This window comes from Martes martes, assembly GCF_963455335.1.
Source record: "Martes martes genome assembly, chromosome: 6".
Classification (NCBI taxonomy): domain Eukaryota; kingdom Metazoa; phylum Chordata; class Mammalia; order Carnivora; family Mustelidae; genus Martes; species Martes martes.
The window spans coordinates 93,411,184-93,472,131 of NC_137893.1; the positions used below are offsets into that span (position 1 = coordinate 93,411,184).

General features: G+C 39.7%; 1 protein-coding gene across 1 annotated transcript; it reads left to right on the plus strand.

The window, feature by feature from the left end:
- Positions 1-16,732: 16,732 nt before the first annotated feature.
- OPN5 (opsin 5) lies at positions 16,733-43,345 on the plus strand (the record flags this gene model as incomplete). Its single annotated transcript, XM_080805917.1, has 6 exons — positions 16,733-16,862; positions 20,772-20,891; positions 24,242-24,412; positions 28,178-28,512; positions 40,083-40,324; positions 43,282-43,345. 6 exons carry the CDS (start codon positions 16,733-16,735, stop codon positions 43,343-43,345), a joined length of 1,062 nt encoding a protein of 353 aa, XP_080662043.1.
- Between the last annotated feature and the right edge of the window lie 17,603 nt (positions 43,346-60,948).

Here is a 60,948-nt window from a genome sequence, read left to right on the forward strand (position 1 = left end):
TGATGAATTCAACCCTTTATTATTGTGAAATGAACTTTATTCCTTGTAATCTTCTTTGCTCTGCAATTTACTTTTTCTGATATTAATATAACCACAACAGCTTTCTTTTGATCAGTGTTAGTGATGTAGTTTTTGAATGTAGGTGAGGTCCAGGGCCAATGGCCAAGAAGGAATTCTTGAGATGTCTTTGGGGCAAGATGATGGTTTTATTAAAGCAGAGGGACAGGACCCATGAGCAGAAAGAGCTGCTGCCCTGGAGTTATGAAGGAAGGCTGATTATATACTTGGGAGTTGGGGGTAAGGAAAAAGGGAAGTTTCCAAAGAACTTTCATATGCTAAAGATGACCTACAAGATACTGGAGGCCTTGTCATTGTCAAATTAAGGTTGTTTTTCCCTCTGATAAAGCATTAACATTAGGACAGTTGGGAGCTTCCTGGAAGAACATTATACTCAGCCTACCTCAAGTATTTGTCAATGGGCAGCAGGTTATAAGGACATTAATTTTATCTACATTTCCTTCTGGAAGTTAGGTTATTGATAAGGATGCTTTTTCCTTGTAAATCACTAAGACATTTGTAAACTGAGGGAGTTTATACCATGCAGGACTGTACTCTCTGTACATTAACTATTTGTTTTTCCTTTCCTTAACTTCAGGGCAGCTGAGAGTGCCTGAGGAACGTCACACCTGTTCCACCTGGGAGGGAGGTGGCTGGGCGTGTCAGCTTATGCTTTGTCCTAAGTTTTTCTTTTGCTCCCTCTTCATTAGCATGGTATATCTCTTTTTCATCTTTAATTTTTTAACCTATTTATATCTTTATATTTAAAGTGCATTTCGTGTAGGCGAAATGTAGTTAGCTTTGCTTTCTTACCCAATCAGATAATATCTGACTTTTAATTTAGGTATTTAGACCATTTACATTGAATGTGGCTATTGACAGTGAAGTTTATTTCTCTCAACCTGTTTGTTTTCTACCTGTCCTGTCTGTGATGGTTAATTTTATATGTCAAATTGACTGGGCCACAGAGTGCCAGATATTTGGTTAAAAGTTATTCTGGGTGTGTCTACAAGGATATTTCTGGATGAGATTAACATTTGAATCTGTATACTGAATAAAACAGATTGTCATCCTTAACTGGGCTCTGTTCAGTTAATCGAAAACCTGAATAGATGACAAAGGTCCTCCTGCAGTAGGGGAAGACTGTGTGTCTTCAAGCTGAGACCTCCATCTTCTCCTGCCTTTGGATTTTGACTGAAACTTGCACCATCAGCTCTCCTTGTCCTTAGAACTTAGGCTCACAGTGGAACTATATTATTTACTCTCCTCAGCTTGTCTAACTGAAGGTCTTGGGACTTTTTAACCTCTAGAATCATGTGAGTCAATTTCTTATAATAAATCTCTCTCTTTCTAACACACACACACACACAGGCAAACACACACACACACACACACACATACCCTATTGTTTTTTTTTTCTCCGAGGAACCCTAAGACACCATCTGGCCTTTGTTCTTCTTTTCCTTTTTTACTTTTATGTTACCATCTTATTTCTGTTGTTGGTTTATTAGCTGCAACTCTTTGTTTTGTTATTTTGATGGTTGCTTTATGAATTATTATATACATCTTTGATCACACAGTCTACCTTCTAGTGATAGATGCTCACATATAGCATAAGAACCATACAATATTATAGTTCTGTTTCTTCATTTCTGTTCTTTGTGACATTGTCATTCACTTTACTTTTACATATGGTATACATCCTATACTACATTTTTATTACTTTTGCTTAAACGATGAAATTTCCAAGAGTTTCAAGCTATAAGAAAAATACACGTATGTAATTATACTTATGCACATAGTTGTATTTCTGTTGTTCTTTACTCTTTGTGTAGACACATATTTCCATCTGGCATCATTTTACTTCCACCTTAAAGACTTCTTTGAACACTTCTTGTGCAGTGTGGGTTTGCTGCTGCTGAATTCTTTCAGCTTTTGTGTTTCAAAATGTCTTTATTTGCCTTTGCTTTTGAAATGCATTTTCTCTGGCTATAGAATTCTAGGTAAATCTCTGCCCCTGCCCCCTTGCCCCTTACTACTTTTAACACTGTTCTACTGTTTTTTTCTTTCAGATTCTAAATCTTTGTTCCTCTGTGTGTGATATGCCCTTTTTCTCTGGTTGCTTCTAAAATTTTCTTACAATCCCTGGTTTTAAGCAAATCAATTGTGATGTGCCTTGATGTAGTATTTCTTTGTGTGTCTTATACTTGGAGTTTATTGAACTTGGATCTGTGGGTTTAGAATTTTACTCAGATTTGGAAAAAATGCAATTATTTTTTGGAACATTTTTCTGCTGAAGTGACTCCAACTACATATATATTAGGCCATTTAAAGATGTCCTACAGCTCACTGATTCACTTTAAATTTTTAAATTTTATTTATTTATTTTTAAAGAGTTTATTTATTTGAGAGAGAGAGAGAGAACACAAGCAGTGGGGAGGGGTAGAAGGAGAGGGAGAAGCAGGCTCCCTGCTGAGCAGGGAGCCCAACATGGGGCTCCATCCCAGGACTCTGGGATCTTGACCTGAGCCGAAGGCAGATGTTAAACTGACTGAGCTCCCCAGGTGCCCCTGATTCACTTCTGATTTTATTAAATTTCTGTTATTTTCTATATGTTTCATTTTGGGTTTCTATTTTTCTTCAAATTCACCAGTCTTTTCTGATCTAGTTTGCTAATGTACTGTCATTCCCATCTAGAATTTTTTTTTTTTTTTTTTTTTTTTTTTTTATCTTGGACATTATAGTTTTCATTTTAGAAGCTTGATTTGGGACATTTTTGTATTTTATATTTTCCATGCCTCTAAGTAACTTTCAAATATAAACATGGACTATAGTTATAACAACTGTTTTAATGTCCTACTCTGCTAAATTCTAATATCTGTCTTGAATCTGAGTCAGTTTTGATTGGTTGATTTATCCACTCATTAGAGATGATATTTTCCTGGTTGGTTGGTTGGTTTTTTTGTTTTTTTGTTCTTTTTACCTCCCAACTCCATGTCTTCAACTTGAGAAGTCTGGATTCTTCCTCCTTGGGTCACACCTGGAAACTCTCTCTAGGCAGAAAGCGCTGCCAGGGAAGGACAGAGTGACAAAGGAGTCTCATAGTCTCATAGGAGGTGAGAGGGAAATCCTTGAAGATGTCTGCAGTGTGAATCTTCCAGCCAGAGAAAGGGACTAGGCCCTGAGAAGGAAATAAAGAGAACTGAAAAATAGCTAGCTATCATAAACTTAAATGTACTAATTTATTTATCAAGTGATTTTTTATAGATCATGGATAGCTAAAATAATTATTGTATCCAGTGAAATGATTTAGATAAACTCAAGTTGGTTTCCAGCAAAGATGAAAGCAATCCTTCATAACCATGGCCCCAGAAACTGAGTACAGGCTAATGTTCTGAAAATAAAGTGTTGTTAGATGAATTATTTGTTGTAGCTCAAGTGACAAGTTGGATTACTTCAGTTTAGTTGATGCATAGTTTTTTTTTTTTTTTTTCCTTCTTTCTGTAGGGAAGGAACATTCACTGAGATGGAGTTTTACAATGATTGCTTTCCTTATCTAAATGGAGGAACAATTCTGCCTCTTTCTCGATGCCCAAGTTTATATACTAAATTTCAGGGATGCAGCATTAACTTGAAACTATCTATTTGAGTGTTATTGGTGTATGACAAACAAAGGAGATTAAGGAAAAATGAACAAACAAGAAAATCTTCCTTTATCAAAATCTGGAGCCTGAGGCTTAGTGAAAAGCTTATAAGTAAAAAGCTGTATTGAAGGATCAGAAAAACAGTACCATGGCTAGTCATCTGAAGAATTTAGATGCAAGAGAGAAGAGATAAAAGTCAACTCAGACTCCTATATACATTCTCTTTTTTCACAAGGGGATGAGTCAACACTATCAAGTCTTACTGTATAGGATCTCTACGACAACATCCTGGTTCCTTGCCTCTTGTTCTGCTTCTAACACGGAACTCTCCCCTTCCTCTTTTTCACTGATTGACTCATTCAACAAATATTTACTGAGTGCCTACTGAGTCTGTTTCTGATATTGTGCTTGGCCCTGAGAGCACTGTCAGTGACCAAGAGACACAGTCTCTTTCTCATGAATTTTTCTGTCAGGCACAAGAGACACAAGTTAAAAAGGTAGTTGCCAGTTTTTTACAAAGGACAAGTTCAAGATTATTTGGGACTCTGTAGCAGGGGATCACAATTTAATGGACTAGATGCTGGAAACTTTTATCCTGGTGGTGGCACTGAGTCACTTTCGGCTGAGCTCTTGAGGTGTGTGAGATGTGCACTTCACAGTTTCTTGTCTTGGGTGGATATCAAGGGTTCCAGCAGTGGTTGGGTGCTGGATCTGATAAAGGGGCCCTTGTCCTGGGTTTGATGCTTTTATTTACTTCAGTAACCTTACGAAGCATATACTCTCATTTCCATTGGCCTATTTGTTTCTAAAATAGAGATTTGCTGCCGCAAGATTTTGGAGACATTTTAAATTCCTCTTAATGCTTATTGGATCGGTATTTATCCCAATTGTAATAAAAAAAATTTGTATTGTAGTATACAAAAATACTGATTTGAATGGATATATGCACCCCAGTGTTTATAACATTATCAACAATAACACAGTTATGGAAAGGCCCCAAAAGTTCATTGACAGATGAATGGATAATGAAGATGCAGTGTGTGTACACACACATATGTATGTAAACACACACACACACACACACACACACACACACACATGCACACACAATGGAATATTATTCAGTCATCAAAAATAATGAAAGTTTGGGGCACCTGGGTGGCTCAGTGGGTTAAAGCCTCTGCCTTCAGCTCAGGTCATGATCCCAGCGTCCTGGGATCGAGCCCCGCATCAGGCTCTCTGCTCCCTGCAGGGAGCCTGCTTCCTCCTCTCTCTCTCTGCCTGCCTCTCTGCCTACTTGTGATCTCTGTCTGTCAAATAAATAAATAAAATATTTAAAAAAAAAATGAAAGTTTGCCATTTGCAATGACATGGATGAAACTAGAGAGTATCATGCTAAGCAAAATAAATCAGTCAGAGAAAGACAAATGCCATATAATATCACTCATTTGTGGAATTTAAGACACAAAACAGATGAACATGGGGAATGAAAACGAAGAGAAGCAAACCAGGAAACAGACTCTTAACTATGGAGAAAAAAGGGTTACTATAGGGGAGGTGGGCAGGGAATGGCCTAAATAGGAGGTGGAGATTAAGGAGGGCACTTGTGATAATAAGCACTGGGTGTTGTATATAAGCGATGAATCACTAAATTCTACACTTGAAACTAATATTATGCTGTATGCTAACAAACTGGAATTTAAATAAAAACTTGGAGAAAAAAATTCTTTTGTGTAGTGACCTTGAACCCCCATTAAAATGGAAACTCTATGAAAGCAGGAACAAACTTTGTCTTTTTATTGTTGTATCCTTAGCACCTAGTAGATTTCCTGACTTATAGTGGACAAATGGATATTCTTTTCTTTTAAATAGAGAATATTATCCCTTTTGTCATATGAACAAAATTTTATCCCACAGATAATGTCAACATCTTCCAAACCATTGGTATCTTCCTCCTTGAAATTCCAATGTTTGGGATTCTCCTTGGACACTTAACTCTGATTTTCTGTAACTGCCAGTTATCTTTTCATGTAGACTGTAAGGGCAACTAACCCTGGAACTTGGGTCTGCTGAAGCTGCAGTCAGTGATTTCATCTTGTGGCAAGCCTGAATTTATACACAAGGCATAGTTTGACCTTAGTAGAGAATCGCAGCCAAATCAAGGAGTCAATGTTCTTTGTACTGTTCTGTACCTCCCCCCACAACCCATTTAAGCATCTTTTCATTATTCTAATTCCAGCATCATTCTTTGGAGAGACACATAATGACTTTTAAGTTAAAAAAAAAAAATCATATACCTCCAAGAAAGACAAATTTGTCCTCTAAGTCCAGGCTTGTAAAAACTAGGTATCTTATCTCCAGATGAAGAGTAAGTGGGTGAGTGGGAGATGAATTAAGGGATGAATTATGATGAGAATATTTTATTTATTTTCTTTAAAAGATTTTATTGATTTATTTGTCAGAGATCACAAGTAGGCAGAGAGGCAGGCAGAGAGAGGGGGAAGCAGGCTCCCTGCTGAGCAGAGATCCGGATGCGGGACTTGATCCCAGGACCCTGGGACTATGACCTGAGCCATAGGCAGAGGCTTTAAACCACTGAGTCACCCAGGCGCCCCTGATGAGAATATTTAAAAAAATGGAATCACATAGGGGTACCTGGGTGACTCAGTCAGTTAAGCATCTGTCTTCAGCTCAGGTCATGATCCTGGAGTCCTGGGATCCAGTCCCATATCAGGCTCCCTGCTCAGTGGGGAGTCTGCTTCTCTCTCTGACCTCTCCCCTCTCATGCTCCCTCTCTCTCTCTCTCAAAAAAAAAAAAAAAAAAAAAAAAGGAATCATATGGATAGCCAAGATATGGAAACAATTTAAGAGTCCATCAAGGGATGAATAGATAAAGAAGATGTGTGTGTGTGTGTGTGTGTGTGTGTGTGTGTGTGTGTGTATGGAATGGGACATTATTCAGCCATGAGAAAGAAAGAAATCTTTTTGTGACAACGTGGTTGGAACTTGAGAGCATTATGCTCAGTGAAATAAGCTAGGCAAAGACAAATACTAATGGTATCACTTAATATGTGGAATCTTAAAAAAAAAAAAAAGTCAAACTCAGAGAAAGAGTATAAGAGTGGTTGCTAGGGCTGAGTGTTGTGAGAACTAGGAAGAGGTTGGCAAAAGGTACAAACTTCCAGCTATAAGATGAATAAGGCCTGAGGACCTAATGTAAAACATGGTGACTAGCATTGGTAACACTGCACTAGACAATTGATATTTGCTAAGAGAACTTCAGTGGTCTCATAAAAATAAATAAATAAATAAATAAATAAATAAATAAATAAATATGTGAAGTAATGGAAGTATTAATGAACTCAGTGGAGAAAAATCTTTTCACTATGTATATGAAATCACCACGATGTCCACTTTAAAGAACTTGGAATTTCTTATGTCAGCTATATCTCAATAAAACTAAAATTAAAAAAAATGAGATCATATGATTGGAAAAGCACAATCACAGTGTTGATAGGATAGGATATTTAAAACAAATTACATTGGAAAATCCAGGAATATTTCTTTTTGGAGCCTGGTCTGAAATCATCTTATCTTTTAGAAGGCTTGCCTAAAATGACTCTGTTTATTGACACGTTATGTACATATTTTTTCCCTCTAAAATAAATAGAATTTCCCAGTTTCATCCATGAAAACTTATTTGAAGCACTGTTAGGTGTGGGTTAAGGGCTTCACTGACCTTGTCAACCAACCTATAACAAGATTCTCCCAAGAGCTGAACAGTGTAAACCTTGCACAGGTGCTGAATTTCTCTGCATCCCAGTATTCCCACTGACAAAAAAAGGGGATAAGAACCAAATCTTCCTCACAGCATTGCTGTGGTCTTGCAGGGAACAACGTGTGGGTAAAGCTAAGCACCGTTCAAGTTACTGGGAGCGAACCCGTACAGCGCTGGACATTGGGTCCTTCGGCTGGTTCATGGCACAGCACAAAGCCTCATTTTCCATGCTGACACACATTTTGGGGCTGTAATCCAGGTCAGGACAAAGTGTTAAATTTTAGGATTTTAAAAAATAATGTGTGAGCTTGTCTTTTGCTATTTTAGTGGTCTTTCTCAAGCAATTAGAGGAGGTAATTGAAGACAGTATGTTTTGATAAAAAAAAATGGCCTAAAAAGACAAACAATGAATAAAAGCTTTCGGATTTAATTCTTAATTATTGAAAGATTGATCCGAGATGTTTAAAACTGCAGCGAAAAAAAGCGAGGATATGGTGTTTTAAAGCACAGTCAGCAAACGGTGTTATTCTAGTTTCTGATCAATATAGTGGCCAAGTAGCTGCTGCTGGTTTTTTAATCACCAAAAAGTTAAGCTTCCAAAAATTGCATCTCTCCTCATAATTCAATAAGATGAGATTATTTTTTCCAAAGATATGATTGGTCCTTTCAGCAGAGGGGTGGAGAGAGCAGGAAAGTCTAGAAAATGAATACCTTTCACTTGATAATGTTTAAAAGCAGCTCAAGGGTACGGTGATAGAGGTTGATTTGGGGAAGAACCAGTAAGAAGGCATCGCAGGATCTGAGCAAACCCAGCCTGAGAAGCCCAGGGAGAGAAACTTCTTTCTGGCAGTCCTTTAAATTGGTGAGTTTTAACCAGGGGATGAAATAACTAAGAAACAACAGATTCTAAGATTTCCTGTTTGGAAAATAGGACTTGGCGTGGAAAGGTCTGTCAGAGGGAATTAAGAGGATGGGCGAGGCCTGATTCATGGGGCACACAGACAATGGGGCCCCCTCCCCTCCCCTTTGTCTTTGTGGCCCTGAGAACTGGGAGCAAGTTAGAGTCCTTCTGCCTGCATCTTTAGTCTGAATACCACTGTGTACATTGATGAAGTTAATTGGACTTTCTTTTTCCTGTTGAGTTTAGGCCGAAATCTATCAACTAAAGCTTATCAACTTTATGCTTCGAAGACATCTCAGAAACAGAATTTCAGAGCAGGAATAAAGCAAGGCAGGTGTCGAGCAGTAGAACAATGAGAAACTGTTAAGCTGCAGTTTCTGATCGCCTGAAGTATCTGGGTTTCTTGCCCAAAACTGTGTGTCTTCTTGCCTGTTTGTTCCTCCCGGTTTTTTGTTTTGTTTTGTTTTAAACCTTGTGGGGTGTGGTTGATTTCTTTTTGAGAAGGAATGAATAGATTCAATTGCTTAAAATTCTGCATGTGCTTCCTGTTGGCCATTATAATTACCAAGGGCATCTTCATTACCATCAGTCACTGCTCATGTGCTCTGTAGAGATGTATGAGCTCAGGGCTGGAGTTTTTGAATTTGAGAAGCAAAAAGGGAATTTCTGACCCTTTCTTAAATGTTAGTTTATTTTGTCCACGTGTCTTTTTACACTAAAATTTGAGGGCTGGAGGGGGAAATAAAATGTCCCCAGGGAGCGTGCAGACAAAAGTGTTCCTAATCCGAGAAGGATGGGCAGGTCTGGTGTTCTGTAACGATGCTGGCAGGAATCCTGGGTCCCATCTCTGGAGCTGATAACTTCCCGTAGGCTGGAGGTCAGGTGCCACCTTGATTATCTGCAGACTTTTGGGCTGTTGGATTGCTTCCTTAGGAAGGGCTCTGTGTGTATCGGGTCCCTGGGGAGAGGAAGAGAAGAATGGGCCCCAGGCCAGAGTCCGGCAATGTTGCCTGGGACTTGAGTTGGAGGGGCCTCTTGTTCTGTGAGTGAAAAGTATTGAGGGCTTGCAGTTCAAATAGTAATTATAAGAAATTTGGGCCTCATTTCCTTTTACCTGAGGGAAGTGAGTGGGTTAGAAAGACTGTGGGGGTAAATTAATGTAAAACTCCTTATTCGGAAATTCAGGAGAGGAGAGATGGTTGAAATAGGAGTTTCATGACCATGGATACATCAAAGAATTAATAGGAACAATCTGAGATATTATTAAAGCGGGCTTTCCCATGCATGGCTCACAATTCTCCTATTACCTGAGACTTGTCAATTGGTTTCAAGCTGAACCTGCTTAAGGATAAATTGACCCCAAAAAAAAAAAAAAAAAGAATAAATTGACCCAGTGGTTATTATTCTGAACAGACAACTCTGCCTGTTTTTACATGACTTAGACGTTATTGAGTTGAATTGATTGCTCTCTTGCTGGCTTGGTTCTGTAGAGGAAAATACACGTCTGTCCTTCCTTTCTGCCTCCCTTCCTCCCTTCCCATGGTTTCTGCCACATTTCTAGTGAAGTGGGTTGAAAAAAATTTGAACTATTTTATTTTCTTCTCTAACATCATACTGAACCACAGCAGAAAGACCTGAAGAGTGTGTGTGCCTTTTTGGGTGACGGTCAGCCTCTGCCGATCAAACGTTTTCTCTGTGGTTGTGAACGGTTCCCTGTAGCGCAGGCAGGGATCTCATTAGCACCAACTAATAGATAAACGTTCCCTCTCTGGCAACCTGGATTAGGGGTTTCTGATTCCCCCACATTATTTATCTTATTTCTTGATTGCTTCTTTGCCTGTTGAACGGCTGCAGCTTTCCTTTTAACATATAAAGAGAGAATTACAATATCCTTATATATGCCCAAGAATCCAAATCTTTGGGGGATAGGTTTGATCGGAAACCTGTTAGTATGGGTATTGTTAGGGCTGGGTGCACAGCGAGCACCTGTAGCTGCTGACACAGAAGGAAGAAATCATTATGAAGAGCACAGCTTGTGCTTATGACTTTACAGAACACTCAGTGAGCAAGAAGAGACACAATTACTGGGGAGAAAATCCCCAGGTTGTCACCCGGGGCTCTGACAGGTGACCAACACAGGGCTGGCTCACTCTCAGGAGCATGGATCTGAGCTGCTGCTGGGGTGGTGGGATTTCAGAGCTCTGAGCAGAGTCTTTTACAGAAAAATCTTCTATCTCAGCTCCCTCGAGGTGCCCCGTTAACGGCAAAGCCCCAGGAGAAGTAACTCGTGGACTCAGTAGGGGCCTGCAGCGTAATCTGTGGTCCTTAAATATTTATACAAATGAACGCGTGGATGAGTGTAGAATTTCCGTTTATGTTATAAATAATCTGTAGCACGTTCTTTATTAAAAATACGGACAATAAATATGAAAGTAACAGCAATGTCACATAATTAGAAAATGGATCTATCCATTTCCAGTAAACACTATCCATAAAAAGTAAACAGTATTTATAATAAAGATCAAATCCTTCGACATATATTTTTCTAAACATTTCTTTCTATTCTTTTCTTTCTCTTAAAAAATTTCGTAGCTCTTCAGTAATTAGTTTTTTCCCCAGCTTTATTGCGAACATCCTACCATGTCGATAAAATATATCAGATCTATTTTTTTAAGAGAAGAATTTGACAGGAAAGGAAAGGGGCCATGGCAGGAGACACCTGTGCTCAACTGGGAGGCAGAGTGTGAGGGTGAGGAGGACAGAGTAGAATGAAGAAGCCAAGGAAAACTCACTTCCTGGTCTGTAGTAATCTCCTTCCTGCAGGATGATGGACTCATGCTGGCTGGCCACTGGGCTTAAGGAGCAAAGATGTTTGGTTCTGTATTGTTGGCCCCTCACCATAAAACACTAGCCTAATGAGTGACACAAATTTCTGGGGCTGATATCAAAATGCATTTAACCACAGATCCTCTCTCTTGTGGGATTATTGTGGGTAATCCTTGAAGACAGCAGTAAAAATGGGCAAACACCCACTTGACAAAGGCCTATAGAAGCCATCCATAGGACTTTATAATTTTTAAAAACCTGTGTTGCCTTGCTTATGTTTTATCAGGCTTAACACTAAGAAAATTAACCCCTAAAATTTGAATATTTCAATTCCTGTTGTTCATCTTTCTTTGATATCCTTTTCCTAGCTCCTGGTTGCTTCTTTGCTAACTTTCTGGACATTTCACCCCACTCAGGCTCTTTCAAAGGTACCCATGGATTACACAGTTTCCAGCTCCTTCCTCTGTGCCATTATTGATAAAAGCTGTATCACACCCAATTTCAGCTCCACTGGCTGTTGCTAGGTATCAAGTAATTAATTTCATAAACTGCCTCATGCTAAAGTTTTCATGGGGCATGACAGACTAAAATATTTTATTCTTAGGTAATACATATCTAGCAATATGTCTTGGGGCGATAATCCCTTAATGCAAAAAATGGCAAAAGTCTCAGAGGCCAGAGGAGGCCAAAAGCAGGTGGGGAGGCTCATTTTGGGCAGAACACGCCCAGACATTTTGCATAAGTAGTCATCCACATGCCCAGGCCTTTTGCTAACTCCTGCCTGACACCAGAGACAACTCAGCAGATCAAAGGAAAAATTGAGTGCCTAACATTTTTTGGAGATAATTCTAAGACTGAACAAAGTGAACAGGATTGTCCTGACCTCCTTAATACTCATTTATTGTGTTTATTTCCTCTTCAGAGGTGCTTCTTTGCCATTCTGTCTCCCATAGCTGCTAAATAGCTGTTTTGTGTGTTCAGTTTAGTCATGAGGATTTGGGTCTGGCTATGCCTCTAGTTGCCTTTCAGTTTTTATTGTGGAATCCTAAAGGACTTTTTTTCAGGTGAATTTTAGTAACACAAAATATTTAAAATTTTTATGAGTGATGAGGAGTGGGGATGTTTTCAGATTTTTCTGTAATGAGCTATTAGGAGAACAGTCTTAATAGCATAATTCATGGTCAAAAGGACCATTAATTAGCAAACGCGAGGGCAGTAGAGTATATTTTATTGCTTAAAGGCTTATGCTGATGTGAATGATGTGAATAATCACATATAATTTACTCCAAGAGGTTACTCTATATCTTTGCAGAGAATCATAAATTCAGTGGCGATCTTGAGAGGTCATTTATTTTTTTTTCCTCCACCGTTAGACAGGATGCTTCTCTTGCAACTTTCTTGCACCTTCCCTGAAATACTAGAGTCTTAATTTAATTCTTCCAATGTTATGCGATATTTCCATAGCATCCCAAAAGCTTCTGTATATCAACTGAAAGCTGACTTTCTCATATGCCATATACTTTTAGGATCTTCAGTCACGAATGTGTTATTTTAATTCTTGATTCTTTAATGCAGCTTACTAAAGCAGCATTTCTCTGGGTATGCTGTCTCTCCGAGCACTGGTCCCATGAGGTACTGTGACAGAAAAGAAAGTTTCCACTTTCTTTTAGAATTCCACAAATTCTACAGAATTTGGTAGGCTCTGAGTAACACTGGACTCTCTTGGAAATGATCTTTCCGTAGCTATCATAGTGTCTGGAGGTTGTCCTTAGCCCACGGTGTTTAAAGAACAGCTAAAACCCAACCAACAGCAAACATACAAAATAAGCAAAAGTATAAAGTGTGCAGATGATTCAGATGTGCAGCTGGCTGAGAACTGTTGGTTTTGATTGCGGATGCTCTCCCAGGGACCGGGAGATACAGTGGTGAGGGTTCTGAGCTGGCGGGAAGATGGAATGGGAAGACATGTGGCATAGGCACTCTTTTAGCACAGGAGGTAAAACCAGAAAGCACATACCCAAACAGCCTTACCGTATTTACGCAGTGAAGTAACTCACTCAGGCCCACTCAGGACTTAAAAAGGAATTCCCTACGGTGGATTTCTGAACAAGTAGAATCAGGACTGTGGGCTGTGCTCGTTATTTTAAGTAGTACGGTTAGTGTTGTTCTGCAGAAACACTTGTGATGGTCCCTTTGCTGCATCCTGCTTTCATCCTACTCCAGAGACGAAACAACACCCCTGCAGGGTAATGAGAATGAACCCATTGCCAGTGATGTTCTGTTTCTATGCACTGGTACCTCCACCTTTTCCCGTTAGGACTGAAAGTCATTTTACACCCGGGTGGGTAAGCAAGAAGAATTAAATAATTTAAGCGTGATGAAGTACCTCTCAAGGAACTTTAAGGAGTGAAGAGAAGAGAGGCTCTTTCTCAAGCAGGTACTGAAGGAGCCAGATTCACCTTCCAAAGGATGTGGATGGTGGGCAGGGACCTGACAGTCAAGTGGAATTTGAATAAGACTAGGAAGACAGGGAACAGGTGCTTCATGTAGGGGGAACCCCATGTGCAAGGTGTGGAGCTGAAAATGAACTTGCAGTGTATGAGGAACAGTCCCCGAATAACCAGTAGGTTTAGGATTTTCTGCTTCCTACTTTCTAGGACTTTTCTAGGACTTTTTAGGACTTCCTACTTTGTTTCACTCTGCCTCAGGGAACTACCTAAGCTGTACTGTTGAAAAGAATTGGAAACACCTACCTGCAAATGTTTTATTGCCAGACTTGAATAATACAGATTCTGGTCAGTGGACCCAGAAAAGAATAAGCCCACATATGAAACATCAAAAGTAGCTTCCCTGCCAGGCATTTTAGACCCCCTAGAACAAGACCCCATTTCACCAAGCCAAGGTAGATCTCACTTCTCACCGTCATGGACTCTATTCCAGTGAAGCAGATCGCTTCTGTCCGTTTGGTGTGTTGTGTTCAGTTTTGCCTCCAGATCCTTGTTTATGTCATTCCCCCACTGAAAACATACTCCGCGGTTCTCACTGCCCATTAAAACTCCCCATCTGGTTAATTTCTCAGATCACATAATTACCTTCTTGCTTTAAAACCAAATATGTCAGCATTCTATTGTTTTATGTTCTTGTATTATTATTTTCTGATCGTTAATTGCATCTTTTTTTTTCTGTCCAAAATGGTAGTTATACTCATTAAGTCTAGGTAAGTCTATGATACATATCTCTTATCCTACCTTATCCTGGGTTAATAGTAGATATTCAATAATTACTTCAGTTGTTACCCAAGCACACATTTATTTAGCATAGGACCCCAGAGGAAATTTGTCATTCAATAGTTGTATACTCATGGATGGGCAAGTTTGGGAAAAGTAGGTATCCCAGGATGTAATAAGCAAACAGTACTCCCCATTTGCAATGTGCTTTCACATCCAATGTCATATTTCTACAAGAAGCATGAATGGTGGGTAAGAATGATATTTCATTCTTACCCACCATTCATGCTTCTTTATAGTCACTTTATAGATGAAATGACCGGGGTCCAGAAAGTTGAAATGATCTGGTCCAGATCAGAGGGTGGGTGTCACAGCAGGACTCAAAACTTCATCTTATGATTTTGAAGATGAAGTAGAGGACAGGACCGGTCAGGCAGTGGGAATGGGGAATCTGTGGTGGGGAGAGAATTTGCCAGAAGGAGGCATAATCAAAAGGGAATTAGGAGTTCTAAAGATAAATCTGGACTTGGGGCAACACTTGAGATGGCAGGGGGGCGGGCGGTGGAGGAAGGGAGGCTGGCAGCCAGAGCTTTCTCCTTCTGGAAGCTCCACTTCTTATAGCTCCCAGGAAGAAGGATTTTGAACGGACATTAACCACATGACTGTCCTCAGACTGTGTGTGGAAGGTGACCATGCCTCAGCCACTAGACACTAGAACGTCATGGGTGGGTTGAGAAGTCCTGTTTAAGCTGTAAGTTGGAAGTTATGAATAGGTTAAATCTGGGTCTTTTGGAGAGGCTGAATGGCACCTTTAGACTTCGGCTTATCAGTGGGTCACCAACTGTGGGGCATAGGACTCTTAAGTTCCACCTGAAGGCTGATGGGTTCTGTCCCAAATGGCTTCCTAGAGGGCTGAACAGTGACATCTATTGGTTCAATTTGAAATAACAAGTTCAAAATAACAAGTTCAAAAGTGATCATGATTAGTATTTCTACCCCTTGCAAAGCAAACAATTAACAATCATTCCAGAGGAAGTTATGACATCAGCAGTATGCTTTATCTTGGGAATAACACACCAGTCAACTTTTAGTATTGGGGGTAGGGTGTGATATATATATATATATATATATATATATATATATATACTTTTAGTATTGGGGGTAGGGTGTGATATATATATAGATATAGATATACTATATACTATATATATATACTATATATATAGTATATATATATACTATATCTATATATATATATAGATATAGATATACTAAAAGTTATATATATATGTGTGTGTGTGTGTGTGTGTGTCTGTGTGTGTTTCTTTTTACGGAACCCATCAAAGACTCTTGTAAGGCTTTTAAAATCCAAATTCAGTAGAAACACTACCAGGTCCTGCGTGTTTTGGGAGTTCCTCATCGTTCAAGATTTTATCCTGGAGCAGGACTGAGCGAATTTAGGGAATGGATTTGCAAGGCTGGTGGTGGGAAACAATGAAATTGCTTTCTGTTTTAGGACACTTGCAACCCAAACCTTCCTGTGCATGAGCCTTGTGAGCCAAGATTGAATTCTTTTCTAAAAATTTCAATATATCCTTTAAAATCTCCTAGTTCTTAACTTCACTTAGTGAAGATCTATGTTCCTTTGTATTCAGTGCTCTAATAACTAATGATTCTGTCTCTTCTTTTGGAAAACCTCTAATGCTCACTGAACATATAACCAATAGAGGTGCTCTTCTGGGCAATTTGGATAATTAAAAATATATCATACTCTGGCAAATTAAACATTTTATATATTTATGATATATTTTAAATATTGGTGGAATGTTCTCCCTCTCTTCCCCTTTACATATAGATATAGTTGTATAGATACAGAGATCTATATAGACATACAGATACAATGTACATTCCCTATAAAAATCTTCTTTTAGCTCAACCCTTTGTAAAACTTGCTAAGCAACAGTAAAATGGTTGGGGTGTGGCCTTCATTGTCTTATTCACCCAAGGGAGGGGTGAAGTGACACAAGGGAGTAAGTAGCATGATAAGAAATGACTTAATGTAGGCTTGGATACTCAATCTGCACACTGAATAGTTGAATACTCACATATTTGGGTCATTGAAGAAAAGTGGGAAGATACTCACCAGTTATTAATTAGGGAATCAAGCATGGCCCTGGAAACTTGCATTTTCACTTTAAAAGAGGGGGGCATGGTTATGAGCTGATTCAAGTTGGCTCATTCGGGTCTGTTGCCATCTCTACTGATTTGCTTTCCAGACTCCTGGTTGCTTGAGCACAGCATGGCACTAAACCACACTGCCCTGCCCCAGGATGAGCACCTGCCACACTACCTCCGAGAAGGGGACCCCTTTGCTTCCAAACTTTCCTGGGAAGCGGATCTAGTGGCTGGCTTTTACTTAACAATAATTGGTAAGCTTCCTTAATTTTTCTGTGCAAATGCTGCAGCTAGAAAATTCAGAGGCTAATATGTTGATTTTGCACAAGGATTCACATCCTTACATAGATGTTTTGACTGGGGGTGGAGAGTGGGAGGAAGGTAGAAGATGGGGGCTGCATTGCAGCGTTCAGTGAATGTTTCATCGATATGACTTGGTGATCTTTATTATTAGTGATGGCTATTCCCTCGAAAATCAAAGAAGTTTTACAGCAAAATCATTTATCCTGGGACTATATTGGTTGCGTTAAGAGTAGGTTTGTCTTCTGAATCACAAAACTAATTATAATGCTATCTTATTTAAATAGAATGCTTTTACATAAAAAATGCTTTTAATATAATCATAAGATGATAGGCTCAGAACGGACCTTAGAAATCACCTAGTTCAGCCTCCTCCTGTCACAACTGAGGAAACTTTCCCCGGGCTGTGGTCACAATGGACACACTAAGTTTACTGCACCTAAAGGAGAGTTGCTCTATGTTGGCATTACTAAGTGAGTTTGGTGAGAGTTGAAAAAACATACTGGTAATAAAATGGGAGTCAGCCCAGGGTCAAAAATTTGTGCATCTTCCAAAACATGGTGCACCTGCTTCCAGACTATGCTCTCCAATGCCATGGCCACGTGTGGCTGCCGAGCACGTGAATGGTGACTTGTCCAAAAGAGGTGCTGTCGTGTGAGTATACGCGAGACACTGAAGACTTAGCCCTAGCGAAAATAATGCGAGATAGTTCATGACTAATTAAAACAAGTTGACTACACGTCAAACCTGTAATGTTTTGCCTGTATAAGGCTAGATATATTACTAAAATGAATTTAGTGTTATGTTTACTTTGTTTAATTTGGCTACTGGAAAAAAATTGAAATATGTATGGCTCACATTTCTGGTTTACGTTGTATTTCTATTGCACAACATTAGTCTAGGTGATTAGAGTTCGAGCATAAAACTTCTTAAATTTAAAACTGTTGTTTTAAATTTGGGTAACCAGTGCACAGGTGGGTTATGTCTTTAGGTGTGTCTGCCTTTAATCTTTTCAGATTTGGGCCAAGTTTTCTCTCTCTCTCCCTCTCTCCCTGTCTTTCTTTCTCCTTTTCTCTCTCCCTCCTTCCCTCTCTTTCATCTCTTTATTATGGGCTAAGAATTTCATTTAACCTCCTGAAATTAGCAAATATCATTAGAAAAGTCTGGAGATACCTCTATGGTCAGTGCTTGAGGCAAAAGGAATCGATGAGATTGAATCAGAAATTTCACTGCAAAAGGATTCCCTGGGTCCTTGGCTTTATGATTAGCAATTATGACACTGATTTAAATCCTATTTCTTATAAATGGACTCTCGCGTCCTTTCAAACACAAGTGTATATGGAGTGCTCATTCTTTGCCACTGTTTAAGTTTCTGGGAATACAGCAGTGAACAAAATGGGAATAGTCTCTTTCTGCACAGGGACTATCTGGTAGTAAAACCCACATTGCATTTTCATTTAACAGAAGGACTTCCAATTATCAGAAAAAGCGGAAAAATTGACATCTTCTAAATTGAATTTGTCTCAATCAGTTGCAAGAATTGAGTTAAAAAGGAGCACTCCAGATAAACAAAAGAGGGAGAGGGATCACATCCATTCCCCGTCCTGGCATGGGAGATCTCAGGAGGAGAGACAACGAGGCTGGGAGGAGGGGGATCAGGAAAATTGCTCCCTTGTTGCATGTGGGGATGGAAGGAAAATCCAGAGTCAGATTCAAATGGGCATGGCTGAGGTGAAGCTAGAAAAATAGGTCCCCAAAGAGTCCCCAAACAAAGGGAACATCAGGTGACTCAGGGAGATGGGGTGGAACCAAAGACATGTTCCAGAAGGTCATTCAGGAGGAGGCCAGGGTTATTTGGAGGGATTTGGATTCATCTAGACCCAGTCTTGGACTTGGTGCTATGTCTGGTTTTTACCCCTCTTAGGATAGGTATGGGGATATGCCCAGATATCTTTTTAAGGGAACAGAGTGGAATGATGCTCTTGGTGAGTTTTGTTAAATACTGGAAGTCTTAGGGAAAACTGGAGGATGAAAAGATACATCTGAGTTTGGAATAGAGGAGAAATAAATTAGAGACCCATATCCACCCTTCAACTCTTTTGTATAGATACTTGGTTGATTAACAGTCTATAAGTGAGGTTTCATCATTCTGTATTCCTAGAAAGATTCAGGATTTTGATAATCAAAAAATGTCCCTCCCACCGCCGCCCCTGCCTTTAGCCTTTAGCTTCTTAATCTTGCTTTCCTTTAACTATCTTCAAGAATGTTTGCATTCTCTTGATAATCCCCTACAACTGTCTCTGGGAATCATCTGCCGGCAGCTCACAGAGAGTTGACTATTTTTTGATAATGCTTTGGGCACTGGGTAAAGCCTTATGAAACATAATAAAGATAATTTCAGAAAGGAAAAGTAAGAAAATCAATATTCTCGAAAGAGAAGTAGGAAGACAAAGGGTATTTAAAGGAGCTTCGTGTATCAATTACATATGTATGCTTATTGTTCTCAAACTTCTTGAATACAAAGTAGAAGGCATTTGTTTCAAATTCCTTAAGCCATGTTTTCACTTTAATTTCCCAGTGTGCCTTGCTAGCTGGTTTCCTTTACTGAGACATAGGTTTCATGTTAGTTGGTTTGCTCTAGAACTCCGTAATCTCTTCTATTTTTCCTCTTCTGTCTTAAGAAAGCGAAAGAGGTTTTAACAGACCACTAGGCAGCACTGACCCCAGGGATGCATAATCTCCTAAAAGCATGATGCAGTTCATTCCTGGTGGTTTCATACCATCAGGCGAAACACACATTTCTTTCTTTGCCCCCCAAATGAATTGTGGTGGAGAAGTAGAAATTAAAATAGAAAAATCTGGGTTTCTCCTGTTAATACTCTCCTTATTCCTTACTACTAAAGGCAGCTGTACCAGATTCTCATTTATACACAGCTACACTATGAAGCAAGAATTCCTGAAGAAATCTACTCTACATGTTAAGCTATGGAAGTAGGTGTATTCTTTTCTTAAATAAAGTCAGTAGGGATTGGGTCTTTTTGGATTTAAACTGGGTTTGTAAGAACTTTTGAACAGTATCATTGTAATGCCAAAGCCAATCAGTCATTAATAAAAGGATATAAAAAAGTGGGAACACATTTATACCATTATTGGTAGGTTGGTGGGTTGAGGGTCACTTTCTCTCCCTTTGGTGGGAGGGAAGAGCCCATATTATCCACTGTCACCTACTTCCCCTTAATACCTAGTCCAGTAGTAGCTGCAGACACCCAGCGTCCATGTGTCCTCAGGAGGCAAAATGTCCTGGGATGTGTCTCCAGGAGATGACCCTTTCCTCTCAGGGGGTTATGCCAGCCCAGTCTGGCCTCTACCTCTCCTGAATGCTGGTGCTCCCTCAGCAGTCCACAGTGATAGTGAAAGCACCTTGTCTGGTTGGGGTCACTTCAGCTTCAGAGTGTACCAAGAGCCAAGGGGTTAACCCTGCTTCTTAGAGGGAGGGAGTTCTATAGAGCCAATATTCGGTAAAAATGGCGGAGGAAATACTCCATCCTGGGGGCCAGTACAAGAACTGACCATGGGGATTCCCACCCCCTCCTGAGCTTCACTGGGAAGTTAGCAGTTCCTTTTTCTGGGTAAGTTCAGTCTTATAATCCCTGACTCCTATCCCTTTGGAGGCAACCCATCCCTCGCCTGTCACTCGCAACTCATGCTTTTTACTTCATCTTCTTAATTTAGATTTTTTATTTAGAGTCCTCTCACTACCCTCTAAATCTATGGTGTCCATTTTTGAAATTGAGAAGTGTTTCATATCTGAGTGAACTCCAAATCCTAGTGCTGACGATGGGAATTTATATTTTTCCTTGTAGGGATTCTGTCCACATTTGGAAACGGGTATGTCCTTTATATGTCTTCTAGACGAAAGAAGAAGCTGAGACCTGCGGAAATAATGACTATCAATTTAGCAATCTGTGATCTGGGCATTTCAGGTAATGCAACCATTTCTTCTTTGGGGGTGTTTGAGCTGTGCTCTGTTCTAAAGTCCTCACTGGCTCAGAGATCATCCCTTCCCTGCCTCCTTTCACTCCTCCCTTCACCAGTCATCTTTACAGAGGTTGTGGTAAGTCAACGGAGTGTCGTCAGGTTAAAGAGCTCATCCATTTACCATTCGTTGAGTCTTTTCTGTGTGCTGAGCATGTTCGATACCAAAGAGACAATCCGGAATGATGAATGATGCCTTTTAATGCTGAGCCTCAAATTGTACTGGCTAAATGATCGAGAAGACAGAAACTTACAGATCACAGTGTTGGGCTCCTTTACACCCCTGCCACACATAGGGGACTCCGATAAAATAAACACCAAGGGGCTAGGTCTTGAAGCTTAAATGATGGGCAAAGACAGTCTGAGAGGTGAGTTTAGGAAGATGGGAGAGCTGACCTGCTGGTACATCAAAGTGCGGCTTCAGGACTAATTGCAAGCGTAGGAAGCCTCCAGGTCAGTCGTTCTTGGAATTGGTGCTCAAAAAAGCCCCTTGGGGAACTTAAACACAAAACAGAACAACAACAGAAAAGCAAAAAACTTCATGGCTGGGTTTTAGACCCAGAAATTTTTATTGAATTGGTTGAGAATATTACCTGGGCATCAGGATGTTTAAAGTTGGTATTATTAGGTAAGTTATGGTGCAGGCAAAATTGGAAACCATTGGTTTATTTCTTGCTTCTTTGGCTTCTCTGATAACCCCGCCAAGGAGGAATTGGAATAAAATTTCTCTTTACCTGTAATTCATTTTTATAAATATAAATGATTTTGGATAAGTAGCCTCCCTTTGCTTTCATCTATAAAGTCCCAAGGTTGTCTAAATACACTCAAACTTGCCTTTGGATTCCAAATCCTGCTGTTTGGAGTATGGTCTTAAGTTACTAGAATTGGGGAAATTGAGTGTGAACAGTGCACAGCAGCTCCTCTTTCCACTGGAAACTTTTTAGCAGTTTCCCATCTAAAAAGTCCCTTTTAAAATGTTTTTTTTGACATTTGTTTAAGGCGGCACAATGACTGTCATTTTAGAAATGGCCACACGATGGCGGTGTCACAACATGAATGATAGCTTTCCGGGTCCCCTCTCCCGGCTGAGCCCAGACGGCTCTCTCCCTGGTACTGAACGTAAAGTGCTCGACTGAAACCTGCCATTTCCATCCACATCCTTCACCAGCGAGTAATACTAGGTTCATGTTTAAGGCTGAATTAGTCTATGCTTGAATAAAAATGTCTTTAGTTCTTCTGATACACTGAAAATGCTTTCCACCAAGCAAACCTGCTCTAGAATTGCACAAACCACCTCCTTACTCTGCCTGTGTCTTCAGAGTAATTCAGCAAGAAGGCATTTTCTTCCATGTGATAGTTTTTGCCGATGAACCCAGATCATTTCTCAACTATGAGCATCTCTAATACATTTTCCAGTCCAATAAACCTTAAACATTTTCGTCTATTTTGTTTTTTTCTTGGTCAACTATATTCCATTTTAAGCACCTTGAAGTACATGGTAGAGACCAGGTGTATTTCATCTATATAACTAATATTTGTTGTTTATATACCAGTGGCTGGCAATTGTGTATATGTATATGTATTAGAATCATCTGGGGAGCTAAAAAAAAAAAGAAAAAGAAAAAGTATATTGCAATATGTTGATGCCTGAGCTTGTTCCAGATAAATTATATCAGACTTTCTGGAGGTTAGATATTTAAAGTAAATTGATATTTAAAGTAAAATAAAAACAAAGGAGAACAAAACAACTCTTCCAGTGATTTTGGTGTGCAGCCGGGTTCAGAACCATTCTATTAAGTGAAGAAGGGAGAGGCATTCTAAATGACATTCCAAAGGTTTACCAAAGGTTCCATTCCAGAAGGAAGCTTAAAATAGTCCCAGGCACAACAGACACTAATTTCACTCCATCCCAGTCACTTTCACTTGTCTCTTGCTGCTTTTAGCACCCACACAGCTGACACTTAGCTCAAGCTTTGAGTTTGTGCCTCCTCTGCCTAGAATATTTCCCCTCTAGACATTTGTTTGCGATCTCTACCAGTGATTTAGACATCTCCCTAAATGTCACATTCTCAGAGAGGTCTTCCCTGATCCCCTTATATAAAACAACAATTACTATCTATCTCCTTCCCCTTCATTTTTCCTCTCAGGACTAATGACTATCATGCCATAGTATCGTATCTTATAAATTATGTATTTCTCTTATCTGCCCTCTCTACTATAAAATACATTTGTCAGTCTCGACCTCCACTTTGTCCTCTATCACCTTGCTCTGTGATTGTTACATAAGAAGCACTGAATAATTATTTGCTGAATAAGAAATAGTCCTTTTATACTCAGTTTCCTCACTGACAATTGGGCTAGGCCACTGGGATTAGGGAGCCCTAATAGGGGGGTGCATAGTCCAGCAAGATGGAGTGTGAAACGCGCTATCTAGACAACTAAACGAACTAGGGGAGATGTGTGTCTGGCTTACAGAAGGCCTTTGAGAAATACATGTTACCTGACTGCACTAATAGGAACTTGTACCTCTGTCTGTTGAAGAAGGGTCACACCTGGGAGGGATGGGGCAGGGCTGGCACCTCTGAGTATCAGTTACTTGGTTTTCCTAAGGAAATAAATTAAAGGAGCCTTATGATAGATAGATAGATAGATAGATAGATTGATCAATCACACAGAGCTCATGAAGAGCTTCCTCGGCACGTTCCCTTCCAGGATGGTGAAGATTAAATATAATAGCTGAATATGAAGGGTGCAGGGCTTGAATTAGAGTAGATGAATGTTTTCTAGAAAGAAAAAAACACAAAAACACTAACAGAAGCTGAGGAATAGTTTATTTTTTTATTATTCATTATTCATTTATTTCCAATTCAATATTTTTAAATTTAAATTCAATTAATTAATATATAATGTATTATTGGTTTCAGAGGTAGAGGCCAGTGATTCGTCAGTCTTATATAACACCCAGTGCTCATCACATCATGTGCCCTCCTTAATGTCCATCACCGCATTCCCCCATCCCCCACCTCCAACCTCCTTTCCGCTCCAGTAGCCCTCAGTTTATTTCCTATGATTAATAGTCTTTTATGGTTTGTCTCCCTGTCTGACTTTGTCTTGTTTTATTGTTTTGAGGAATAGTTTAAATCCCAGAAATCTGGGTCTGGTTGCAATCAGATTAAACCTAACATTAACTAAAATAGCTATCTCTTGTCTGAATAGAATACGACTCAACAGTGAGTTGAGGCAGGTGGGTAATTTTAACTAGAGGGAATTTCCCTTGACAAATTGCTTGGCGCTCTAGTTGTAGGCAAACCGTTCACGATCATCTCTTGCTTCTGTCACCGCTGGGTGTTTGGCTGGATTGGCTGCCGTTGGTATGGATGGGCTGGATTTTTCTTTGGCTGTGGAAGTCTCATCACCATGACTGCTGTCAGCCTGGATCGGTATCTGAAAATCTGCTATTTATCGTATGGTAAGTATGAAGGCTTCTCATTCCCTGATAGTCAAAACTAGTGGATTGTCAGACTGTAAATATTGTACCGATAGGTAATGAACAAAGATTACTAATAACCTTAGAGACCAAGAGTATTTCTATTTAGAGCCTATTTTGTTCTAACTTAAGTTTAAAAATCTGAACCTGTGTCGATGTAGGTTTCTTTTAATACTACTTGTTATAGGAATGTCTGGTGTTTGGCTACAATGATTTTGGCAAGCATCATTTCCTTGTGTAATCCGTGTAAGCTTCTACCATGTTTTGCCATGCAAACAAAGAAATAAGATGCACTGAAAGGATGTCACGCCAAGATATTTTAGCTTGTTCCCCACATGGTAAGTGTAATTATAAGAAAGACGTTTCTGATCCTCCTTTAGGCCTCAGGTTCCCTGTGATTTCAGAGATGAGGAATTCCAAAAATTCCAGCTCCAAGCTAGAGAGCCGTGCAGGTGCTGGCAAGAAAGGACACATGCAGAAATATCACTCAACACACTTATTGTGGTATTGTAGGTAGGAAGGTGAGTGACTAGAAGCATTGATGAGGGGAGAGCCGGCTATAAACAAGTTTTCAGGCTCAAGGTTTTTTTTGTTTTTTAATAACAACATGTTAAAAATAAACTTTGATGACATTTGTTTCTTGGGGTTTTGGGAACTTACAGAATCCCAAAGAGAAGACTTTGGGTCCCTCTGTTTCATATTGAGAACCAGGTGCACCCAGGGAATAGTATCCGCTCCCTCTGGAAAACGCTGTTCTGTTTGTTAATCTGTCGATCAGAACAGTTGAGACCATGGAGATGGAGGATGGCCTGGAGCCTGAGGTGGGAAGCATCGAGTCAACCTCATACTCTCAATGTGGTGGAATTTTCCTTTATATTTTAAAACATTTTTTTAAAAAGATTTTATTTATTTATTTGAGAGGCAGAGATCACAAGTAGGCAGAGAGGCAGGCAGAGAGAGAGAGGGGGAAGCAGGCTCCCTGCCGAGCAGAGAGCCCGATGCGGGGCTCGATCCCAGGACCCTGGGATAATGACCTGAGCTGAAGGCAGAGGCTTTAACCCACTGAGCCACCCAGGTGCCCCTTGAAGCATTTTTTTTTTTTTTAAAAGATTCCATTTATTTAATTGAGAGAGAGAGAGCGAGAGAGTACCAGCAGGGGGAGGGACAGAGGGAGATGGAGAAGCAGACACTCCACTGAGCAGGGAACCTGATGTGGGGCTCAATCCTAGGACCCCAGGATCATGACCTGAGCTGAAGGCAGATGCTTAACTGATAGAGACACCCAGCATCCCTTTTCCTTTATATTTAAAAGTTTATAGTCCCAGACTCCAAGGAAACCATGCAGGGGAGGGTAAGGTCATGGACTATGATCTTCGCAAACTAGCACTCATTTTTTTTTTTCTTTTTAAATTTGCATCTCTTTTTCTAAACAGCTTAACACTTCCAATGGAAATAACTTAAATCAGAATTTCTAAAAATACAAAAAAATATTCAATTATGTATATCCTGGATGACTTCAGAGTCCCATACTTACTATAAACTTATTTTTGGTCACATCAAGTAGATCATAAATGTAGATTTTATAGATGAGAAGGCAGAATTTCAGCTTCCTGGGGATATTTGAGGAATACCTTGATGTCACTGCTTTGTAAAGATTTCCTTGAATTTAGGCTTGGTGTCCATTAAAGAGGTGATACTGCCCACCCCCAGAATCGCTGGAGGGCATCACTCTATATGGGAACTGTATATATATTTCCATCTTCTTTTAAGATTGAACCTCAGTAGAATGGTTTCACCATTTGATTTGACTCATGATTCAACCCTCTACACAGTGTCTTAAAATGTTGGAATTAGAAGACCGCTTGGGAACATGGAGACCTTTCTCCCATTAATGTGATAAATTGTTTTAAGGCATCCCTGACAGACAGCCATTTGGCCTCTTCTTGAATAATTCCAGTGACCAGTGACGGGGAGCTTACTACTGTACAAGGCAGCCCATTCTCTGATTGGTCTGCTCTCATTGTTACAATGTTATTCCTTATATTGAGACAAAACTGCCTCCCAGTAACCTCCACCCATTGGTCCTAGTTCTGACTTCTGGAGCAACACAGAACCAATCTACTAATCTACTCCCTCCTGTACTTGACAGCATTTCACCATACTCGAATGTAAGTATACAACACCTCGCCAAGTAACCCTAACCATAAATGCTTATACGTATGCGTATGCACATTCCCCTAAATATATGTGATTATCCGTGCCAATGTTTTATCTGTTATAATGGATAATCAGGAGCTGATATATATTGTGGCTACATGATTGTTACCTCTCTCTGGTTGGGCTTGAGAAATTTGAATTTTCTGATACAAAATGCCATGTATTTAAAAAAAAAAAGAAAAAGAGACCATAGAGCATAGATATAATCTATATTTCTTGTTAGTGCTGAGACAAACATAGGAGTAAAATTTTGTGTTAATGTAGTCCTTTGTAGTTTGCAAATCAGGCCTTGCATTATTTCTTTGAACCCTTATCAAAACCTGTAAGCAATGTATTCTTATTTCCTCCATTTTACTGCTAAGAACGTGGGCATCTAGAAAGGGTACATGAAGAAGGTCAAACACTAGAAACAAGAGGAAGTAGACCCTACTGACTTCTTAAACTGCATACGGCTCTGAGCGGAAGCAGGCCTTGTGTCTGTGTTGAAGAGTCCATTTGGCTTTTGTTGACTGTGTTCTGATATTTCTTGTCTGCTACTCTAAAACCAAGGCAGTAAGGATTTGCTTCTCTGGCCCTTTCTCTTTGAGATGATAAGTGGAGTATGGAGGTAATTCCACAAGCAGGCTGCGGCACTAGATCAGGCTTCCCTGTCTTGGGTGGTTATGGTAAACTTTGGAAAGTGATCACTAGTGTTCTATAGCTTTTTTAGATGACTATACCAGTTCTTCTTGGAATTCTCTTTTGGTTGATGGAAACTAGTTCTGAAAAACCTAGAGCTCATTTTTTGTTTTCCTGAAAGTATTTTCACAGAATTACTTTTGCAGAACATGATGCAACCTACCTAGATTCTCTACCTCTCTTGGTATGGCTGTGTGAGCATGACTGTTGTGTTTGTCATGTTTGAAGATTCAAAACCTGCTCCCATGAAGCAGGGTCAGTCACTTTAATATCTCAGCACTCAGTCATGGTTGTGGCCCACTGACCCCCACTGACAAGCATTTAGGAAGATGAATGAGATGAGAGGCATGAAAGCTTTTAGGGAGAAGGGTATTGAAAGGTGCAAGCAATGTGTCATCAGTTCTTACCTTCCCCAAAGGAGTCCACCTTGGATAAACCAATAATACATGCTTTTGGGGGCTTGGTCGTTCTGTTCTACCAATTGGCCTTGTATTGGATAGGATCTCAAAGGTCATACTGGATGCTTTCTTAAGATCCTTCCTTCATTGTCTTTGGCATCCTTCTTTCTACTGTCCCCTTTCCTCAGCTTTTATCACTTACCCCTCCCAAGGCTCCTGCGTGCCTATGGAAACCTTCCCTGTGAAAGCACTTCTGATTTTATTCACTTGGAAAAAGGCCCATGCTCTGGAACTTTTCTCCCTTCACTCCACTCTCCCTCAGAATTCAGTTGTCTGACCACTTCTCCCAGAATCCAATGGAATAACTCTTTGGATGTGGAATTTGACATATCGAGGGGAGGTATTTGGGTGTAGGGCAGATTACATCCCGGTAATGCTTTTCTTCTACCTCCAGGGGTTTGGCTGAAAAGAAAGCACGCCTACATCTGCCTGGCAGTCATCTGGGCCTATGCTTCCTTCTGGACCACCATGCCCCTGGTAGGTCTGGGGGACTACGCACCTGAGCCCTTCGGAACCTCGTGCACACTGGACTGGTGGCTGGCCCAGGCCTCCGTGGGTGGCCAGATTTTCATCCTGAACATCCTCTTCTTCTGCCTCTTACTCCCAACGGCTGTGATCGTGTTCTCCTATGTGAAGATCATTGCTAAGGTTAAGTCCTCCTCTAAAGAAGTAGCTCATTTCGACAGTCGGATACATAGCAGCCATGTGCTGGAAATGAAACTGACCAAGGTAATTACAGTAATAATTTACCGAGGGGTTTTCTAATCAATTAAAACCTCATAGGGCAAAGAGGATAGGGAATATTGGGGACTGGGTGAACTTAGAATCTCTATTCTTTATGTATTTCTGCGCTTTGCTATTATTTATCTAAACCTTTGTAATATTTCTTTTCACTGTTTCTTTCTCTCATTTACACACACACACACGCACACTTTTAATATCTACTGAATTTGTATGGTGGATCTGCTGGAAGCTTATTCTCTCTATTGAATAAGATATTCTTGGTTCTCAAAAATTATTTAAGTCATAAAAATAGTAAGTTTTATGCATCATAAAATGCCTCACAGTATTTGTATTGTTTTGTATGGATTTTGGTGGGCGTGGTTAGGAACATTCTGCCAGCTCACATTACAGAGTAAGAGCTTACCACATCTACTATCCTATGGGAAACTTGTCTTAATACAAGAGAAGTTTCTGCAGGGTTGTGTCCCTTGGTCAATGCTAGTTTCAGAATTTACAGCTTCTTAGAGACTGTTATGTGAGGAAAGGAACACACAATTTGAGAATAGACTAGGGTTCTCATTCCATCACCAACACTTGCCAGTTTGTGACCCAGACCTAGATACTGAACTTCTTTGAATCTCTATTTTCTCACTTGTGCAACACGAATAGTAACATCTATCTCCATGGATTGTGGTGGAGATTCAATGAGATAAAACATGTTATTCTATCATTTGGTGCATAGAAGGTGTTAAATAAACTGTAGTTTCTTCATTCTCTTGTAACTTTTAGGAAATCTGGGAAAGTGTAAAACAGTGGTCTTTCCACCATCATCTCGTCTTACCCTTACATTGAAAAAAAATTTTTTTTCAGGATATACCTCAACATAAATGACATGCAGCTAATACCATCACACTGTTTCCTAATATTAACATTCACATGCCCTAACTTCTATTTTACTTTTAAAGATTAAAAAAAAAATAAATGTAGATTGAAGTTCTAACCATTCCTTCTGGTATCTAAATCAATCATACCATCGATATCCCACCTTCACACTTCCTATTTTGAAGACCACTTGTCTCAAGATCTATAGTAACAGTTCCCTTCAGACCTGAGATCACTTCTAGTAAGTCAGGGCCTTCATTCTAATAATATTCCTCTCTTCACATTACAGATGTTTTGAGATGGTACAAGGATCTCTTGGTTGTACAGGGTGAGCTACAGAGTCTTGATGGTTCCAGTTGACCTTATGCTGAGTAAAAGAAAGCTCCAAGGAAGTCTTCAGTACTCTAAACCTATACTCATAATCTAATAATAGAGCAGTTCTACCTGGACAAAACCCCAAGATCAGGAATCATAATCTGCTTTTTACCTTACCCCTGACTATAAGTTAGAAAAAAAAATCCATAAAATCCAAGGTCATGAATTAAGCTCATTTCCAGCTCTCCTTTAAGCTCATATCTGTGACTTTAAAAAAAATATTAATCCAAACAAATCAATCCGAGTTAAATTTGGATTACATTTAACCCAAACCTTACTCAGAACCAAATACTGCTCTAGGAACAGGGTGAATGCAAAAATAATAAAAATATTCCTTCTCAATACTTCATGGAAGTGTGTCCAGGCAAAGGATGTGATGTCTATCACACTGGTAGGTGGATTTGAATTTACCTTGTCGTCCTGCAGTTTGGCATACCAGAAAGCTGCTGAGATGTCGTATGACTTCCTCTCCCTTGCTGCCCTCCAATGGTGTTAGCCTCAAGACATTTTGATGGTCTTGATCAATGAGTCCAGATCCTTATTTCCATGAGGCCTTCTCCAGTTTCTCTGAGTGTGTTATTCATCATCTGCGCTCCTGTTAGTTGAATTGCCCAACTCAACCCACAGCTAGCTTTTATAAATACCTTAGCAGCTGGTTCTTTGTGTATTCTGGACAGTGGGTAATTTGTTTAGTGAGTGATTCTAAAGCTCATTATGCATACAAGGTGAAACTTGGCACACACCATTTAACTTGCTTTGTGGTTATCAGCCTCCTTGACACCGACTGGACTGTATTGGTCAAAAAGCAAGGCTCACCCAGTCCAGATTAACCAAAGAGATGTTAAATGAAAAGTGTAGGCATTTATATGTATGATTTTATTTTATACACATCTTCTTCTGACATATACTAAATGACATTATATTATATATAATGTCTATATGGCATATTATATGTTATTTATTATACAATATGTCTGTATCTCATTTGTATATATAAAACTTATATTAAAATAGCCTGAATATAAAATGCTTCTAATTATTAACACTTATGCAAAAAACATAAATCAAAATTCAACACACATTGATAAACACAACTTTCTATTTTGGCATCTTCTCTGCTAAATTTAAAATGTTTTCAATTACCATTTAATTTTGGTCTTGATTTTTTTCCTACTGAGTAAAAATAAGTAAAAACAGCCTCACACTGGACCTTACATAGTCTTAGGAAGTTTTTCCTCCATTCAGCTACCTCTCAGGATTGGCAGTTTGCTTATTCACTTGGTGCTTCTGATCTTTTAGAATAGTCTGGTCTAAAAGCTTATTACTTAAAGGCCACCTCCTCGGATTCTGGGGTCAAAATCATTTACTTTTCTGGGTACTCTAATGATTTCCAGCTGGGTTATTATCTGGCCTGTATTTTGCTAGTCTGGTCTTATCCACCTGAAAACTGACATCCCACCTACAAATAGCTCTCTGCTTTGTAGTTTCCCTTGAATTAATTTTTTAAGAATGACGGTTTTGTAAATTTTTGTACCAGGCTGAAACTTTACAGATTGCCAACAGAGGTATGCAAAAAAAGCCCAAGAATTCTATAAAGACCAACACGCAAAGAAAAATTCTCTTTGTGTTTCTATGTCTCAGTATCATCTCATTTTCATTTGCCTGCATTTAACTTTGTAAAACAAACTTAATATTGAACAATCAGGATAAATTCGGTTGAATTGGGGTCTTCCTTGTCCTCCCAGGGCTAGTATAAATTCTAGGGAGGCTTTTATAATCCCATGGTGCCAATGGGTGGGGGTTCCTGATTTGATTGCTGTCATGTCTTGCCCCTGGTATTCCTGAGATATTCAGGTTTCTTCCCAGTCTCAGTCACCAGTTGTCATGGGTCACTTTGCATCCTTTTTGTTCCAACCAGAAACCCTCTTCAGGTTCATCAGCAATTCCAGCTACTTCCCTGTCCTTTGACTGCAACTTATCATCAATATGTTGGGAGCTTGGCTGGGACCCTGTGAAGCAAGGCATAAGTTTTTGCTCTGAGATCCCCAAATGCATTCGGGTCTCTTGCTCCCCCAGCCTCATCCCTGGCCCCCTGCGCTCTGCTCCATGGAGTAGCAACAATACAGTTTCTTAAGGTCAGTTATGAACTTCTCTGAGGTCCTCCCTCACCTTCGAGCTGTAGACCCTTTTACCCATCTAGGGTGGGAAACCTGTAATCATGTGCATCGCTCTAAAATTGTTCCCATTGAGTAAGATTAATTAAATGGTCCACTTCATGTTTCTGGCTGTGGGTGCTCAATGTCATTTTTTGTATACTCAAAACACCTTTCTCTCAAATATTTTCCCTCTTGTAAGTTTCAGATTTCTATTTTAAAACTCACAAGGCTGAGAAATAAATGTTTTACATTTTTGGGTATTTTTGCTTGAAAAAATCTTCACACAATGCAGTGAACAGTCTTCCTTCTGCTTTGATGAGGAGGGCGGTGGAGTCACAGGAAGAAAATACCAGAAACATAGACTAATTTTTCCAAATATTATTATGTTGTGTGGATTAGTACCCAATACTTACTCAATTAGCACAAATAGATTATCTATGAGTTCCATGTCTACAAGTAGTGTCTAGATCCTCTGGGCATCTGGATTTCTCTTAATTTCCTTTATTTCCACCAAAAAGCCTTCCTGATCGCCCCTGGCTAGTTTAAGTCCCTCTGCAATACGCCATCAGAGCACTTGACACGTTCACTTTATTGAGCCACACCCTTGTCCTTTGCAAGTAGTAGGTAGGTGAACTCAAGTGTTACACGTCCTGTTTGCTTCTGAGTCTCACTGCTTGGTGCCTACTAGACGCTTAATCAAGATTGCTATAATGAATACATAATTGGGTAGATTAAGTTAATCTAATTACCTTGATGAGTGTTAAGTGGTCCCTTGACCCCTGGCTCAAGTTCCTCTGTCCCTTTTATAACTGGCAGGCATTTTGTTTTGCTTTGTTCTTTCGCATTGATGGTGAAGCCTTTTTAAAAACTATAAATGGAATCTCTGCTTTCCTCCCGTGATTCCTCTCTTTGACTGCCATCCAGTCAATTTATCATTGGAGGTTCATCTTCAGAGAACCCCCTGGGAGGACTCTAAGGGCAGTTTGTGAGAAAGCTGAACTGCATTGCTCTTTTATTTTTTAAACCAATTAATTCATTTCCTCTGGTTCTTCATAAGGGTTCTTAGCTTAAATGCCACTTCTCAGAAAAGTGTTCCCCAAATTGAATTTAGAGCTTCCTATCATCATGGGGCAATGCTTGCTGTTTTTATAATTTCTTCTTAGAACTGGCCATAATTTATAATTAATTTATAATTACACATTTATTTTTGTGATTATTTGCCCAGTGTCTGGCTTTAGCATTGGTCAGTAAGGCCTGTGGAGTGACAACCATATCATTTCACTCATTTTGTGTCCCTAGGACATAGCACAGTGTTTCAAACATGATACATTAAACATATGAAATAAATCATATACTATATAATTAATTATATTAACATAAATTAAATATAAAATATCTATAAAATAAATATATATTTTACATCTATATTTGTTGAAGGAAAGAATTTTATTTTTTTTATTTTATTTTTTAATTTTTTTATTTTAATAAACATATAATGTATTTTTATCCCCAGGGGTACAGGTCTGTGAATCGTCAGGTTTACACATTTCACAGCACTCATCATAGCCCATACCCTCCCCAATGTCCATTTCCCCACCACCCTCTCCCGTCCCCCCTCCCCCCCGCAACCCTCAGTCTGTTTCTTGAGATTGAGTCTTTTATGGTTTGTCTCCCTCCCAATCCCATCTTTTCATTTTTTCTTTTCCTACCTCCCCCCAACCCCCCCCGCCTTGCATCTCCACTTCCTCATATCAAAGAGATCATATGATAGTTGTCTTTCTCCGATTGACTTATTTCGCTAAGCATGATACCCTCTAGTTCCATCCACGTCGTCGCAAATGGCAAGATTTCATGTCTTTTGATGGCTGCATAGTATTCCATTGTGTATATATACCACTTCTTCTTTATCCATTCATCTGTTGATGGACATCTAGGCTGAAGGAAAGAATTTTAAATTTGGGTAAATACCACTTTTGCCACGAGCCCACTGAGAGTCTCACATAGCTGACATTTGTTATTTATTTTGGCTGCCAGTGGCTGAACCCCTTTCTGTGTTTGGAATTTCTGTGTTGAGGAATTTCCAACATTTTGAGTTTGGGCAAGTGGAGCGGAGGGGCATTATGTCTGAGCAAAGGCTGACTTCTAATTTAAAAGGTACAGAAGGACCAGTCATTGACTTTCCAAGATTCCCATGTAGGTGGAGTATGGCTGTGACCCCAGGCTCCAGCCAGTGGGTCTCAGGGATAGTGATACCAGCAGAGGGGTAGGGAGATGTCTCCCAGGGGCATGGCTGCAGCACAGTGGTTTCTGCATCAGAACTGGTTTGGGACACCAGTTTGGGCATCATTTCTGTCTGCTTGGTCTCAGTCCTGAGTCCAGTGTTCCCAAGGATGCTCTGTCCTAACCAACCCATTCCTTTTCTGTCTTACTTGGCTGAAGTCAGTTTCTGTTGCTTGCAACTCCAAATCTTGACTGATTCACCTTGGATGAACCACTTTACCTTGCTGGGTCTTGGTTTTCTCACCTGTGAAAGGAGGTGGGGGAAGGGAACTAAATGCTGTCTAAGTTATCTTCTAAAACTCTCAGGTTGTATAAAAATGGCTAGATTGGTTAGATCGTTTGAGGGTTGATGGCAATAGCTCTTACTGCTAAAACCTGCTGGTCTCTCTACCTGAGTACATTTCCCCACTGAGTGGCAATTTCCTCACTTTAAGGGTTTGATTCACTTATAATGAACAGTGAAGTCTCCCTCATTTTTTGAGCCAGATACTTATAGGTTTGTATCTCCCGTTCTTTAAGCCAGCCACTGCCTCACTGGGGAATACTGTGTTCAGTTTTAGACCCAAACCCTGCAACACAGATGTACAGAGTGACACGACCTAATTTACATCCTCTCCTTTCAATCACAGCTTTTGCTTGTTTATAGAAGAGTGGTATTTTAAGATTCGAGAAAATTTCAGGGGGAAGTGCAGACCCCTCCTTCTTCCAGGTCTCTTTTTTTCCCAAATACAAATTAATATTTTCTACTTGGATCACCCCCAGGGCTCACATGATAGTAGACACAACAAAGCTCTCAGAATTGTTTTCTTTCTAAGTGCATGATGAGGGGTCTGGGACAGTTGGCTTTAGTTGTCATTCTATTGATAAAACAGAAGGAAGGAAGAAACTCAAATTAGACTTGCTTAGAGTTGTCAAATTACTTTATTTCTTCAAAGGTGGTGTGAAGGCTAAATATCACCCTTATTTTTATACATATCAGGAACTGGGGGCCAACGAAGGTAGGTCACTGTTGCTAAGTCGCTCCCTTCCTCCTTGCCGTTGGTAATGTCAATCATTGGTAGGCTGCCTGCATGTGGGGGGTAGTGGCCTCATGACTGGCCTTTACTCTTGCATTATCATCTTTTCATATCTTTTTCTTTCTTTCTTTCTATTCGTTGGGAGCAAATCTGTATGCTTGCCAGCTAGACTCAAGATAGGAAAACCAGTTCTTCTTATCCCTATGTTCTGGTCACCTGTATGTCCCTTGCCATTTCCTCAATGCACACATGTAGTGATTTTGCTTCCAGTGACTTTGTCTCATCCCAGCCACTGCAATATCCTTGTTTTCAGTAGTCTAGCTGCTGATTTGGTGAATCTCGTTACTGGTGGGGAATTTATTCCATCTTGTTGTCTCTCCTTGTAAGCTTCACTTCTACATCAATTCCATGTCCTTTTCTCATCCATTTCATTACCCAAGGTGGTGCACAGCTCCGAACATCGGCTGAAGATCTGCTCATATCTGAGCAAAGGAGCCTGATGCAAGGAACTGAAAGTCCAGCTCTTAGAGAACCAGGGGTTCTGTCTCACTCACACTGGGTGGTGGAGTTGAACCATAGTTGGAATCCAAACCCAAGTAACTCTACCCATGATGTTTGTACTATTCCATGCTATTTCAGCACAGAGAGAGGGAAGGACTTTGTTTCTTGGAAACCGTATCTGCTGGAATGGTTCAGATGAATTGGGCCCAAAGACAGAGCCTTACATAATTTGGAGAATTTACTTTCAGTCCCATTGTTCTATTATGGCTTTAATTGATCAATTCACTAGAATTGATCAGTTATGGACAATATTGCCTATGCGATGCTTAAATTAGTGCCAGCTTGAACTGTAGCTGGAACTTACAGATATCCCTTAGTGCTCTGCTGCAAGATATATTTAAAGTTAACTGGGTTGCAGATGTGTGATTCTTTTGTAGAAGCAAAGTGCATATTCTGTGAATTTCCTCCCACAAAAATTGCCTAATTTAAGAATTGACGTTTTCCTGCTTTTCCAGTAAACCAAAAGGCAGTGGTACAAGTGAAGCGCTTAAAAAATAAACAACTTAGAAAAAGTTGACAGGTACAGGTGTCTGTGCTAGAACTGGTTTAAAGATATCTGGAACAGAAATTTTGGAAAATGAAAATGAGGACACACTCAGAAATGAAGAAAAAACAGACTGATGAAAGATTAAACACGTTCCACTTTGACTAGAAAGCACTGGGAAAATGAGTGTAGCATGTAAGTTTTGTAACTTTAATGGAGTTTATCTTAAAATGCCTTTAATATTTAATATTTTAATGTTTTGCGGAGTATATTTTAACAGGAGAAGATTGTAAAAAATAAATGAATCTCATGTTAACTTTGTATTCACTTCAAATACATAAGTAATATTCTGCAGTGCTTTTAGATCTAAGCTTTTATCTCTCTTTCTGCTCTAAACTTGATTTCTAATGATTCAGTTTAAGGCATTTAGTTTTATCCTACTCGGAAAAACCACGATTATTCATTTGCCATGTGTTTAAAGACCATAGCATGGTTAATTCTCTGATGTCCTTTTATTTAAAACAATTTTAAAAGATTTTATTTATTTACTTGTCAGAGAGGGAGCACAAGCAGGGGGAACAGCAGGCAGAGGGAGAAGCAGGCTCCCCGCTGAGCAGGGAGACCTATGTGGGCTTGATCCCAGGACCCTGGGATCATGAGCTGAGCTGAAGGCAGATGCTTAACCCACTGAGCCACCCAGGCATTCCTCTGATGTCCTTTTAAAAAGGATAATGTCATACAAATGCTTGAAGTCCTTCCTCTCCCCATTGCACACTCTCATAAAAGTAGAAAATATGTAGAACGTTAGAAAATATTATGGACTAAGTTCTAATCTATTTTTTGTCAATGACTTTGACAGCAACACAGAAAACAGCTTTTGAAATACTGTGAAATCATCACATGAGTCACCAAAGAGAAAGGATGGTACTATGTTAAGTTCCCAGACATCTGTTAAAGCGAGTTTTATTTATACAGTTATTGTTTATTTGGGGATTTAGAAAAAGACCCTCACATTGAGCCTTGAGGCATCCATTCCATTTATAAACAAAAGTCACACAGACCAAATGAAATACAATTTCTCCTGCATAACCCTCTGCAGAGAGGCGGAAAAGCAAGCAAGCGAACGGGAGTAATGCATGTGTGGTCTGGGTCTGGTTGATAGCTACTAAGCACAGGTAAGAATTTTGGCTCAGGACCCTAAAGCAGGGCTGCAGGACCCTGACACAGGGCATCAAGACTAGAAGGAGATCTGGGCTCACTTCATTCATCTCTTTGAGGTTTAGACTCTATTTGGAAAATGGAGTGAAATGGATATAATTGAGGTATGTCTCAGTTGCAGTTAATTTTTAGAGATGAGCCTTGAACTTCTTTGGTGGAATTTCATAACCTGAGACACATGGTGGATTTTCCAAGCTTCTTTCTCGACACAGCCCACACATGTGGGGTTCTCAGGATAAACACCCTCTTGATAGGCTGTTCCGCAGGTCAAATAGGGCTATGGACCATTCCCTTCACGCAATAGCTCTGCTTTCATGGAAGCAAATTGGAATGCACATGCATAGAAATGACTTTGTTATAAAAGAACTCAGCCACTTGGATTTCTAAGACAAAAAACATGAATAAATATTGTTGCTTTATTACTGATAAAACATTCCTTATCCTTGATCCTCTACACCAGCGTATCATGACCCTTACGTTGGGAAGACTGTTCTTTTCTTTCTTAAATAAGAGGATAGGGGAAGAGGAAGTGGTGCCTGTCTCAGATAGCTTCATCTTTTCATCTTTCCTGGGTTTTGGGGAACTCAGAGATAAAAGGAAACTCCCCCTTTCCTACAAATCCCTTATAAAATCACAAAGATGAGTCTGATGCTTTTTCTAGTCATATGCCCATCCCTGTTCTTGTTCTTGTAGCTAGAGGCATGTGGTCCTCTGGTCAGGCTTGGGTCACGTGATGCTGGCTCCACACTGCAGCTCGGAGTAGAAGGGTTGCTGTGGATTCTAAAGTTTACGAGGAAATGAAAGACATATGGTGGATTTGCAAAAGTAGATGTCCACTACATGGAGTGCTAATCTGAATGTCATTTCATTATTTATCTTACAGAAAAATAATAGATAATGGTATAAAGATACTTCGAAGTTAGTACACTCTTTCTTAACAAGGATTTGAAAAAGCTCATGTTTAAAATAAACACCAAAGCTTAGACTTCATTTGCCAGTGTCAGTACTCAAAGGAAGAACCCTTTCATTTCTTGTTTAGACTGTTGCCTAAACAAACCTAAACAACCCATGTCTGCTTTGTTCATTGCTTTATCCTTGACACAAAGCGCATAGGAGATGCTCCGTAATGCTTGTTGATTGAATGAATGAACAGTGATTTTTCTACCTCCAATTTACAGGTAAATCTTCCTAAACACGGCTCTCATCAAGTCTCCTGCTCAGAAACCTACTAGCGCCTCCTACTTAAAACCTACTAGGAATTAAGTACAAGTCCGATCACAAGTTATACAAAACCCTGAATACATGGATATTATCTTTCTTTCTAGCCTTATCACGTATGCCAAAGTAAATTGCTTGCTAATTTCTTTTCTTTTTCTCAAAAATATGGAGCACTTCACAAATTAGCATGTCATCCTTGCACGGGGGCCATGCTAATCTTCTCTGTATTGTTCCAGTTATAGCATATGTGCTACTGGAGCAAGCACTTGCTAGTTTGTATACAAACCTCACACATACCTGTGCCTTTGCTCATGCTGATCTTGCTACTATTCCATTATTTCAACTTGCAACATGCAGATTGTATGCCATGTCCCTCATGAAACTGTTCTGAATTTGCCCTGTACCATGGAATTTGGTCCTCCTCTGCTGGTACTTAAATTCTATTCTTCCTTTTACTGTAGTTGTTTGTATTCCAGGAGGCTACAGCCGGATACTAAGGTGTCTTGGTGTCCCCAACAGTACTTGGCATTGTGTCTGGCACCAAGAACTTGGTAAAAAGGGATTGTTGAATTCAAATGAGATAATCTATAGGGTCAGGTACGTAGTTACAGGACACTAATTAGGGCTATCTTAGTAGAGGGATTGGTTTGCAGATGGTGAGAAACCAGTGAGGGTGTTTAAAGTCTTCTTTCTAATTATTCTTTGATTTGAAAGTTAAGAGGGTCCTAAGGTAATTATAATTTCGTGATAGAGAAAAGCGTTTTCTGGAAAAGTCTTGCTTTATGCCACCGTGTCACTATAGTTAAATCTTGGTGATTCTATTTTACTTTATATCTAGTGAATTTCCATTATCCAAGCCTCACGCTTGAGAAAACGAGCCAAAAGAAGTAACACTTAATAGAAATCTCTGAAGAAGATTAATATTAAAATTTCCAATAAGGGCAGAACTTCTGTTTTTTGAGGCAAATAAGTGATTTAAAATTTCTTCAAGGTGAACATGTTTTCTATCTAGTACAAAATATGATGGAAAATATTTTCCAACAACATGGGTTGGGAAGTCTAGAAATTCCAGGAGCATGGATGTCTTCTTAGCATCTTTTCCTGCCCAATGTAAAATCTAACAGCTTTTTTAGGGTTAAACTTTGGGTCTTTTGGTACATTCAACTTCTGGAGTGAAGAATGGATAGGATGTGGTAAATCAGATAAGTCATTGTAATAACTTCTTTTAGCTAAACATCTCTGAAGTCCACATAGGAAATGTCTCCTACAGGCAAGGTAAATGGACAAATAATAGACTTTCTTGGGTGTTAATGGGCTACTGCTCCTCCTCCCACCCATCATTTCCACCAGGCATCTTGACTCTGTTCTATTGGTTTCCCTCACCAGGTAGCAATGCTGATTTGTGCTGGCTTCCTGATTGCCTGGATTCCTTATGCGGTGGTCTCTGTGTGGTCAGCTTTTGGAAGGCCAGACTCCATCCCCATACAACTCTCCGTGGTGCCAACCCTCCTTGCAAAATCAGCAGCAATGTACAACCCCATCATTTACCAGGTCATTGATTACAAATTTGCCTGTTGCCAAACTGGTGGTTTGAAAGCAACTAAGAAGAAATCTTTGGAAGACTTCAGGTAAAATTTCAGAAGCCAGAAATGAATAATATTGTTTCAGAATCCCGTGGGGTTCAAGCCACTCTGATATACTATCTGTTTAGGGTTAGAGCTCATCACTTAGGAGTAGCCTAAAGAGAATTTCCTGTTCATCAAAATTCCTGAAATCAAGTCATCAGATATGTTGGGTTGGGAGTCATGGGTAGATAATGAGAAAAGTAATTTCATTTTTAATTGTGGAGTAACTAAGATAGGAAGCTATGTCCATTTGAGTGGCCACTATTTCTCACTCTTCCTTATCTGGGACCAAATCCATTTTACTCCAAGAGCATGGTTCACATGGCATTGATTCAAAATTAAGTTCTCACAACAGAAAAGATTCTCCTGTTTGGGATGTTTCTACCATTAGCTATGAGTATAGGATTTGGGCAGGCAAAGTAAGGAGAGAAAGGAGGTGACATTTTCACTCTCTGTCAAGTTCTTTATGTTATTTTCGCAGGAGCTCCTACTGTACCTTCTCTTTGTCAGATAAGGAAATGGAGGTACAAGTGAGGTTAAGTGAGCTGTTTGTGCTTACACAACCAGGAAGTAGCAGGGCAGAGATTTAAACAGGTCTATTGGGTTTTGAAACAATCTACACTCTTTCTGCTATAAAATGAACAAGTGAATTTGGGGAGCCACAACTTTTCCTATAGGCGAGGGTGAGTAAAGAGTTGAGGATGATGTGTGGGCTTTGTGTCCATTCAGGGCCAGTCTTAGTGGTGGAATGTGGATCAGACACCTGGGTGCATGGTCTGCGGTGAGGGGTGTGGAAAAGGTCCAGATTCTCTGATTTCTATTAATTCTTACTCAGTAGATATGTAGTCATTTTTCCATACTATTTTTCTTGATTAAGTAGGAAACAGAAGAGAACAAAAGGTAGAACTAGCTGGGAGAAGATGTTCTTTCTCTATGCTTGAGCAATTGACAAATATTTTGACCTTTAGGTTCCTCACCATCTAGGGTACAGGATCAAATGAAAAAAAATAAATAAAAATGCATAATGAAAAATATCGTTGCTGTTATGGTACAGGGGAAGAAATATACAATTTGGAGGTACAAGACCAGTGTTTGGTTTATTTTTCCATATCTTTGGGAAAACGAACTACTAAGAGGCTAAAATTGAGAAGAGCTGATTGTAACACCCATCGTCTGAAACTGTAAGAGTTACACCAACTGTGTGTTTGGAAAAGGCTAGCTAACAAATGTTACTGGGTTTTTTTCTTCCACATTGTTGGTGGTTAATGCCTTTTCTGTTGAATTGAATAAATTCAAATGCTTAAATGCATCTATTTTGGCAGTAATAGCACTTTGCCCTTATCAACTATTAATACTTTATTATGAATGCAGGTTAGAGAGAGTATTTTTAATAGAGTAGTTGTGGGAGAAAATAACGGGCATTTCTTCCTCTGAAAGAGGTGATGGGAATTTGACAGGAATGGCTGACGGCAAATTTTACCTACCTCGTAATTTTGCCTTGGACCGATTCTGTGTTCTATACATTAACTCTCAAGTGTGAGCAGCACATAAATATTCAACGCTCAATAATGAAAAGGAGAAATTTATGAGGAAGTCAGTGACTTGGGGCTGCGGACCTTTGGAGAAGCCAGCCAGGCAAGAATCAGTTCAGTTCAGTTCACCTGCTCCCATTAGCCATTTCTGTGAAATACAACAATTACTTTGATGGAGGAAGACAGGTGCTGTTTCCTTACTCCAGAGTCTTGAAGCTTTCAGTGTAAAAAGCAGGCAGGTGGTAGGGCTTAAACAGGAAGGAGCCCTTGGATTTTCAAATTTGGAATGTTGAAGAGGTGTGATGAGTTGCTGATTTTTGGAAGGATTTTTTTCAGGGAAGAACTTCCCAAAGAAGCAAAAAAACATTTTTTGTTGTTGTTTATCTTCGCTGTTATTAAGGAGCTAAGAAAGTGGGTAGTATTGAGCGGATAGAATGAGGCAAAGTGGTCTGAAGCCAGTCCAGAGTGGTTAAAGCACTACCAGAACATTTCAATCAAATTAACCTAGATTAATTGATATCCTTGTTTTTTCCTCTTCTGAGCTCTGAAATAAATTTGCTTATAATGGGAGACCCTCTTGGGAAGTATTCTGAATTCTGATAAAAAAGCTAATGTGTTGAATATGAGATTGTGGAAATAAATTTTGAGTAATTTTATAGTTCATTAAAAGTTAACTCATATTCCCCCCTAAATTGGGTCCCCTGAGATTTTGGTAAAAGCTGATGAACTGCAGCAAAAATATGGCCAAGAGGCCATCTTGAAATGCTATTATTCATCACATTTGGGTATCCAGATATAGTCTCCAGTATAACAGTGCTTCTCCACCCTGACTGTGGGTTAGAGTCAAGTAGGGAACCTTGAAAAACTGCTACCTAGATCCCACTTGCAGAGTGACAAGGGGACCAGACTTCAGGTGCTAGACCAATCTTAGATGCAAAATAAGTGATCAAATGATACTGGGGATACGTAGTGAAGAACCAAAACATTTTACTCTCCTGGTATTTTAGTAACGATATAGAACAGAAAGCAAAGTCTAAATTCTGGCGTTGCCATTCTAATAAACCTCTCCTGACTACCTTAGTTCGAATGCTGTCTTTCCAAAGAACACTCTTTGTAGGTAACTTACAGGGCCAACTGACTGGCAGGTCTATAGGGAGGCAATGAATTTTGTTCTAAGGATGGGAAACTCACTGGGGCGTAGGAAATGTGCCATGAACAAGTGACTTGTTTTTGGAAAGCTCCACTCAAGGGATTTCTTGATTTTGAATATTTTAAAGTGAATTATTATTTTTTTCTTTTCTAATTCAAGTCTTGTGTATATAATCTTCTTGGTAGATGTGCCTGCTATGATATACATACATAGTATGTGTATGTGTGTGTGTGTGTATATATGTACGTTAAGTTGCATTTTCCTTTTCCTGTGTCTAGGCTGCACACTGTAACCACAGTCAGGAAGTCCTCTGCTGTGATGGAAATCCATCAAGAGGTATGAAGATGGACACAGCATCACTCATGGACACAATTATTCACTTGTTTGCCTCTTCACTGCTGTTGATGTTTGATTGTGACTACACTTTTCTCTTTATATTATATTTTTATATTTTGTACACTTTCCCTCTTTTCCCTTCAGCCAAGATTTGCTGGGAAATTCCAATGGCCAAATGGAAATTAGATTATAGGATGCTCTTTAAGGAATATTACTAGAATAAGTATCCCTGGAATTTTCTTTTTATTATATTTTAAAACCTAATTGTCATGCCCCAAAGTATTATGTCCAAGATACTAAGAAAAATGTTTCAACATTTATTTATTAAGATGTTATTTAATTTCATTATATCATAATTATTATTTCTTTATGTAGGGCCAGGATGGCAATTTTGGGGTCCATTCAAGTGGGTGGGTGATTGTTGGGACTGTGGTTCTTTGGTGGATCTTGTGATTCTTGCAGCCATTCTCCTCTCATGCTGACAGAGGGTCACACTCTAATGGTAGTGATTCCAAAAAGCAGTCCTCTAGGGAAATCAATTTTGCCTTAAATCCCTAATGGAAAACTTGTTATCTCAGAATTTGAGAGCAAAAACAATTCCCAGTAATGATAATTTTACCTACATGGATTTTTCCCTTTAAGTTGTACCTACTAACATAGTGGATGTAATAGGGCATTACTAGCTATAATTACTCAAGAAACAAATTTAGTGAAAATAGTTATATATAAGTATTTTTTTATCTGTTTGTTCTTTGTTACCTTTGTTCTTGCTTTTGTTCATTGGTTGTTTTCAACAAATACCATGTGAGGTGTACAGGTGAAGAAATGCAGATAAGAATGGGATAGAATGATTTCAAAAGGCAGATGTCTGCCCTTAAGAACTAATGAAAGGGGCAGGCATGTAAATACTAGGTCCAAATTGGCCTTCAAGACATGTCTATCTGATCTTTCCTAATACAAGGAATAGGGCCATCTTCCTTGCAGTTCTTTTCATTCCAGTTCTAGGCAGATGTCCCCCATGCTCCCTGCTCCATTCATCTCCTCCTTCTGCTATGACGCTAAATCCTGCTCAACAATTCTGATCCTACCTTTCTGATAACAGCTGGTGAGAGAAGAGGGAAAGGAAGGGAGAGGCCCCTCCAATGCCCTTGATAATTTCTCCACTCCTTCCTTCTGAGGATGTATAGAGATCAGACCCTCCTCCAAGGCTCAGCCCTTGGTATATGGTACCTTGGGTTTTTCGTCTGTTAGTTTTCTCCAGAGTTGGAGTGAAGAGGGAGTTGATGTGCATCCACGGTTTATGATAAGGGCTCAGTAGATGTGTGTATAAAACAGTTTCTGATTAAAGCAAAAGAAGTGATGACTCTGCCTGGGTCTTGGAACTGGTTACTCCAGTGGGGACAAAAGAGGTAGGATTACCATTAGAATAGAACAGCAAGGGACTTATTGTTAAATGAGTAAAAATACAGAGGAAGAGTGTGCTATCTCAGGTAGAGGGAGACACAGGTTCAGAGCACTGTCAGACTGCCTGTGTCTGCAGCTCACCACCCTTCAGCAAATCTGTAAAACAGGGATAGTAACAACATCTTGTTCACAGGGTCCCTGTGAGGCTTAGATGAGAAAATATGCATGTAAATCACTTAGCACCATGACGGCAATGGGGGAAGTAGCCTTACCTATGAGCAGTTCCTATAATTATTATGAACATGCATGGCAGTGATCAGAATTGAGGCACGAATTTATGGGCAGGCCAGGACCTTATTGTTGACACTAATGGGAATCTCACCTCAAAGGGGATAGGAACCCTGTGGGATTTTAGGCAGGGAAAAGAGTGACTAGTTTGAGGGAAGTGTGGAGGGTGGATTGTTCTGCGTGGAGATAGGGTTCAAGAGTAGAGGTTGGGAGACCAATCAGGCAGCTTTATAAAGAAATGGCAGTTTACGAGGGCCCGAATTATGTAAGGACTGGTAACAGACATGGAGATGAGAACACAGGTTTAAAATATGTTAAGTGGGAGATCTTGGCAGTTAATTGGATGGGAGGTGAAAGAACCAAGGATGACAGGGAGGCATCTGCTTAGGAAACAGTGAGGTTAGTGGCGTCTGCAAAGGGGCAGTGTGCAGGAGGGGAGAGGGATGGGGTCAGATGACAAATCATATTTGTGTTATTTGTCCACAAGACAGATGAAGAAATTTAAAATAATAGGTAAACATAATCTAAAATTATACCTGATGTGTGGGGATTAGAATTTGCAAGTTAAGGAGGTAGGAAAAGAATGAACATAAAGGGATAAATTGCTGGTTTCTAAGACCTCAAGAAAATGAAGAATTTTTTGTTCTGTTTTTGAAGGAATAATTATGGAAGTGAATGATGGAGGGAAGTAGAAAAGAACATTCAGATTAGTGTCTAGAAAGTAGAATTTGACACTGACATTGTATAGAGCTCCTTGAAAGTAGAACACCTCCTGTCATTCATTGACTGTTTAACTAGGGTGTGGTCTTCTACACAGCTGGGAAAAGGATGTACAAGAAAGGATTAGTATAGTTGTGGGGGGCAGAGGGAAGAGTGTAAACACTAGGAGCTTTGGGGGGAAGATCTGAAAATTAACTTCTGCTTCCATTTGAAAATATGATTTAAAAAGTGATTCTACACACTCTGGTTCTACATCTTTTTGTGACACTTTGGGAGCTGGGAGACACCAGAATTGTTACCAGTATTGATAGGGAAGGAGAAAGGTAGTCCTTAGGGTAGAATGGAGAAGAAAAAGAATGAGCTCTTGAGGGTTGGCTTGAATATACCAGGCTGTTGGTGGATAATTGCCCCTTCCCCTGGGGATTCCAGTGACTTGAGAAAGCTCTATGTAATCCCCAAATACTTCTAAAAATTCAATTTCAGCTTACTTTAGCTTAGAAAAAAGACATATCACATTTTGTGCTGGCGAGGCTGTGTGTAAGAAACTCTGAAACCTTGAGCAGACACAATGCCTCGTCTCCTTTAGGTCTGGTAATGGCCCTGTGCCTGCCATGGGAATGGCCCTGGGAAACTGAATGGTGGAAATCAAAAGAGTAGCTCTCAGGTTTGAATCGGGAGAGATGTGGGGGTATGGAATAGAGTACCTTATCTAGAGTGTAAAATTCTAGATCCTTAATTTATGCTTTATTTTAAATTCACTTGCTTTTTTAGCTTGGAATTGGAATTATTAATGACTCTCTTGTTAATAAATGAATAAATAAATGATTGTGAAATGGGGATTAAGAATAGAAATGCCCTATTACTTTCAAAGGTTGGATTTCAAGAATCATAATTAAATCCAAAAATATTTTGATTCTTTTTCCAAGTAGAGTGAGGGAATAGATATATATTATACAGCAAAACCCAATTATTTAACTCTCAAGAAATGCAGTTGTTTCAAGAAACAAGCCTTATACTTATTTAGAACTGAAATGGTAACTAGAATTTTTGTCTCATTTATGGTACCCTGGAAAAACACAGTACCATCTTTAATGATTTTTAGTGATATGATCCCCAAAGCTGCCAATGGGAGTGCTTCTCCATTTAAGTTAGTGCAAATGAGGGAGGAACAAGAAGGCGGAGGGAGAGAAAAAGAGGTGGAGAGTGAGTGGGATATTGAAGGGATTGCTGATGCTTGCAGAATAAAATGTCTTAAATTCTGCTGAAATGTCAGAGGATGATTTATCTAGGGTGAGGATATATGCCATTATCGAAAAAAGGTTAGTGAAGGTAGCATGAGCTTTTGATAATAACTAATTTTGTAGAAAGTGAAGCAGGCCTGTTGCCCAGAAGGCCAAAGGATTGACTTTTCTGCACTCCATTTGTGAAAAGGAGCAAATGGCAAGAAATATAAGGGCCGTAAGGGATTTGGTAAGAAAACATTGGCAGGATGCCCAATGTCAAGCCATAAGCCCACATAGCAAAGACACCAGTCACCACTGTGACCTTGAATGATTTTTCAAAGATTTTACAACTTTCAACATTCATTAAGTTGTGGAACTCTCAGGAAGATATACTTGATATAATTTTATCCAAGAGATTTAAATCAGAATAAGCATTGGCTTTTAAAGTACTTTTCTTGATTGCTTTGAACTTGGTTTTCTTAACCATGCCAGAGAGATGAGACACTATAGTCATTGTATATAGGGACCTTTCCAATTTGATCATAGAGCATGTGTATATATATATACACATATACTCTCACATGTACCAAAGGCTCTAGAAAAGGCAAACACACATTATATACATTACATGAAACATATTTGAGAGCAAAAATTATTCTAAATTATATATTTGCATTATTATTGCTTTTGCTCTAAATACTGTATTTACTTATTCAGCTTTGAATTCTAGAAGCTTTTATTAAGTGTCTGCAATATACACAGTCTTGAATGTTTTGAGAGATACAAAAGAAGGGGAGGATGTGTTCTTTAAGAATTTGGAGGTTTGGCAAAGTCTTGACTTCTATTTATGTTGCAAATGATTTTAACAGTAATAATTTTTATTTTTATTTATTTTTTCACTATATCATTTTAATCCCAGATACAGCTTTGCCATGAAAATCTCACTTATTAAAGCAACTAAACTTCGGTTTTTGCTTAAGCTAGTTTGAGTTGTCTCCTGCAACACAGTTTTGACCAACAACTGTACTATATTTGTGGAGGAATAAATATAGATGGGGATCCATAGACACCAATAGGTTTTATTTTGATGGGATACTTTGAGAAACTGTAAAATGTCAGGACAAATCCTGGGAACTGATTTGTAAATATGCCTCTGTGCCCCAGTTGAGGAGAGAAATATGGAGCTTCCGCCAAGTCCTCCAGAGACAAATTCATTCATTGCTGGGTCAAGGATCTCCTGTAATCTCTAGGAGTTTGAATGATTGGTTTGAGCAAAGGGAAAGTTCACAAATATATTTTCTTTCCAGGATACAACAAAATTGGACTGGCTGGGTGATTTGGTGCACTGAGAATTGTACATTTGCTCTCAAAGACTAGAACATCAGAGAAAGTGCATTATGTAGAAGTACGATGCAGTCACAGAGTTCGCTAGGCCTGATCTCAAACTCAGGGTCTGTCATTTACCTGCTGTGTGGACATGGGCAAATCCCTTGATCTCTCAGTGGCTTCAATCGCCCAAGCTGTAAAATAAGGACAGTCTTATCCTGATTAGGATTTGTTGTGAGTAATTTGAATAAAGTCTGTAAGATTCTTAGGATAGTTTTGACCCCTTGATGGAAACTATTATTATCAGCACCAATAGAAGAACCATACAAGTATTCCTAGTGAGTTCTGTAGTGATAGCCGTAAACTCTTTTCTAAAGGTAATACAAATGTGTTCTTCAAGATGTCTGGTCACTGTAGATATGTAGAGATGTTCAAGCTATTTGAGAAAGTGAGAAACATGATACCAAGATTCTGTGGGAGTGGCCACTGGTATCTCTGGTACAGGGAGCTGCTAATATTAAGAATTGCCATCTCGGAAAGATGCTGGCCTGTGTGAGCCATGGTTCAGGGCAGCAGATAGTGGTTTAGACCAAGAGAGTCCACGTTTGGTCTATTCCAATGGATGCCATTTTGGAATAAGGGAGCCAGAGTACCTCTAATGGAAGGATCAAGATGATCAGCCTTTTGTAGACACTTCACTGAGGTGAGAACACTATAATTTTCCGCTGTGTTTCTTTGTGGGAAAGAGTCAGGGTCAGAAATTCTGGGGTTTGAGCTAGTTATAGAAATTCTCAAATGGTTACCAGACCCCTGGTTTCTAGCTGGAGACTGTATTTGAAAGCTTACTTAGGATTTTTAACCTACAAATATCTATGTATGATTTGTATATAGTGTGGTCTAAATCCTTGTTGCCCAGAGTGTAGTTTTCAGACCCTGAGCCCGAGTATTTTTGGGGGGCTGGTTAGATACACAAAACTTAGGCCTAAACCCTAATCTATGGAGTCAGAATCTGCAATTTAACGAGGTGATTTGCATGTCCATTAAAGTTGAAGTCAGTGTTAAGGTTAAGACCAACAATGTGGTTATGAGTCTTCCCCCACTGTACATGGTAACAATCAGAACTTGACAGCCAATGGGCTGCTGGTGTGAGAGCAGGGAACTGGGATCTTGAACGTATCCCTGGACATTGGGGTTAGGAATCTTCTGTGAGAAGGACATGCTCTAATATGTGTTCTATCCTCAGAATAAGGGTATAATATAGCACCAGGTGTCTTGGAGGGAGAAATCTAAGACAACAGCCCTCTGTGGCATGCTGAGTACAGGGCTCCCATTCTCCTCCCCAAGAAACCAGGGGAGGGGAATAAGAGGCTGTTGTGTGAGTCAGCATATTCCTCACATACAGCAGTATTAGTAGGGATTAGTTACCCAGAACTAACTTGTTCACAGAGAAGGATATCTTTTTCTTAATACCAGGAGTTACACTTTGGTATTTTCTATTTTGAAAGAGTCATCCGCTTGTAACACCCACCCTTCCCACATACACACACACCCAAATGAACAAAATCTAATTTTGTTAGAGGAAAAGAAAAGCATCTGATCCACTTGAAAAATGAGCCAAGTTTGGCAGCAAGCATGTGGGATTTATCCAAACTGCCTAGAATTATATTTGAATCTACAAATTTTGACACTCCATCCATGTAGAAGCAAAGCCGTGCATGAGCCCAGACTGACAAAAAGCTTTAAAGTATTGGAAGTGAGGAATAATAGTATTAAAGCAGCAAGTCACTCTAAATACTCCCAGGGAGTGGAGACACTGGCACCCTTCTCTAAATATAGGACCAGGCCTGGAGATCATACAAGTGCATCCAAACTAGTGTTTTGCAGGAACTTTCTGCCAGAGGGGAACTGGCAGGGCATCCATCCAAAAGATAATCCAATTCTGCAGTTGAGTCTGAACGTGGGGGCATATGTGAAGTCCTTGACTCAGGATGAGGATGAAACGAGGCACTCTCCAAAGATGATACCTTTCTGAAGGAGAAGATGGTTCAGTGTAAGAGAAAAGACCCCAGCCACCTCTTTGAGCCTTTTACTGCTATTGTTAGCTGAGATAGCTGGGCATGCACTAATGAAGAGACTGCAAATGGAAGTGGGTGGGCTGGTAGCATGACAGTTCTGGAAGTTAGTAGTCAGGTTAGCCTGGGAGCCAGAAGACTTGGTAGGCACCTCAGTAAGAAGCAACTGGCTCGAAGTTGTTTGTGGCAAGACTCAAAGCCCTTGAAGTGTGATGGGTTGAGTGGGAAAGGCAGAAACGAGAGGGAGAGAGTGGAGGTACACTGAGAGAGTGGATCAGAAGGGGAATTTCCTATCTCAGGACTTGTAGGTGGACACAACCCCTTAGAAGATCTAATTAGCTGATGACTATGTGGGCACAGAGCAACAACTTCTAGGCAAACTCTACAAAACATTTGCTTGCAAAAGTTGATATAGAAAGGAGGTAGATGTGGCTTCTTTAAATTCATAAATTCATTTTTTAAAAAAAGATTTTATTTATTTTATTTATTTGACAGAGAGAGATCACAAGTAGAGAGGCAGGCAGAGATGGGGGGGGGGGAAGCGGGCTCCCTGCCCAACAGAGAGCCCGATGCAGGGCTCGACCCCAGGACCCTGAGATCATGACCTGAAGTGAAGGCAGAGGCTTTAACCCACTGAGCCACCCAGGCACCCCTTTAAATTCATTAAAATTTTTTTTTTAATTTTTAGCTCCTAAAGAAAATACCAGATGTGTTAAATCACCGGTTAATCACTGTATTCACAATTTAGTTACACAAGCCTCCAACTAGAACATCTCCTGTTGACCTCACCCCTTGGGTACTCTACATTTTCTAGGTAGTGGCATCAATGCCATGGCTTGTTATTTGGAAATAATTGAATAAATCTGAAGATTAGGGACTTTTTTTTTTTTTAAGATTTTGTTTATTTATTTGACAGACAGAGATCACAGGCAGGCAGAGAGGCAGGCAGAGAGAGAGGGGGAAGCAGGCTCCCCGCTGAGCAGAGAGCCCAATGTGGGGCTCTATCCCAGGACCCTGGGACCATGACCCGAGCCAAAGGCAGAGGCTTTAACCCACTGAGCCACCCAGGCGCCCCGGGACTTGTATATTTTTGACACTGTAAGTATAAATGTGATACTAGAGTGAAGAAAGGGAGTTATATTTTCCATATTCAATGTTGTCTTGATTTAACTTAGTGCAACTATTAATTAAAATAGTTTATCACTCAATATAAATGATTTCCAAATGAGCAAAATCATTCACATCTGTCAGGCTGCTACTATTTTTTTTTTCCCTTTAAGATTTTTATTTATTTGACAGACAGAGATCACAAGTAGGCAGAGAGGCAGACAGACAGAGGAGGAAGCAGGCTCCCTGCTGAGCAGAGAGCCCGATGTAGGGCTTGATCCCAGGACCCTGGGACCATGACCTGAGCCGAAGGCAGAGGCTTTTAACCCACTGAACCACCCAGGTGCCCCAGGCTGCTACTATTGCTGCATGTTTCCTGGTATAGTGTCTTATGAGTTTTTTTCAAATTAAGTTCTGTGTTTCAGAATGGTTGAAATTGCAGGGGCAGCTATATTCTCCCAGAAAATACTCTTCTGGTTCTTTTTTTCTTGTTGACCGATACAAATGAGTAGTGGTGGGAAATCATCGAGGTTTGTGAATCTCAGGTGGCATCCATTTTGTCTTGATTCCAATTAATACAAATAGATGAAATGTGTATTCATTATAGTGGGAGCTACACAATTAAAGGTCATATAAAAGGTTAAAATTCAAGTTATTTACCAGGAAGTAAATTTCTCCAAAGGAAATAATAACAGCCAAAATATCATTAAGTTTAACATGTCACAAGCATTGCTCTAGTGCAAAGGTCAGCAAACTACAGCCCTCATGTCAAATCTGGCCCACTGCCTATTTTTGTAAATAAAGTTTTATTGGAACACAACCACTCATTTGTTTACATCTTGTTTATAGTTGCTTCCCATTTTGGGGTGTTGAGAGATTGTCTTGAAAAGCCTACAATATGAAAAAATCTACTTCACAGAAAAAAATCTACCCAAATCTGCTTTACTGTGATACATGTCTTAAAAACTCCAGGGAATGTTCTTTGTTCCCTATGAGGAAACTGATGTGTAGAGAATTTTAGCAACCTGCTCAAAATCACACAGTCGGTGGAAGAGATGGGATTCCAGGTCTCTCAGGCTGCCTCCAGAGCCGTTTCTCTTACTGCTGTAGGGGCTGACAGAGATTTGTTCTGTATTTAAAATTTCTCTTTTCCTCTTGCTTGCTTTAAAATCCTACTCTAGGTTTTTTATAATAATTTTACTTCCTTGCTCAATTTACAAAAGTAATGGGGAATTAAAAACCAATTTCCATTACATTCCCTCAACCAATTCCCATTCCTTTTCCATTCCATTCCTTTTTATAGAGTCAGGATGTCCCAGACCAAGTGCAAGTCATGACTATGTTTATATTATAAGGGAATCAGTGGTATGTGGGTGTGTTAAGGTGATAACAGGTGAGGATAAACTCAAGGAAACATTATTTGATGAGCATTTACTACCTAGGAAGCTATGCAAAAAAGAAAGCATGCTCTTTTATGAACAGAGGTCATGGCCTGGGGGGAAAACAGATTAGTAAAGGATGATTGCCTTGTAGGGAGTACAGTGAGAGAGGCAGCACAGTGAGCTCTATGAGCATAGGAGGGCTCTCCTAATTCAGGTTAGTGTGGGAAGGGATGAGACCTGTGCTGGAAGGGGAAAATTCTGACAGGAGTTGGTCAGAAGAAATTGCTGGATTCTGCCAAAACTTGACAGAACTTTGTGAGGAAAAGTACACTCTATGTAAAGGCATGATATATTGCAGAGGCTCTAAGAAATTGGGTAGAGATAGGGAAGGGGTTGTAAAGTCATGACGTCAAGGACAATAGCTTCTTTTTTTTTCCAGTTGACTGTGGGAAACTTGTGTTTTTAGTACATGAAGGTTGTTTTCAGAGTTCCATTTTGGACCATGTACTTTGAGGTCAATGTGGTCTTCGTTCTCATGAAAACCCAGCAGTTGGAGTACCTGTATCAGAGTTGCCTTGGATGCTTATTTAAAATGTAAATCACCTGGCCCTACTCCATACCTCCCACACCAGAATCTCTATGGGATGGTACCTATTTAAAACTGTGCGATGTTTAGATGGAGTGGTGTTTATTTAAATGCATTTAAATAAACACCCACAACCCCAGGTGAATTTTATACACTCCACAGTTTGAGAAGCATTGAAGGATGGTTTTATTTTATTTTATTTTATTTTTTTTTAAAGATTTTTATTTATTTATTTGACGGGCAGAGATCACAAGTAGGCAGAGAGGCAAGGCAGAGAGAGAGAGAGGAGGAAGCAGGCTCCCTGCTGAGCAGAGAGCCCGATGCGGGGCTCGATCCCAGGACCCTGAGATCATGACCTGAGCCGAAAGCAGAGGGTATTAACCACTGAGCCACCCAGGCGCCCCAAAGGATGGTTTTAAGAAGGAGTAGGGGGAAAATTAATCTAGTTGAGGGTCTGAATAGTTGTACCTGGGTTGCAAAGAAACGGATAGATTTTAGAAGTATTTTGAAATGGAAAAATAGCAAGTGTTGTTAATTAATTGGATGTGGATAATAGGTGGCAAAGGCAAAGGAAATGTCCTTCCTGATTAAAAAATTCTAACTTAAGTAATTAAAATGAGACAGAGAATATTTTTCTCCCACCTAAATTTGTACCTCCTTCTGCCTTTTCTTCCAAGTCAATTCTGATACTTGCTTAGCAGCTTCACTCTTTTTCACTCTGAAAATGAGCCAGAATGTCTGGATATGAGCACTCAGTTTAATTTCCCCAAACACAAAACTATGTCCAGAGTAGTTAGTTGTATGTGTATTTACTGGAATGGAGATCCAATAATTGGGTTATTGGAATAATAATAATTGGAAGTTGGAATGTCTATTCATTGTCTATTCATTGGAATGGAGATCCTGATACATAATATGTTCTATTTTTGAAGCTGTCATGCTAATGTAAAGGATGTGGAGCCTGGCAAGAAGAGCAGTTTAATTAAATTAAGGAGTCTGATCTGTGGGCAGATTGGCCCCAAGAGAACTAGTGAAGAATTGTTTATAAACTAACATCATACTAGTTTCTTTCTTTTTTTTTTTTTGAGAAAATTTTGATTGATGGTTTTTATCACCCCACACTTCTATTTATCAGATACTCCAAATGAAATTCTCAAACTTCACAAATCCACAAGCTGATCTGCCATAGATAATCCAGAAATGATATAAGAAATCTCTCCTATGTATGTGAGGAAGACACTTTCCAAGGTGTAGTTTGCTTTGGTTTTCTGAATAGCATAAGAGAATAGCACATGTTTCCATCAAGGCTCCCAAGCAACATGCTTATTAGAAAGAACGTTGTAGGGACGCCAGGGTGGCTCAGTTGGTTAAGCGGCTGCCTTCGGCTCAGGTCATGATCCCAGCGTCCTGGGATCGAGTCCCACATCGGGATCCTTGCTCGGCAGGGAGCCTGCTTCTCCCTCTGCCTGCCACTCTGTCTGCTTGTGCTCACTCTCGCTCCTCTCTCTCTCTCTCTCTCTCTCTGACAAATAAATAAATAAATCTAAAAAAAAAAAAAAGAAAGAAAGAACATTGTAAGAACTGGGGTCTCCTCCAGTTAATTGTGTGACCTTGTTCCAGCACAAGCAGGGTAGTGATGTTGAGTAACATATGAATTCAACCCTCAAGGAACTTATTTTCTAACAGGAAAAGCAGAATCAGGGGATGGGTAGACAGTTTGGCTTCACGGAGGAAGTAGAGTTTGAGCATATATTTAGAGGTTAGATTAGTTGTTCAGACCCAAGAGGAGGTGGAGGGGCTGGTCCCTGCAGAGGCATGCCTGGAGGATGGAGAACAGTTTGTACTAGTTGGATTAAAGAGGGTGTAGGAGAAAATTAGGTTGTGCAGGTGATTAGGGAGCACATTCTAGAGGGCCTCCTGGGTTAGTCTTGGGATGTTGCATTTCAGTCTAGGTGATGTGTAGCAGTAGAATGCAAGGAAATGAGTTGGGAGACTATGGAGGTGGATGGATAAGAAAAAGGGCCCGAACTAAAATAGAATGTCCAGGAAGGGAACAGGATGATATGCATCCAGAAAGCTCAAATGTCCAGTATTAATTGCATCTTGGAGGAAGGGGAATGGAGCGCACTGAGTAGCTGTTCTTGATGATAATCCCCAATCTTTGTCCTGGTGTGTGTATGTGAGTGGGGCCGGGGGGAATGGGTATGATTAGGGTCTGAATTTAGTTTTGGAATCTGTCCACTTACCAGTGTATGCTTCTCCCTGAAACCCAATATTTTCTTCTCTACAAGAGAATGACACACTTCCTGGATATGAAAAGTGCATCTAATGTGCTCCCATGTGGTCTGGCACTTACAGAGAGGTTCGCTTACAAATGTTAGCTCTCTGGCCTCCCAATCCCACCCTATTGACCTTGTCAGGAGAAAGTAATTAACAAGGAATACTCAATTATCGATGCACCCTATGAATATCAAAGTCAAATATATTAGCTGAATGATCCCATTCTATGGCAGAGTCATCAACTACAGAGTGCTGGAAACTTGCGCTTCCAACGTCCTCTGATGCCCACATCAGTCTAGTCTGTAAGGGACTCATTTCCTACTGAACTGGAAATTGGGAAAGCAGCTGGTCAGGATATGGTACAGGTTGGAGGAGGTTGGTTTGAACCTCTACCTGGGGCAGCTTCACTCCACACCAGTAATTTGACTTGTTCTCTTGCAGATGAGGTACTGGGCAGAAGTGAGTGTAGAGTGGTGAAAAAAATATCTTTGTAAATGAAAAAGCAGTGCAAAGGCTCTTCTGTTGATAGGAAGAGTCACCAGATTAGGGAGGCAGGGTGTGGTTCTGATCATTTTAGGTCCTGATGATTTTACCACAGTACCTGATCACCTCTCTGGGGCTTTGGACCAACTCCATTTTCAGTGAGAATAGCGTGGGCCTCCTATGCTCATAGTGTGCCTACTCATTATAGTTTCTGTGCAGGTTAGTGCCCTGTCCCAGCTGCAGTTTTCAAAATGTGGATCCCTTGTAGGCAAAAATGGTCTGATTCTTACAAATGAATTCCTTCCTCCTCTTTTTCTTCCTGCTGAAGGATCTTGGGAATGTTTCTCATTAGAACTCAGGAGGATAAGAAATGAAACCAGGGTGACCTGAATCAATTTTTTGGTAAAGAGCAAAATGGAGATCCCTTATTCCTCTAACTCAGTAGGATAGCTTTTGTTTTTTGTTTATTTTCTTCCTCTCTCTCTCTCTCTCCTTGGACTATACAATAGAAACAAAATAAGAATAGTTAACCTTAAGTTCAAAGGTAACTCTTAGGTAAGGAGGAAAGTCATTATGCCTGACCAGAGGAAGAGCAGAAACAGGAAATTTAGAGGATAGAAACAAATTTAAGCACCTTATAAATTTTGAGTGGATTGTAAACACAGAAGAAATGAATAAAAAGGCCTGCCAGGAGACTGTGAAATGGTCTAGTTGGGAAATGACTAATGCATGAACACAAATCTTGGTGACAGGTGGGGCAGCTATCTGTGGACTCTCTAAAGGTTAAATGAACAATAATAGGATTTTGTTAATGCCCCAAACTGAGCTTGAACCATTAACTGCATGATGCAAATATTCAAGTACCTTTAATTGAGCATGACTAAAAATAATGGGCTAGGTTTACAATAATGACATTTAGAACAAGAGAGCAATTAGGAAAAATTTGTCTAAAAAGCCAAAAAAAGTGATAGTTGCTTGGTGGTTTCATTGTTATCAGTAGAGATAATTATCTTAATGTAATAAACTGGGCATTTTGGCAAGCGAAACAGGTGCTAGGCCAACTCTTAGTCCCTTGGAATTCCCTGGCAGCTAGAAAACTTGGTATTCCCAAAAGACAGCTTTTGTGAAAATGAGAGATGCTCATGAGTCTGTAAGTCAAGCCTATGAATGATTGCACCAGGTCAATTGAATGTTTGACATATTCAATTCTCTGTCATCTGGGGGCTGATTATAGCACTTCTGGTAGGCATACGAGAGTAAAAATTAAGCTAGCTAGGTTCCTCTTGACTACTGTCACCATAGGTGACCTCTATGAATTGTATCAGGTGCATAAAGAGCTTCATCTCCAAGTAAGTGAGAGAAGCAAAGAACTTACTTTTGCTTGAGTGAATCTGTGAACCTCAGAAGATTAACCATCCCTCTTAGACTTTGTGTATGTATATACATATTTTTGAAGGGATTGCTTAATAGCTTTTCAAAAATTTTATGGAATTTTTCATACATAGATGGAAGAGAAAGAATAGTATTGATCAACTATGTGTCCATCTCCCCCATTTTCTTTTTTTTTTTTTTAAAGATTTTATTTATTTATTTGACAGACAGAGATCACAAGTAGGCAGAGAGGCAGGCAGAGAGAGAGAGAGAGGGGGAAGCAGGCTCCCTGCTGAGCAGAGAGCCCGATGCGGGGCTCGATCCCAGGACTCTGGGATCACGACCCGAGCCGAAGGCAGAGGCTTCAACCCACTGAGCCACCCAGGCGCCCCAACATCTCCCCCATTTTCAATACTGATCAGCACATGGCTCATCTTGTACCACATACACCCATATCCACTTCCTTCCCTCCCCTCTCTTCTTGGAGCAACTAACACCCTGGGATTTCACCACAATTTTATGAGTATCTGATTTGTGAGAACAAAATTTCCCAAGATATGATCTAAAAAAATCCTGTCCTGCATACACTAACACAGTAATTGTTCTAAGAAGTTTGCATGTTAGAACTCATTTAAGCCAGTATCTTGCAAACTTGTTTGAGTCTGGAACTCTTTATTTCCAGCAGATCCTATTTACATCATATGGAAGAAATGTTAAGAGATAATATTTACATTTCCTAGACACTTGCTGTGTGCCAAGTTTTCTGTAAAATATTTTTATATGCATTCCCTTATTTAATCTTTATAATAATCCTTTGAAATAAGATTTGTAGCTGAATATATTATCCCCATTTTCAGTTAAAGAAATTAAGGCTCAGAAATATGAAATAACTTGACAGTGGTCACACAGTAAGGAAAGAGATGGGGCTGAATTTACTTCTAGTTCTGTGTGACCCCTGGAACCTGAGCTCTCAACCCCCCTGTGTTACATATACACTTGAAGAAGTGTCAGTTACGACTGATGATGGGAACATTCTCTAGTAGCATTGACATGTTCCTGTTCTCTTGTAGTGACAAGGGAAACAAAAGTATGGGAAAATGCATTTGGTCAGAATCACTAGGCTAAGGATGTTGTTTAATATTTTCTATTTCCATTGTGCTTTGTACTTTTAGATTATTCACACATCTGTTGTCCTATAAAAACTTCCCAATGCCTTGCAAAAAGGGTAGTATTAGTGTTATTCCTCTTCAGCCAATGAATCACAGAGAAGGTCCATGTATTGGCCAATGTTGCAGATTCATTACAGAGTTGGAATTAGATCCTAGGTATTATGTCCAGGACATTTTATTTTGACTGCACCATAAATATTGCATTGACACTTGGAGTATGTACAACACTGACTCCTGGCTTGTTCTAGTTGGTTTAAACTGTGGAGGCAAAGGAATGGGGTATCTGGGGAGACTGCCTCAATCCAGAATTACTTGAGGGAGAAGAGTGAACTAGTGATAATGCTCTCTTCAAAATATTCTACAGGCAAGGTCTGGTGCTTCCTTCAGTATCTAGATCATAGTTTTCATGTTTTAGAGTAGGGAAGGAGGAATCTAAAGATTTAGTTTTCTTAGGAAAACCTATGATTATCAAAACCCTTTGCTCCTTTAGAACAGGGAGAACTCTGCCAGTGCTCCTTGTGATACCCTCACTCCTCTCACCCCAGCCTGTTTTGGAAACTCTGGCTAATGTCTTGTCAGTGATGGGAGAGACTCTTTGGAACCATAGCGGTTGCTTCACAGAGGTGTCCACAATATAGCTGGGAGAGCAGCTACTTATCATTGATCTCACTTTCCTCATCAAGGTCAAAGAATTGTCTTCTAGAGTATATGTCTTGTATATTCTTCCCTGAGTACAAAATTATGCAGAGAAATTTAAAAATTATGTTTTTTTGTGCATTTGTGCAAAATTATGCATTTGACTGTTTTCAAATGCATCATGGGAAATAGGACAGTTGTGTAATGGCTACACAGAATTAAGCACCAACATTATTTGAGCTTTACTGAGATAAACTAAAACACCTCTGATTATCTGGACATTTATTCTGGCTATGACATACCTACACGGAGATAGGGAATTTGGATGTGTGGCTGCTAATATTGAACATTATCACTTCATTAAAGTAGGTCGAGCAAATGTGAGAGGTTTTTCTCCCATGCTGTAATTACCAAGGGTGATTCAGTACATTTTAGTCCTGTCTCTATCTAGACTACAAAATAACAAACAATCATTCATTGCAGGTAATTAAAATATATGTCTCTGGACAGATTAAAAGGGGAGAGATACAGAGTAAAGAACCATGATCTCATTATCCATTATATTCCCCTCTCATGATTATTGAAGTTGTAAATTTAAAATTTATTAAAATATGGAGACATCATGATTTAACAAAAAAAAAAAAAAAAAAGCTTTGGTGCCTGGATTAGACAACCAACGTTAAAGAATCAATTCTTTGACACTATGGCCTTAGGAAAATCATTTCATTTGTTTGAGTCTTGGTTGCTTATTTGAAAATGAAGATAATAATAAACTCTTACCATGTTTTTCTTGGGATCAAATACTATGATATACAGACCTACAAAGCCTGAAACTAATTACTACTACTAATAATGGTTAAAAAATGGAGCAAGAAAGGCATCAGAAAATAACAGAGCCCCCTGTGAAAGGTGCATTATCTGGGGGTGTGCAGGCAGGAGACCCACTCTTCTGAACCAGGAGCCCATGAGGCCGCCTCCAATTTCATCAGTGAGAGGAACGTCAGCCAGTCCTAGAGCAATAAGCCAGAGACTAACAGAAGAGCCCATTCCCTAGTACCAACCTACAAGAAGTAGTAAGTATTGACTTTGGGATCTGTGATACATAGACAATAGAAAGCTGCTTTTTTTTCCTGGCCTGGCTATCTTGTTCCTGGTTCCAAGAATGTGTAATAGTAGTCAGTGGTTATTGTGACGTGAGAGTATAAATCTTATTTATTTTCTGGTTGGTTTAATTAGGTTGCAATAATCCGGAATGAAAACTCTCCAGCCTGTGCTCTTAGGGAGCTCCCTGCTAACACCAAGCTTTCAAATCAATGCATGTTTAAAGCACCCAGTTGCCCTCAAAGTCAGCCAGCCATCCATGCTTCACTCCTGGAGCTGTTGAGACTCAGAGAGCCCCAGAGATTACCTTGAAGGCACAGGAAGCTAGTGATAGAGCTAGAAAAGCCTTTGTGAATCAGGGTTCTTCCACCTGCTTTACCTATTGGAAGTTAAATGTGTGTTTTGTCCAATATCCTGAGCATGGCAGTTACTTTGCAAAAATAATATTGTTAAGGAAAAGA